The sequence below is a fragment of the Sceloporus occidentalis genome, unplaced genomic scaffold (assembly GCF_023333645.1).
Source record: "Sceloporus occidentalis isolate IW3139 unplaced genomic scaffold, rSceOcc1.0.p SCAF_448, whole genome shotgun sequence".
Classification (NCBI taxonomy): domain Eukaryota; kingdom Metazoa; phylum Chordata; class Lepidosauria; order Squamata; family Phrynosomatidae; genus Sceloporus; species Sceloporus occidentalis.
This window is the reverse complement of record NW_028317428.1, coordinates 15,627-87,715: the sequence shown is the minus strand read 5'-3', so window position 1 is coordinate 87,715 and position 72,089 is coordinate 15,627. Positions and strand designations below refer to the sequence as shown.

The 72,089-nt window shown below is 44.0% G+C and overlaps 1 protein-coding gene across 1 annotated transcript; it reads right to left on the bottom strand.

Annotated features, from left to right (window-relative positions):
* Positions 1 to 20,195: 20,195 nt before the first annotated feature.
* On the bottom strand, positions 20,196 to 56,093 carry LOC149271925 (cysteine-rich transmembrane module-containing protein 1-like). Its single transcript, XM_089506996.1, has 2 exons — positions 55,868 to 56,093; positions 20,196 to 20,302 (listed from the first exon to the last, which is right to left on the bottom strand). Exons 1-2 carry the CDS (start codon positions 56,091 to 56,093, stop codon positions 20,196 to 20,198), a joined length of 333 nt encoding a protein of 110 aa, XP_089363122.1.
* Positions 56,094 to 72,089: the final 15,996 nt, after the last annotated feature.

Below are 72,089 nucleotides of genomic sequence, written 5' to 3'. Positions count from 1 at the left end.
CCTCCGTAAATGGGATGCTAGCCAATACCATTCCAGATTGGGAAGGGCCATACCTCCCCTCAATTTGGAGCGAGACAGATGTGTAAAGGACAGCCTAGGCATCCCCTCCCCCCATACAAACCGCGTAAAAACCCTCTGGCAGGCTCGAAAGAAACTTCTAGGTAAAAACACAGGCAAGCACTGAAAAAGATATAAAAATCTCGGAAGAATATTCATCTTAAGTACAGCTATGCGCCCAAACCAGGAGATGTGGGGTACCGACCATCTGCGCAGGTCTTGGATCACCGTAGCCAGAAGGGCAGTGAAATTGAGCTTAACAATTTGGGAGAGGTCAGCCGGGAGCCATAGACCTAAATATTTAAAGGCCGTGTCTTGCCATTTGAAAGGGAAGGAGCGAGCCATAACCGACCGCAGGGCAGCAGGGATATTCATGCCCAAAATTTCTGATTTTTGCAAATTAATTTGGTAATTGGACAGTGCGGTAAACCGGGTAAGTTCCGAAACAACCTGTGCCAGGGAGAGATGAGGGTTGGTTAACATGCACAACATGTCATCTGCATAAATAGCAATTTTATGAGAAGTGTTTGCAATGGTTAAGCCTGTGATCAAATCGTTATCGCGTATCGCCTGCACCAGGGGTTCCATAGCTAGAATAAACAGTAGTGGGGAGAGGGGACAACCCTGTCGCGTGCCGTTCCGGAGAAGCAGAGCATCCGAGAGGATGCCATTGACTTTTATGCGTGCAGATGGTTTGGTGTAAAGAGCAGTGAGTTGGTTAAGGAAAGGACCATGAATACCCAATTTAGTCAGGACCCGGAATAGAAAGGGCCAGGACACCCTATCAAACGCCTTTTCGGCGTCCATAGAGACCAAGGCGAACGGAATGTTATGAGTGTGAGCGTATGTGATGAGATTAAGTGCGCGAATGGAGTTGTCCCTGGCCTCCCTCCCAGGCACGAAACTGACCTGATCTTTGTGGATAAGGGAGGGGATATAACGTTGTAAGCGCAGTGCCATCACCTTAGCCAATAGTTTAATGTCGGCATTTATCAAGGATATAGGGCGGTAATTAGCACACAGCTCCGGATCCCTACCCGGCTTGGGTATGACCGAAATGTGCGCGACGTTGGACTGGTGATCAAGCGGTGCCCCGGTGGCCAAGGTGTTGAACAAAGTAACCAAATGAGGACCCAAAACAGGAAAAAATTTACGATAATACCCAGTGGTGAAACCATCTGGGCCGGGACATTTGCCACGGGGGGTTAGTTTAAGGGTTTAAGGGCAGTCAGGACCTCCTCCCCAGTCACGGAGGAATTTAAGAAAGCGAGCGCGTCCCCGTCTAGCCTCCGAGGCAGGAATTTCTGCAAATAATCATCAATACTTTGTAGGTGGGCAGGGGAACCAGCAGATGGGGGGCTAATATTGTAAAGCGAGTTGTAATAAGAGTGGAAACACTTAGCAATTCCGTGAGATTCATAATAAATAGAGCCATCCGAAGACCTGATTTTAGGTATATAAGAAGAGGCCCTTTGTACACGTAAAGCCCTAGCCAGCAATTTGCCCGGTTTGTTTCCCAATTCGTAGAACAATTTTTTGGTCAGGAGAAAATGTCGCTTTGTGGTATCGTCTAGGAGAGAGGCCAGTTGATCCCGTAACGTGTGTAATTGAATCAAAACCTCTGGGGCTAGCGTAAGTTTTGTGGGATTGTTTAAGGTGGTGAAGCTTACGCGTGAGATCCAGAATAGAAGCCAATTTCAATCGTTTAAGCGTAGAGCCCAATTTAATCAAATGACCACGAATAACTGGTTTGTGGGCTTCCCAAATCAAAGGAAAAGGCAACTCATCCGTAATGTTATCCTGACAATAATTGTGAAGGTGGGTTGTGAGCCCCGAGACGTGGTGGGGATTATCAATTAAATTGTCGTCGAGCCTCCAACACCAATGGAGGGGTACGGGAGTCTTGAGACGTAATGTGAAGTGAGTGGGAGCATGGTCGCTAAGTGAGAGTAAACCAATTTCAGAGGAATGTAAATGTAAGAGGTGAAAATGCGAGAGGAATAGACTATCAATCCGTGTGTATCTGTTGTGGACATGTGAGTAGTAAGTGTAATCATTAGTTGTTGGGTGTTGCGATCTCCAGCTATCAATCAGTTGGTGTAGGTGCAGCGCCCGTTTAACCTTCTTAATGCTGGAGTAGGGGATGGATGATGTGTGAGTGGAGGAGTCCCTGTGCGGGTCTAAAATCATATTAAGGTCACCCCCAAAAACATTGATGCCTTCCTGAAAGGAGCCAAATCTATTTAGCATACTGCATAAGAAGGAGGTCTGGTTACGGTTAGGGGCGTAGACATTGCCCAACGTAACTTTATGATTACCAAAATAGCATTTCAGAAATATGGCCCTCCCCTCGGGGTCCCTCCAGACATCCAGGAGCTTAAATGGAAGAGATTTATGAATGAGAATGGCAACCCCTTTCGTCTTTGAATCAGGAGCACTTGCCAGAAAGGCATGTTGGAAGTATTTATTAGTCAGGCGGAACTCACTGGTAGACCTAAAATGTGTTTCCTGTAGGAAGGCAACGTGGGATTTAGAAGTTTTTCCACTTATGTCTAAAACCAGTGGTGTCTGACCTTAGGCGGAGTGTGTCTTAAATGATATCCTGTTCCATTGTACTGAGCTATTTTCACAAAAAAACTGAAACCTAAAGTAAAAGTGCCAGGTATGCATTAAAACTGGTGTGTGTAGCAATTTCTTTTTATGATATACAATAGAAACACCCACAAAGTATGTATAAAAATGCTGTGTGTACTACAATAAAGTGAAGTAGGATATCAAAACTGCCTCTGTTTGTGTCTGACTTCTTTTTTCCCAAACATTCGTAGTTGGGTGTAGTCCGGCATGTGTGTAACCAGTGCTATCTTCAAGTCTCCCCGGGTTGAGCAGCATTGAGACGTTCAGTGATGGAAGAAAAAATAGTTACCATACAGCTGGTGGCACAGGTGGGATCCCCACTGGGTGGGTGAGTATGTTCTATTATGATTGCTTGCCCTCCCCTGGGGATCCTGACTAAAGGTATTCTGTTATTAATATTATTTTAAAACTATATTTTGTTTGATTTTAAATACTGGTATCGCTGATAGTACGGGCTTCAGTGGTAAGACGGAGGTTATTAAATTAAAATTTATGTATTCAGATCCTTTTGTTGAGAATATGGCTGGTTGGACTGGGAAAAAGAAGAGCATTTGATGATTTACGTATATTCTAAATATGAGGTTTATGCTTAGGGGATTCAGCATGGGTACGGCACTGAAGTATATTAAGCAATGTGGAAAAGTGCGGTCAAAGATGTGTAGCGGCAGTAGTAGAGGACTGTGCCTGGACAGGCAGAGGCTGGCAGATCCACATGCAGGACTGAATTTAACAAAATTAACAAAAAAATGATCACTCAGAGAAAGGAAGGAAACAGAGCAGCAGCACTAGACCTCACTAGTTTGAATATTGAATGCTGGGTAGCAGTTTTGCCCAATCAATGAGTATACGGAATGACAGCACATTTAACCCCTTCGGGACCGGGACGTACCTGGTACTTCCTGGTTAACAGTCACCGGTGGACCGGGACGTACCAGGTACGTCTCCTCCAAAACCCGCCCCCACATCGCCACAAGTGTGGGGACCTGACCCAACACCCCCCTGCTGCCTGATCGCTCCATGAGAGCGTCAGTGCAGCATTAACCCCTTCAATGCCGCGATCACGGCATTGAAGGGGTTAATTCCCGTTTTGTAGGGGGCTCTGCTGCTGGTGGTCTGCCTGGAAGCCCAGGCAGACCAGCAACAGCAAAAACGAGCCCCCAGAAGTCTTTTGATCAGTCCTGTAGGACTGATCAAAGAGACTCCTCCCCTACAATCTCCAGTCTATTGGAGATTGTGTCCCAGCTGCCAGAGGCAGCTTCAGGGACAGGGAGACAGGGTTCTTTCAGCCCCCCCACCCCCACCCCCACCCTTCCTCAGTTAACCCCTACCCCCCTCTTCCTCAATTAACCCCTTCAATGCTGCGATTGTGTATGACCCCTATCGCAGCATTGCAGGGGTTAATATTAGTCCCCACAAGATTGTGGGGACTAAATATCAGTCAATGCTGTGCTTCAATGGAGCATCAGCATTGAGTTAAAAAAAATGTAAAAAAAAATAATAATAAAAATATGTAAAAAATAAATAAATAAATAAAAAATTAATAAAATAATAATAAAAAATAAAAAAATAACAGCACTGACCTGAAAGTCCAGGGTGCTTCCAGGTCAAATGCTGGGCTGGGCTGGGCTGGGCTGGGCTGATCAGATCGCTCCTGGCCAATAGGAGTGATCGGATCATTATGGCAGCCCACGGATGACCCTGCTCTACAAAGAGAGAGGGGTCATCTAGGGTAATTATGAAAAAACACAAATTATTAATAAATGAAAAAATCATAATTATTACCTGATGACTTGTCGGTGACATTTTAAGTCGCTGATTATTGATCGGTTTCCCTGATTGATGTCAGCGGCCTAAACCTGTCACTTACAAGTAATCTGATAAAAAAAAATATTTAAAAAAATGTAAATGCACATGTTCCAGTTTTGCCCTCATAGCTTCCTCAAAAAATGCATGAACCATGCATGTGAGGCCTTGTTGGAACCGGGGGATGTTGGTGAACAAAATGTGGTGTTTTCTTCCAGTGTTACACATATGCTGTGCAAGAAATAAATTGCAACATTTAAATTTATGCGTTAAAAACGCAATAAAATAATTTCCCTGTGAAGTTTGGCAGACATCAGTGAAGAAATGGCTGGCTGAAAACTGTCAAAACTACCCTAGTTTAACACCTTGACTCGTCTACTGTTCATAAATATATACTTTTATGGGGTAATTTACAGTGGGGGGCTTCCAAAATGTCCCAAATGGGATATGGGCCCAGGAAACCAATTTCTGAAAATTCCAAATTTGAAAAGTAAAATGCACATGTTCCAGTTTTGCCCTCATAGCTTCCTCAAAAAATGCATGAACCATGCATGTGAGGCCTTGTTGGAACCGGGGGATGTTGGTGAACACAATTTGGTGTTTTCTTCTGCAGTTGCACATATTCTATACAAAATATAATATAAAATCTAAAGCAACATTGCAACATATGCAAAAAAAAACAAATTTGGCAGCAATTGGCGATAAAATCCCTGTTTGAAAAGTGTCAAAATGACCCTAGTTGTACACCTTGACTTATCTACTGTTTATAAACATATAATTTTGGGGGGATAATCAGTATCTGTGACAACTATTGCAGTTATTAGACTACCATGCCAAATTTGAAAAAAATTACATTTCAAAAACGTGATGCATGCCTTGCAATATTTTCCCTATACTGGTCAAAATAGATAAAAATCCTGGCCATGTTGGGTGATTTCCAAATCAGGACAACAATGAATATATTTGGGATAATTTTTTCCCATTGGTTCAATGTGTGTATAATTTGTATGTATACAAAACTGTAAAAAAATGCGTTTTTTTCATTTTTCCCCCACTTTTTCCAGTTTATTTCAAACAAAACAATGTACTACCCAGCTTAATATGGTTTCAAATGAAAGCCCTACTTGTGCTGAAAAAAACAATATATGATTTGTGTGGGTGCACCAATTGATAAGAGAGAAATTACAGTTGAAGAAAGACATGGCAAAAACACAAAAACGGCTCCGGTCCTTTAGCGACACGTTAGTATCAAAATCCCGGTCCTGAAGGGGTTAATATAGAACTCTTACTACAGCAGATAGAAAATAGTTATGTGTGTAAACTTATATGTACAGTATGTATACATGTGTGTAAAACGAGTTAAGCAATCAATATCACACCAATTAATGCTATAGTGTCAAATGTCAACAGTAATACATCACCAAGCCAAGTAGTTATCACTCCTCTAGCTGATTAACTCACAACTCAGCAGGGACTGAAAAACCCCTCAGAACAGTCCTTTTGAAGAGCCACTTGTCTCGGACATAAGGATCCCTAGATCCATCCTGGGCTGCCTGTGCACGTTCTTGCAAACACCGCAGGTGAAGTTTGTGGTCATGGCTGTGGGTTTTTATAGCTGTTGTGGGGACTTTCCTAAATCTTCCAGGGGCGTCATGGTGTTATCTCTAGGTGACTTCTGTTCTGTGACACAGGCTGACGCTCCATCTTATGATACTGGCCAGGCACTTTAAACAGAGGTCCTTCGCCATGTTGTTCTTATGTGCTTGTGAATTTCCTTATCTATTCGGCACAGTGATCTGTACATGTTGATGCCTGACAGCTAAGCTATTCTTAGCTAATTAACCCTGTCATGACCGGGCCCAGGAGTCATATAATTAAAATGCATTACAGCAGCCTAATTTGGGAAGATGGACTTTCAAGAAAACCATCTGCTTAACCAGTTCTTGGGAAAGCTGTGTTCTCTAGGGGTTCTTGAGTATGTTGCCTGTCACAGAGAAAACCCTCTCGCTTTGAACAGTGGTGGGTGGGCATGAAAGTAACTGCTAGGCCACTAAATACAGGCCTGGCCAGACAACAGCTTTCTCATCCCAATAATGTTGAGGGTCAGTGTAATGGGTTGCTTAGTTGGGGTTATAGATACCCTATGAATCCTTCGTCTGTCCCTCAGGATAGTCTCCAGCCTCAAACGGCTAATAGATGGATCTTTGTCTTAGATCACAAAAGTAGTGACCACCATGATTGTGAAGAACAAATGGAAGACTTTATTGTTGTAAAACATAGCCTTATATATCCACATCATTGAATTAACATTAATAAACAGGTATATGTAGACAACCCAATACCCTTTAGCTACTGAATATCCTCCTGGCAGTAATCCTGTTAATGGGATTTGTTAACATAATGGAGTTCCTGTCTGTGCTATCCTTGTTTGGCAGCCAGGCAGGAGCCATCTCTGACTACCTTGGGGCCCTGTATGACAGGTCATTCTGTCACAGTCAATAACAGGAGGAAGTGGAAGATCCTCAAGACAGGATTTCACCATATCAAAGGCGCTACTCTGACTATGGGTGGTACTAGTATCAAGGGCCGCTGCCCAAATAGGTGATGCTCCGGTGGGTCTAGTCCTGCTGCTTCATCATGTCCAGGGGGTAGTTCCAGTGGGTGACTACATCATGACATAGGTCATCTGCTTGCTTGACAAGGCTGCCCTCTCTCACCTCTTCTTTTTGTCTGTTGTATAGAGCTCTTTGCCGAGTGCATCAGATGGAATCCAGAGATCAGAGGGATCACCGCGCTGGGCAGAGACAAGAAGGAGATAAAGTGCTCGCTCTACATGGACGACGTGACCATCTTCTGCGCGGATCGCCGGTCGGTGAGAGCGCTCGTACAGACGTGCGAGGACTTCAGCCGAGCTTCAGACGCAAAGGTCAACTGCGGGAAGTCGAAGACCATGCTGTTCGGGCAGTGGGACCTAACTTCTGAGCCGATCCCGTTTCCCGTCAAAACCGACTTCCTAAAGATCCTGGGAGTCTGGTTCGGTAGAGACGGCGCGGCCCTGAAAAGCTGGGAGGAGAGACTCAACAAAGTAAAGCAGAAATTTGGGCTGTGGAGCCTCAGAGAGCTTACCATCGAAGGGAAAGTGCTGGTGCTGCGCAACGAGATCCTTCCCGTGCTGCAGTACGTGGCTCAAGCCTGGCCCTTGCTGGTTACCATTCACCGAGCCATCAACGGAGCAGTTTTCCACTTCATCTAGGGCTCCAAAATGGACAGAGTAAAACGCGCAGTGATGTACAAGGAACCCGGTAAGGGAGGCAAAGGAGTGCCTGACATCCCTACCATGCTGAGGGCCTTCTTTGTGTGCAACTGCGTGCGCAGGACTCTCAGAGACGTAGTGAAAGGCTCTGCTGGAAACTCCATGTCTCGCTTCTTCCTGCTGCCCCTGTGGAGGCAGTTCAAGTGGGAAAAGTGGGACAGCTCCGTCCCTTACAATTGGACTATGCCCTGGTTCTACTCGGACGTGGGCAAATTTGTAAGGGAGCACCAACTGGAGGGAGTTAAACCAGACTTGTGGTTACCCCGTGTGATCCACAAGCTCATCAGAGCCAAAGACACTATCGAGAACATCCCAGGGCTCCCCGACGCCACAGCCAAGACTGTCTGGGCTAAGGTGTCGTCGAGCAGGCTAACCAACAGGCATAAAGATATTGCATGGATGGCCATTCAGGGAGGCCTCCCCCTAAGGACATTTATGCATGCCAGGGGGCTGTGCAGATATAGACACTGCTCACAGTGCATTGTGGAGGAGGAGACTTCCCTTCACTTGTTCTGGCAGTGCCCATTTGCACAGGCCTTGTTCAGAGCCCTGGAGCTGGATCTCAAGGACTCTATCCAGAGAAAGTACCTGTCTTACCACTCTGTACTTTACGGCCTTTTTCCAGGAACGCACACCGAGAGAGCCATTGAAGATGCTTGGCGCCTCATGTGCTGTGTAAAACCATATGTGCAATGTCTGGGATTGTAATTGTACACTGCTTCTACTGAGCTTTCCGTAAACTGAAGTCGTACTGTAAAGTGTATTGCCCTGCGCTGCGTCGCAGTACTGCTTATGGACTATCTGTACCAAAATTACTGATCTATGTATTTCTGCTAAAACAGGTTGATGTCTGTTTTATCATAATCAGTTTTGTATAATAAACTTAAATACAAAAAAAAAAAAAAATCTGCTTGCTTGCCTTCACACTGCAATAAAAGTGCCCAGCAATCTTACGGAACTTTTCAATCAGTTTTGAAAGCTTACACTGCATGTCAGTTGGAATAGCTGCCCTTACAACTAGGTGTAGTATATGTGCTGTGCAATGCAAACCCACACAGTCCCCATCTCTAACCATATTCACCATGTTTGCTGCCCTATCAATAACCACCATTCCCATTTCTACTGCTGTGCCCACCTGTGGACCAATCAACTGCACCAGCATCTTCCTAAGATCTGCAAAAATGTGAGCTCCCCATCCATAACCTCAGCATGGAGTAGGAAGGATCTATAACCCTGCTGCCTTTCTGCTCTTTTTCTGCCCCTGCTTTCATACTATTTGACTCTGCCTACAACAGCTACAGTTTTCCTGTCCTTGTCCTATAAATATTTGGGCAGCCACCAGTGTGCTGTCAGTGAAAGAAAGGCATGCTGTGCACTAGTGGCGCTCCATATGTCGCCTGAGCCTTCAACAATGACACACAAGAGAGGTAGAGGAGCAACGTCTGGTGGGTGTACCCAGTTGAGGTACAGGTCATTCTCGTCACATCGGTGGTAGCGCTAGGATGCTTCCTTCCAAAGAAAATGTCCAAACCACCACCGGCACTAACAAGCCTGCCGCCGGCAGAGATGTGATACCATCAGTAACAGCTGTGGTAGAAGAAATGAGCCAGTGTCAGGAACAGGTAGCGAAGAAGTTCCACAGAGGAGGTTGGCAATCTACGGAGCCACTCGATCTGAAGAAGCAGTGTGGAGGACGGTGAGCGAGATTGACAGGCAGCTTACCTGGGACCCAGATCTACAGTGGTATGCAATGCGACGATTACACATGGGAAATTCTATTACACGACTCTGAGTGGCAAGTCGAGCTAGCCCTGGCAATACAAGGAGGCCTGATTCCAGAAAAAGTACGCCTGGAATGGAGAGCCTTGATTCGGCTAGAGCTGTGGGAAGATGCTGTGGAAAACAAGTACAGCTGCCGAAGCAAGATCCTGCACACTATAGAATACTGCTCTGGGGAGCTGGTTAAGCTGCGGCTTCGCTTGATGAGATCCCACAGAGGAAGTAGCCAAACTGAAGCGGTTGGTGGAAAAGGAACTCGAGCTGAAAGACCTATTCCGGGCATTGTATTGGGCTGCAGGCCAGCAGGAGTCGAGGTCAGAAAGTCAGTATTCTCAGAAAGGTGGGGACTTCAGAGTCCCTGGCTTGGATTGGGAGGTTTTTGAAGAAGACAACTTTGGTAGCTCCTAGACCTATTAATTCTGGGACTGCGAGGTAATTTCTCAGGATCCGACCCTGGCAGCCCATCACCATGACACCAGAGTCGACGGATACCCTAGTCCCAGCTGAAGTGCTGGTAACGGGACAGAGACAAGAGCACCTGCAACTGCTACAGGGATCCAGGAAGATATGGCAGTCAGCCCATCACCCCAGCGGCAGTCGGAGCTCCAGGGAGGAGATGCAGCCGGGACATCTCCCCAGCAGCAGCAGGAGCACCAGGGAGGGGATGCAAACGGCATCACTCCCCAGTGGCTGAGTGAACTCCAGGGACAAGGGGTAGTCTGCACTTTTCTCTAGCGGCGGATATATGTTCATTGGGGGAGGCAGAGGTTGACTGGGTGAGCGCTGCCCTTGTAGGAGAATTGGTCCAGGGGACCAACTGGGACTGGATGGACTGAATAACTCCGGATTCAACCCGGTCTGAGGTCTCCTCTTGTGTTAGTCTCCTTGCGCAGGGTGAAAATGCCATGGTAACCACCTGAGGCTGAGGAGAAATGGGGGTAGATTTGAGTTTGGGAAGGGGACACTGATGGTTTCCTGGGGGCACTCCTTGCTTGCCTGCCCACTCAGTCCGCTCTTTTGTCTGTCACCCTGTGCTCATTGGGGGGCACAGGGTCACCGAAAACCCCCATCTGGTATGCCCTAACCAGACCCCCACAAACTAGTCATCAATAAGGGCTCTATATGGCCATAAACGCTTCATATGCCTGACCGGGACCTAGCCGCGAATTGAGCTAGAAACTGTGGAGATGCCTGCAGACAATTTGAATTACGTCGCTATAGCCGCCTGTTGTCCCAGCACATCACTCTTTTAGGGTTACACTACAGTATGCTTGTCACGGGCAACACTTGGTGGTGATTATGGAGAGGGAACTCATTTGCTGTATTGCTCATTTGGAAACCCTAGTTTTATTACTGTCACAGAAGCCTCCGTGCCATGGGCTCCAGGAGGGGCCTGAGGGCCAGCCCCCTTCGTACAGACTATGGGCCCTGGCCTTGGAAGGTGTTCTGTTTCTGGGAAGGTGGGTACAGGGGGTCCATTGGGACTACTTATTATACCTGGAACAGAGTGACAGACTTTAAAGACTTTGGAGCTTGGATGCAGATTTGGGGCACCTGCATTCAAGACATCCAGAAGTCAGGGAACCGCCTATGTTTGCCACCTTCCTCACAAACTAAAATAGCAACTCCCTACTGAGTGAAAATACTGATGGGCCTGATTGAGAACTATGTGTGGTTTGCTGTGTCTATTGTATCTAAATTACCACCTTGTACTGTTTAAATACTGGTGTGTTTTCAATAAAACAAAGTTCTGTTTTCACCTCAACATTGGTGCCGTCTGATGCTTGGGGTGGGCTGCTGTAATAATTCACTGTCCTTTTCAGGACAGTACATGCGCTGAGTATGCTAAGCCATGGCTGGCCACAGCACCAACACAGCTCCGGTGCAGCGGCATCCCCCTTCTCTCTACAACTCTGGTTCTGTCTGGTGCTGAAGGGGTTAACCACTGGCTGCGTAGTTTGGCGGGAGTACCCAGTCGGAGTACAGGGTGTTCCGTCACAATTACCAATCTTTAGGATCGGGGTTCACCCAGCCGCGGCTATGGAACTCTGGTCTGGCTAAGGTGCTTACTATTCCCAGGGACGTTTCTGAAACTGTCGCTTAAGATCCCGAGGTCAGATCAAGTGGCTTTTTGGAACATAACATCTTTGGGACCCTGAATTCTCCATTGGTACCCCAGGATTGGGTTTACCTCGAAAATATTGGGTGAGCATTGCTGGCCATAGAACGGTATTGAGGCGCCGGACTGTATAGTAGTTGATGGGATTATACTCCTGATCCAACTATGTTGTCTACATAAATATCTGTGCTGTTCCCAATAAAGTCAGTTCCTGTTTTACCTCAACATGAGTTATGTGTTATCGGGGCAAGCCTTGGTGCTGTCAGTAAAGCACTGTATTGCTATGTTACGGTGCCTCCGAGGTTCCTTCAATTTCCACTTGATCATCCAAGTATTGTATTCCTGGTGACAACGGGCAGAAGGAAGCAACCTCTGGTGGGTGTACCCAGTCGGGCTAAAGGTCATACACCTCACAGAGGGCATTACAGTCCTGCTGAAGGTGACGCGACAGGGGAGGTGATAGTGTGGAGGGAGAGCTGTTAGCAGCTGCCTGAAGGGCTCCCCCTCAATCATGAAGAAGGAAGCACCTCCAACAGTGGTAAGATGACCAAGCAAATGTGTCACCTTATCTGATTGCTACTTTGACATGCCCCTTGAATGGAAAGCCCCAGTGTTCTAGGTGTTCTTTGGGAATCAGGCACACTCCTCATGAAGGTCTCTTTGCTCTGGCAGCTGCTGTTTCCCCATAAAGCAAAGCTGCACTGCGATGTGAACGTAGGTGCTGATTCATTCCAGAACTGGTGAAATGTTTTTTCAGCTTATCCCGGCTCACTACCTTATGACAGAATTTGCACTGTGCCCATCTCCCACAGTCTCAAAATGCTCCCATACTTTAATACCACTGCTACCTCGTCTGGTGGGTAACATTGTAGTAGTGTTTGCTCCCACCCCCCATAATTGTATACATGATGGTTGTGAGGGTGCTGCAAGTTCATGAAGGTGTACGCGTTGCATAAGCATGCTGCTGCTTCTGCACAGGGGGAGGAAGAACACATTCAACAGAGGCACTGGAAGATGTGTTGCTTGACTCACCCAAGTCTGGCTCATAATCTAAATCCAGGTCACTGTCGTCAACATCGTCATAAAAGATGACCATATCCTTTCCCACCTTAGCAGAAGGCGAAATAATGTCCACTCCTGCTGCAAGAGTAGATCTTCCCTCTTCTTCCTCACCATCTTCTAGGGCAAAAATAGATCTGCTACTATCATCTGACAGTGCCACCATTGCTGCCTCTCTTTGCTCTGGAGAGTGGAGCCAGTGCTTATGGTAGTGGTAGCGCCAAGTTGTGGTTGCACTGGTAGTGGTGGTTTTATTCAGTCCTTCACTATAAATAGCTTACAAGCTACAGCGAAGGAAAAACGTATAAAATTATTATAAGTTTGCCGACTGACAAAGACATGATAAGTCTATAATTTTAATGGTAGGTTTCATTTGAACAGAGAAACATGAATGAACCTAAAATCACGTGCTATGTGCTGAAATAAATAAAATAAATCAATGAGAGGGTAAATACAAATAATACTTCCCAAATAGGACCGCAGCTGCCCAAAAAAAGACACTTCCTCAGGGTGTAGAAATTCCAACCAACCAAATAATTATGGGGCGCAGATACATATAAGGGGAAAAAAAACCAAAAACAATATAATGTAGAATGTAAGACCAATTTTATGTGTAGGTGAAGTGTTGCACTCACAAGTGGAATAGATGATTCAGACCCATCCAAGTAGAATGCAATAATATCTTTAATAATCTTCGTGTTGACTCTAAAAAATAAACTAAAATAGTGCAATATCCGGGTAAAGAATTAATTTCACCAGTAAAAAATGCACTCATTTAGTCCGTGCACCCAAAGTGCATGAAGCGTGTATGTGGAAAATCCACCGATTGTGGAATATAGAATAGTCCAAATAGATCCTTCCAAACGCGTTTCGCCGACTTGGCTTCTTCAGTAGAAGTATGATCAATCCGGTAAGTGATCTTGTTCCGTTTTTTAACTTTTTTTATAGCTGTTTCCGTGTATACGTCATCCCACGCTGTCCGTTTCTCGTCTGTTGTTGTTGTCACGTATCATGTGTCTCCAACCCTCAAAGTTGTATTGAAAACATAGGCGGTTCAGCTTTTGTTTAGGGAGATCATAACACAATCCTCCCAGGGGTGGGGGTAAAAAGACATGCGGTTAGGAGTAATCAAGCAGGTAAGTGAAAATACATTCGGCTTCCATACCCAGAGACGGAAGATAGACGGAAAGAAGACGGAGAAAAGACAGAGAAGAAGACAAATCCACCATATAAGTTCTAACTTGTGTATCTGTCTGTGTATACTTGTATTAAATATATAATCGTTCATTTTGCAATTTTAATGATTTTTATCTGGAGTTCATTGTTCAATATAAATATCTATATACCCTGCACCATCTCTTGTGGTTGCCGCGCCACCACTCCCGAGCTTTCGCCCGCACCCACCCGTTTGTGAAGGCTACGCTTCTCACACTACACTCGCTGCATTTATCGCACTCTCTGACGACGTATCCCTCACCCCTGACGCCCATTAGAAATAATCCTGACTTCCTGCAGGGACAGGTTGCTGGCCCTCTTTTTTCTACCACGTTGACGGACAGGGCTCCAATTTCCGACTTCTTACTTGATGGCAGGTTGAGACCATTAGATACGATTATACCGAGTAGGCCGCCCACCATTCTCGATAAATTTCATTACTGTCAATTGCTGAGTTTCTTCACTAAATCGACTCGCAAACATACCATGATGCGTGCTCTTACTAATTTTGAGCTCTTATGCACTGGCCCATCCCTCCCTCCGCATGGTGTTTCAATATTATATCAACTTCTTTTACGGACGCAACTCACTGTCCCGCTGCGTTTTCAAGGCTTCTGGGAGCAGCTACTGCAAGTCTCTCTAAGCTCGAAAGACTGGGACAAAATTTTTCTCCTCACCCATAAAAGCTCACGCAGTACTAAGTTGCAAGAAACCTCGTACAAACTCCTGACCCGTTGGTATAGGTCCCCTGACGTTCTCCATGCTGCCTTCCCGGATGTGCCAGATACGTGTTGGAGGTTTTTATTTGAACAGTACAGAGACGGAACAAAAAGATCCAGAATAACGCATTTCAAACAAATTATAAATTGATTTGCAAAACATGACTTAGTACTTGGTGGCAAAACCCTTGTTGGCAATCACAGAGGTCAGACGTTTCTTGTAGTTGGCCACCAGGTTTGCACACATCTCAGAAGGGATTTTGTCCCACTCCTCTTTGCAGATCCTCTTCAAGTCGTTAAGGTTTCAAGGCTGACATTTGGCAACTCCAACCTTCAGCTCTCTCCACAGATTTTCTGTGGGATTATGGTCCCATCCGTCGTCCTTTTGATGCGGTGAAGTTGTGCTGTCCTCTTAGCAGAAAACCACCCCCAAAGCACGTTTCCACCTCCATGTTTGACGGTGGGGATGGTGTTCTTGGGGTCATAGGCAGCATTCCTCCTCCAAACATGCGAGTTGAGCTGACGCCGAATAGCTCGATTTTGGTCTCATCTGACCACAACACTTTCACACAGTTCTCCTTTGAACCATTCAGATGTTCATTGGCAAACTTCATACGGGCCCGTACATGTGCTTTCTTAAGCAGGGGGGCCTTACGGGCGCTTCAGGATTTCAGTGCTTCATAGCGTAGTGTGTTACCAATTGTTTTCTTCCAGACTATGGTCCCAGCTGCCTTGAGATTATTGACAAGATCCTCCGATGCAGTTCTGGGCTGATTCCTCACCATTCTCATTGAAACTCTGCAAGGTGAGATATTGCATGGAGCCCCAAACCGAGGGAGATTGACAGTTATTTTGTGTTTCTTCCATTTGCAAATAATCGCACCGTTGTCACCTTCTCACCAAGCTGCTTGGCGATCTTGTAGCCCATTCCAGCTTTGGGTAAGTCTATAATCTTGTCCCTGACATCCTTAGACAGCTCTTTGGTCTTGGCCATGGTGGAGAGTTTGGAATCTGAATGATTGCTTCTGTGAACAGGTGTTTTTTATACAGGTAACAAACTGAGATTAGGAGCACTCCCTTGAGAGGAGTATAAAAGACACCCGGGAGCCAGACATCTTGCTAACGGATAGTGAAATAAGTATTTGATCCCCTGAGTAAAATTCAAATAAATTTATAAGTTATTTGAAACGCTATATTCTGGATTCTGTCTCTCACTGTTCAAATAAACCTACCGTTAAAATGATAGACTGATCCTGTCTTTGTCAGTGGGCAAACGTACAAAATTCATCCTGGATCCTGACCCCCTCAGTGAGTCCTTGGTTGTAATTATGACTGAAACCGTGCTTACTTTGGTAGGTGAGATGGAAAAAATATTAGGCTGCTGCAATCAACTTGTGGTAAGGTTAGTTCAACTTCTGACTCCAAGCAAGAAGGCTACTGCCTACTTGGGACCGGTATACTGGTGGTCACCTGCCGCCAGCTCTGCCCAACCCATGAACACTGGGATTGCTGCTTCTCACAGATATTTCCAATTTCTTTTATATACTTTACCTGGTAAAAAATTTCACATAGCCAAATGCCAGATTTTGTCACCAATATTTATTATTCAACAATTCATTGAAGATGTTGTCCAAAAATTAGAGGTTTGGCTGGCAGCATAAATGGTCAACTGTCTAAAACAGGTTTTAAACTTTAAACAACTGAATGACAATCACACTGTGCGCAAGCACAGTAGAATGACTGTTTTTGTCACCAATATTTACCAATGAACACCAATAGATATGACAGAAACTAGGTATTAAAAAAAATAACTTGCCCTCAAATTACAGGTTTGATTGGTACTAGCATAAATGGGCAACTGTTTTAACTACTCAGAACAAGTTTTACATTTAAAACAACTGAAAGACTTTCACACTGTGTGCAAACCCAGTAAAATGTGTGGTTTTGCCACCAATATTTTTTTTTAAATCAATGAACATTAATAGACGATCCGATAGAAAGGTAAAAAAATAATCAACTTCAAACTACAGGTTTGGCTAGTAGCATAAATGGGCAACTGTCAACTAAACTACTCAGGAACAAGGAAATGTGTGCTGCAGTCCCTCTAATACACTACAGTAGTCACTATGGCTTCTCCAATCCAGCTCACAACAGTACATTGTCTACACTAAAGTAAACTATTAACTTGCAGTGTGGTAGGTGAGCAATGGGCATTAATCTCAGTCTCTGCAAATCTATCACTCACTGTCTCACACTCTAACCCTCATCAGTCTAACTGTTACTGACAAGTTAAAATGGCATCATCACAATTACATATTGTTGTGGACATGGATTGCATCGTCCATTATTAATGATTCACATCACAGACGCAATATCTGTATCTCCCTTTGGATAAACCACTCCCCTAACGGTGGCATACATTACAATACCAATTAGTTCTATTGTTTAAGAAGTGCCTTACCTCTACCACCAGGTAGCACTAGAGAGTGAGTGGTGTGTACATCTATTGTTTATCTAAGACCATAGATAACGGCTACCTACATGGGAGCTGCAAAAGATGGAAGAGCAGCTTTCTATTTCATGCTTTTTCAACACATATCTAATGATTGTTCTTTTCCCTTGTAAATGCTGTTTGGCCAGAATAGAAAAACACCCACAGGTTATTGGACCCATCACTCACAACCATAACCAACCTGTTTTGGCTACTTCTAGCCATCAAGTCATTATGTACCCTCCTACATACAGTTCCTCCAACTTTACCTCATCAATAAAACGGCTTGTAATGGCAGCTCACATGCCAATGAATGAACAAATCGTAATGAATTTTCAGCATTTTTGAAATTCGTTTGTTTTGTCAGAAATCACTGTTAGTCAGTAGAGCTGTTAGTTTATTACAGACAGAATGCAAAGGTAAATGGGGGATAGGAAGAGCGGCAGGGTATGTGGACAAGATTATTGAGGTTTCTGGAATGTTGAGTGGGAGAGGAGGAGGAAGAGAACACCAAAGGAGGCCCAGGGTTTGGGGAGATAGAAGTAGGAGAAAGAGTGAGAGCAGGTGGGAATAGGACTTGTGTGAGCGGAGAGATTTCTGGGAGTGAGGGGAGGTGGGGGAAAGGGAGGAGGTGAAGTTGAGAAGTGCTTGGGATGAGAGAAGGGGAGAAGAAAGTAATGATGGTGCAATACAGACATAGTGTGGGGTAGCTGGTGGCTGGAGAGAGATAATGATTTTACAAACGATAGAGGAAAATGATGATGGGAATAGAATGGAAGTGGAGCAAACACAGTGAGCAGTAGGTAGCACTTGACAAATCAGGCAGTTCTGTGGACTGTTGATTGCAGGGAGTCTCCCCTGTCTTCTCCGTCCTTCCTTGTTATCCTCCTTGGTGAACTCCCTTGGTCAACTCCCAAGTAGGTGCACTTAGTAAAAATTGGCACTTGGATGGAAAGTGGCACACAGATGGAATGTGGCCTGTGCCTCCAATGTCACTACTGATATAGGGATGGCTGCTTGTTAGGTATTTACATATCGATTAATTACCCCGCAATAAAATCACAGACAAATGGGGGAGAGGGGGTAGATAGCTAACAGAGTACTAATAATTCAATAAAGACAAATCAAAGGACAAACAAAGGAATGATACAGATGCATAAAAGGTGGAATACCTGAACAAATAATTAAACAGGCCAGCCAGCAATGAAGCTGAATAACAGTCAGGGTAAGGCAAGGCAAAAAGGTAGAATACCTGAACAAATAATTAAATAAAAATTAAACGAGCCTCACCTGTGTGGACAAAAATGCCTTGTTGATGTCAAGTCAGAGGAGACTGGGCAGACTGGTTTGAGGTGACAGAAAGGCAACAGTAACTCAAATAACCACTTGTTACAACAAGGTATGCAGAATACATCTCTGAAGGAACAACACATTGAACCTTGAAGCAGATGGGCTACAGCAGCAACAGAAGACCACTTCTGTCAGCTAAGAAGAGGAAACTGAGGTTACAATTCACACAGACTTGGGGAATGGAAGGCTGGAAGAATGTCTGGCCTGATAAGTCGATTCAAGCTGCAATATTAGGATGGCAGGGTCAGACTTTGGTGTAAACATGAAAGCATGGATCCATCCTGCCTTGTATCAACGGTTCAGAATGGTGGTGGTAAAATCGTGTGGGGGACATTTATTGGCACACTTTGGGCCCCTTAGTACCAATTGAGCATTGTTTAAACGTGACAGCCTACCCAAGTATTGTTCCTGACCATGTCCATCCCTTTATGACCACAGTGTACCCATCTTCTGATGGCTACTTCCAGCAGGATATGTCACAAAGCTTACATCATCACAAACTGGTTTCTTGAATATGATAATGAGTTCACTGTACTCCAAAGGCCTCCATAGTCACCAGATCTCAATCCAACACAGCACCTTTGGTGGATTCAAATCATGAAGGTGCAGCCGACAAATCTGCAGCAACTGTGTGATGCCATCATGTCTATATGGACCAAAATCTCTGAGGAATGTTTCCACCTTGCAGAAAGTATGCCATGAAGAATGAAGGCAGTTCTGAAGGCAAAATGGGGTCCAACCCGGTACTAGCAAGGTGTACCTAATAAAGTAGCCAGTGAGTGTACACACACACACACACACACATATAAACACACAAACACTTGTGTGAAAAAGAGAAGAACACCGTCTTTGAATTATATGGTTTTACATATGAAGACATAACAATCAGCTGTTCCTTAATAGGTCTAAAAGATTGGTAATTACAATCTCAGATGAACAAAAACACATGACCTATTATACCGTGGCAATATTTATTCAACAAAATAAAGCCAAAATGGAGAAGCCATGTGTTAAAACCATTTTATGCCTCTTAAATGTTCATTAGTCCTCACTAAAATGTCAGATGGACAAGCTAGGTACTGAAGTTCATAGGGACATTGTGGTAAGTAGATAGCATACATTTTGGTAACCCATCAAAAAACATTTACATACTATGCTACTAGTTTTTGGAATAGCATTATCTTCCTTATTTACTAAATAAATAAAATAAAAAAATCAAATTACGCTATACATTTATTTAAAGATAAAATTGTTTTGTACTTTCTCAAGAAACAAATTCACAGACCAAGTGAAGTAACACTCATTCCACACATACATTTTGTAGATATTTATTTGCACTTGTTATCTGCATACTGTAGGCCACATCCAATTCCGTTAAGATTTCGTAATTTGACATGCATGGTTATTAAAACATATTATACATATATATATATATACATATATATATATATATATATATATATATATATATACACACATACATATATATACACATACATACATACATACACACACACAATATGTTAAATAATTTTTTACTAATTTTGTAGTTTTTATATAATCGAAGTTGCCATTGGGAAAAACAAATGATTATTATAATTAAAAGTTAGCAAGATGGAGGAAAGTACAACTATTTGCCATCACGATATGATGTGTTTAGGTCAGCATATCCCAAAGGCAGCAACAACATAGGGCAGTCCAACAAGCAGTCAGGCAGGCACTTTCTCCAGAATCATCCCTTCTTCGTTCTTCAACAACATACACTAATGGAGAAAAGAAAAAAAATGTGTTTACAACCCTTAGCATGCAAAGTTATTAGTGGGGCAGTAAAACATGTGTTAAAGCAAAATGTGGTTTCTATGTTGGTAAATGACAATACAGTAAACACAAACACTAAGTTTTAACATTATCTTTTTACCATGAATTACTGTATTGGCCCGATTATAGGCTGCCCCCACAAGTCTTTAAAGGGGGGGGTGCAGCCTATAAATCGGGGTTTAGCACAGGGATGCGCAATTCATATCGCATAATTGAATACATACAGGCATAAGTTGTATCGTCAACAGTGCACCTAAAACATCAAAAGTATTCATATAGCCTTTATAATCAAGACATTGACACAAGACATTGCAAGTAGAAGCAAGTTGACCTGGCAAAAGCAGTAAAACGTTAACCAGCAGAATCTTTGGGGCAGCAACTTCCATCTCAGTAAACAGTGCTGCAAAGGTGAGAGGGATTATCTTCCAGATGAGTAGAAAGATAACAACTGGGATTGCTGGAAGCAATGAGGTTATTTTGTTGCCTTGTGTTCTGGGCAAATATTCCCATCTGTACCCAGCAACAAAGGTGGCAGCAGATCTACCCCCTCTACAAACTGGGATATGGAAGACAGTGGTCATAAAGTCAAAGGAGGAAGCAGATGATGTTTCACTGGGGATCCATGTTTGAGGCCCTAAGCATTCACTATTTAGGGATTTTTTTTAATATAATCTATTTTCTTGCAGTAAGATTTGCTCAAAATGACAAGTGACGCAGATCTACTTTCACTTGTTATGAGGTTAATTGCCCTGCCCTTGTTGATTACTTACATTTTGTGACCATATATTCCAGTAAAAACAGTGCCACCTTCCTTGGAATGTTTTGTGAAATTAAAAGGACAGGTTACTCTCTGATAGTCCCAATGAGAACAATGAGCACTAACCTGAGGTAGAAGATGCAGCCCTGCAGCTGCCCTACTTCTCCATGGTCATTCTTGCCATTGATTGGCTGCTTGCCCAACTTAGTAAATGGTGAAGCCGAAGCTGACTGAAGGAAGTATATTACGTGCATGGAGATGTGTTTATCCATCAGAAAAAAGGCTTAATACCTGATAACTCCTGCAAAGTTTCCATTCAGAAAAGTATCCCAACATAATTTCCATCTCTCTCACGTTGCTATAAAAAGGAGAAGATGGGAGAAGAGTTGACCTCGCCTGACAACAACAAGAAAAGCTTTCATCTAGATTCTAGCTAGACAATGACAGACCAAACTGCTTGTATGGACAAGGAGACCTTAAGTCAAGTGATGCAAATAGAGTTTACGCTTCTGTCTGGCGGGTCCTAACCTGCACTTCTGTAATGGTTACCAATTCTAAAATGATAATAAATGCGTAAAGGATAGAGCTAAAATTGTTTTACATTTCCTGCATTTCTTTCAGCCAAAGTCTACATCTGTGTCAGGAGCGCCATTTTCTTGGTCACGCTGTCATTTTAGGAGATAGAGGTTCCACGGCCCATCCTTTTGGTTAAGAGCAAGAAATAGTAGGATTGCAGGGGTTGCCATTGTGATTCGATGTGAAATTTCCCATTTGATTTAGTACAGAAAATATTCTGCAGTAGACTTCTGATTGTGGATGGTTCCTGGGCAGGGGAGCTTATTCAGCTTATGTGTATGCCTCCCCAGAGAGAAAGCAATAATTAGTAAAGACAGTTCACAACCACCAGATCATTAGTGATCCGAGGGAATTTCATTTGCTCAGTTAAGATGAAAGGAATGGAGTTATCTGTAATGTAGATAAGCTGATTTTTTAAAGTAGATGATCACATAGCTATAAACAAAGGAAGCTATGGGCTCAGTCATCAACTAGTCTGATATAAATTTTAAGCCAGATAATACGTACATTATATTTTAGCATATTATACGTCACACAAATACAAGATGGAGCCACACCATCACTTCTTTATAATCACCTAGAGCAGTGATGGCAAACCTTTTTGAGCCCAAGTGCCCAAAATGCAAACCAAAACGACTTATTTTTTTCAAAGTGCCAGCACTGCAATTAAACCTGAATAACGAGGGGGCGTGGCCAGGGGAGGGCTGGCAGCCTAAGGCCTGGGGGGCGTCAAGTGAAGTGGCTCCGCCCCCTCGCACTCACCTTTCGCCCCTCACGCTGCTCCCATGACTATGCGGCCATCAGACTGCTGGAAAACTTATCTAAACGGCCGCTGGGTGCTGATGCCACCGGCCGGAGCTACTTTAATACTTTTTTTTTAAATTTATTTAATATGCCGGATCGGCTTGCCATATTAAAAATAAATAAAGTAATAAAGTAGCGTCGGCCGGCAGCATCAGCACCCAGCGGCCGTTTAGATTTGATTTCCAACAATCTGACGGCCGCATAGTGATGGGAGCAGAGCCGGCCTTAGGTGTCCTGGCGCCCTGTGCGGACTACTCCTCTAGCGCCCCCCCAATCCCAAAAAAAGAAAGGAATAAAAACTTGTAACAAAACCCCAATCACTATATACTACGCCAAACACTGATGTGGTGTAGGCCTACCACTTCATTGTCTGGCTTAGTAGTAGGGATGCATCGAAACGAATTCTGGACTGAAACCGAAAGTGCAGCATTTACCTGGCCAAAACCGAATATGACCCCCCCACACCATAAAAAAATCTAACACTTTTATTTAAAGTAAGTAACACACCAAAATAGGACAAAACAATTAAATAACATTAATATATATATATATATATATATATATATATATATATATATATGTCTGATTAACAGAAATCACATTCCTATCATGCCCAGGCATACCCAGATTCCAGGATGTACTCGCAGACTTGGCATGATAGGAGTATCTCACTCCCTTCTGCCCTATCTACCCCTTCTCACTCCCTTCTCCCTATCTACCCCCATCTATCTATCTACCCTTTCCCTCTTTGAAGTTCACTTACCTTTCAGGAGTCCTGCGGTGGGGGTGCAAGGCCTCTGCCTCCCAGCTCTGCCACTGTATGGAACAGTATAGAGTGATGGGAGTTATGATGTACTTTTAGAGCATAATTAGATCATGAAAAAGACATTGGAAATGGTACAGCATAACACCCATCACTCTCACACGCATCCCAATCCACACATATATACCAATCCACACATATATACCAATCCACACACTTTCCTTCTCTTCGCTCCTCTTCTTCAGTTCTTCTGTCTTCTTCCGGGTCAGAGGGCATGGACAGCGGTGGGCGCGGCTTCAGTGTTGTGCGCCGGGATCTGACAACAAACCCCGGCGCACAGCAGCTGTTGCCGCGCAGATCACAAGGGAGCGGTATCGGAGGTCTTTAACAGACCTCCGGCTCCCTTGAGTGATTTTAAGCCGGGTTCAAGGGAGATCCTTGAACCGGCCTAAAATCACTCAAGGGAGCCGGAGGTCTGTTAAAGACCTCCGATACCGCTCCCTTGCAAAGCTGCTCCTCCAGCGGCGGACATACTGTCCGTCTCTGGAGGGGTGCCGGGTGCCCCCCTGATGAGCGGCACCCGGTGCAGACTGCCCCCCCTCGCTAGGTACGCTACGGCGGCGTCGGACCCCGCGGCGGCGCCCCCTGGAGTGTGGCGCCCTGTGAGCTTTCACCCCTCACACTGCTCCCATCACTTGGCGGCCATCGCATACGGCCGCTGGGTGCTGATGCTGCTGGCCGGCGCTGCTTTAATACTATTTTTTTTTTTTCATTTAATAGCCGATCCGGCTTGCCATATTACATTTTTTAAAAAAGTATTAAAGTAGCGCCGGCCGGCGGCATCAGCACCCAGCGGCCGTTTAGATTAGATTTCGGGTGGTCTGGGGGGGCAATTGCCCCCCTGCCCCAGCCCGCCCCTGGGCGTGGCTTCAGTGTTCTCTGGGGAGGGTTCTCCCCAGAGAACCGTGGGAGATGTAGTCCGCGGGAGCCGACGCCGTGACTATAGTGTATGACTGTAGTCACGGCATGCCCACAGAGACGGCTCGGCGTGCCAACAGCGGCATGTGTGCCACGCGTTCGCCATCACTGACCTAGAGTGTATATTTTCCTATACGAGAACAAAGAAGTTCTTGGTGAACTAAGATTAAGTATGATAAACAAATTGTGTATCATAAAAAAATTAAATATATATATATTTAATTTACGGGAAGCACTATGATCTTTTATTTCTTGTTTATCTTTTTCACATAAATGTCGGATGGAGATCCAATTTGATAACAGAGGAAATTTAAGTATTATTCAATTTTTTTTATGATACACAATTTGTTTATGATACATTCTTTCATGATACACTTTATATTGTTGGTTATATACATAATAGCCACTTTAGAAGTTTAAAGTTTATTTTTTTTTTGCACAACACTATATTTTATTATTGTGAGTGGTATTTAGGGGTTATACCTTAAGTGTTTGCAGCACTGGTTAGAACATTTATTCACTAAATATTTTTTTAGCGCCTGATCTTTATTCCAATTCAGATTAAGTATGTCCTAATTAATACTCTATACAAACACAGAAAAGAATCCCAGCACTCAAAACAGCTGATTTTATTTGTTGTACCCTTCGTGACAAAGGCTGTTTTAACATTTCTGCGGTGCTCGTGTTTAGCTGTAATTTTCTTCTTTCCAGTTTACTGAACCCACACAAGTTTTATATATTGGGTTTTTTCCGGGCAAGAAGGGCTTTCATTATTTTGATTGTATCATATAATTGTCACGGCCCCAGCGGTTAGACCTCCCGGGCAGCAGCCGCGAGGTAGGGGGAGACCCCCCGCTTCGGTCCGGCGGCCGCAGCTGCCGCGAAGAAAGGGGAGACCCCCCGCTTCGGACCGGCAGCAGCAACCGCCGTGGAGAAGGGGGAGACCCCCCGCCTCTACACGGCAGCCCCAGCCGCAACTGCCGCGAGGAAGAGGGAGACCCCCTGCCCCCGCACGGCAGCCCCAGCCACAGCCACCACGCAGAAGAGGACGACCTCCCTCATCTACCCAGCAGCCGCAGCCACCACGGAGAAGGGGGAGACCTCCCGCTTCTACACAGCAGCCGCCGCGAGGAAGAGGGAGACCACCTACCTGCACGAGATCCTCCCAGCAGCTGCAGCTGAGATCTTCAATTAGTGCCTACTTCCTGTGCCTATTTAAGAGGCTTCAGAACTCTGAGACTTTGCCTTCTGATGGTCGTCTATGCCTTGTGCTAGCACCCAGATAGCGTTTACCTGCTTGATTCCTGTATTTGACCTCGGCTTGCTCCTTGACTATCCTGATCTCTGGTATCCTGATCTCGGCTTGTTCATTGACTATCCTGCTCTCCGGTATCCTGACCTCGGCTTGTTCATTGACTATCCTGCTCTCCGTTATCCTGACCTCGGCTCTCTGGACTATTCCTGCCAGTCCTACCTGACTACGAGTCTTCTCTGTACGCTGTGTCGTGACAGAATCAGAAGGCCATCATGAGACCCGCTTCGGTAGGACAAGGGTCCACTGAGGCTCGACTGGACGAGATGGATCATCGTCTGGATCAATTTGCTCAAGCTCTTCAGACCTTGCTTCAGCGTACTGATCCTACACAGCAGGCACCTCAACCTGTGGCGGCTCCTACGCCACCGCCGTTACCAGTAGCCACGGTTCCTGCTCACCTGCCTCCACCCCAACGTTACGATGGTGATCCAGCAACCTGTCGGGGTTTTTTGAATCAGTGTGAGATACACTTTGAACTGTCTCCTTATGCCTTTCCCACTGAACGTGCCAAGGTGGGATACGTCATTTCACTCCTCACGGATAAAGCCTTGGCATGGGCTTCACCGCTTTGGGAGAGGAACGTCTCTACAGTGCGCTCCTATGCTGAATTTGTTTCCAGTCTACGTGCTGCGTTTGATACTCCGGGTAGAAGGGCCACCGCTTCTAATTCGCTCTTTACTATTCGTCAGGGGTCCCGTCCGCTTCTGGAGTATGCTATAGAGTTCCGGACCCTGATGGGAGAGGTGAACTGGACTAATGAGGCATTAGTGGCTGCCTTCCTGAATGGACTTTCTGAGACCCTCAAGGACGAGACTGCTGCCAGAGACTTGCCCACGGAACTAGACTCCGTGATTTCGTATGTTTCTCAGATTGATCTGCGTCTCCGCCAAAGACAAGCTCAACGTGAGAGTCTGAGGTTATGTGACAAGGGTGGGAGATCTACTACACGCTTCTCGCCTCTGTTTTCTTCTGCCGCACCCTCGAACGAACCGTCTGAGGAACCCATGCAGCTGGGAGCCACTCGGGTCTCCGAACGAGAGAGGAACAGGCGGAGACGGGAGGGATTATGCTTCTACTGCGGACTTTCGGGTCACTTCATCGGACACTGTCCTAGCAAGCCGGGAAACGCCCGCACCTAGGTAGGCCAGGGGAACCTACCATAGGTGTGGTGAACTATTCCCCTAACGTGTTTCCCACCCGCATGACTGTTCCTGTCCGTCTGGTCTGGGAGGCTGGATCCGTTGACACTGAGGCTTTCCTGGATTCCGGCGCTGCCGGCAACTTTATTGATTCGGTGTTTTGTGAGCAGCAACGCATTCCCACCCTATCCCTGCCCGTACCGCTAGCTGTTGAGGCTATTGATGGCAGACCACTTCGTCCTGACCAGATTTCTCGCTCTACAGCTCCACTCAACCTTGCCGTCGGGATCGTACACGAGGAACGATTACAACTTCTCGTCATCCGCTCACCCTCCATTCCCATTATATTGGGATTTCCGTGGTTACAAGTACATAATCCTGCTATTGATTGGACTACGACTCAGATCACGGCCTGGAGTGCGTCCTGTAAAGCACATTGCCTCACCCCTCTTAAGCATGCCACGGTTACAGCTTCTTCAAGGGAGACCTCCTCTCTGCCTGCACAGTACCAGGACTTCGCGGACGTCTTCGACAAGAAGGAGGCTGAGAGGCTACCACCACACAGGCCTTATGACTGCCCGATTGACTTGCTTCCTGGGACCATGCCACCCCGGGGGCGGGTTTATCCACTCTCCATTCCGGAGACCCAAGCTATGGAATCATATATAGAGGAGAATCTTCGCCGAGGATTTATCCGCCGGTCTGTCTCCCCGGCGGGCGCAGGTTTCTTCTTCGTGAAAAAGAAGAACGGGGAGCTTCGTCCTTGCATTGATTATCGTGGTCTAAACAAGATCACCAGGCGTAACACGTACCCTATACCTCTAATCTCTGAACTTTGATAGGCTCCGTGGGGCCACTATTTACACCAAGCTGGATCTCCGGGGTGCGTACAATCTCGTCCGGATCCGTGCGGACGATGAATGGAAGACTGCCTTCAATACTCGTTCAGGACATTACGAATATACTGTTATGCCGTTTGGGCTGTGCAACGCCCGGCAGTCTTCCAAGAATTCATCAATGATTGCCTCCGGGACTTCCTCCAACAGTTTGTAGTGGTGTACCTGGACGACATTCTGATATACTCTTCGGATTTGCAGTCTCATCGTACCCATGTTACTCGCGTTTTGTCCCGACTACGGCTCCATGGACTATATGCTAAGCTCGAGAAATGTGAATTTGAGATCCAGAAGGTGACATTCCTGGGATACGTCATTACACCCTCTGGTTTCGAGATGGACCCATCCAAGGTCCAAGCCATCAGAGACTGGCCTCAACCCCCGGGTCTGAAACCCCTGCAGCGTTTTCTGGGGTTTGCGAACTATTACAGACGCTTTATCCGTGACTACTCCAAGGTTGCGGCTCCTTTAACGTCCCTTACTAAGAAGGGGGCTAACACCCTGGAGTGGTCTCCTGAGGCCATTTCCGCTTTTTCCCGGCTCAAGACTAAATTTACCACCGCTCCTGTGTTGCGTCATCCTGATCCTCGGTTGCCATTTGTTCTGGAGGTCGATGCATCTGAAGCCGGAGTCGGGGCTGTCCTGTCCCAGAGAGTCTCATACAGTGGTCCTCTCCATCCGTGCGGATTCTTCTCCAGGAGATTCTCCCCGGCAGAGAGGAACTATGATGTGGGGAACAAGGAGTTGCTGGCTGTAATCCTGGCGCTGGAGGAGTGGCGTCATCTTCTGGAGGGTGTTCAGATTCCTACGTTGATTCTAACGGACCACAAGAACCTTCAGTACATCGAGAATGCCAAGTGCCTAAATCCCCGACAGGCCAGGTGGGCTTTGTTTCTATCCCGATTTTCCTTTGTATTGACTTATCGTCCGGGTTCCAAGAACGTCAAGGCTGACGCCCTCTCCCGGATTCATGTGCTTCCCGAGGAGGAGGGTCGTGCGCCGGAGCCCATTATACCTACTACCAAGGTTCTCGCTGCTCTACACCTTCGTTGCCGGACTCCCTTGCTTGACCGCATTTCTGGATTACAAACCCAAGCTCCAGCTTCGTTGCCGGTTGGGAAACTTTTTGTTCCTGCTAACCTCCGTACCCGCGTGCTTCGTCTGTCCCATGGTTCCAGAACTGCAGGCCACCCTGGGCTAGCACGTACCAAGGACCTCGTGTCCAGGACATTTTGGTGGCCAGACTGGAGCAGGGACACTGCCCTGTTTGTTCGCTCCTGCCTCAAGTGTGCTGCCAACAAGTCTTCTAGAAATCTCCCTGCTGGGCTGCTCCATCCATTACCTCGTCCTTCAAGGCCCTGGACTCACCTTGCCATGGACTTTATCGTGGAATTGCCCAACTCCAAGGGATATACTGTCATCCTCATGATCGTCGATCGCTTTTCTAAGATGGCACATATGATACCCTTGAAAAGACTGCCCACGGCTTCGGTGTTGGCTGACTTATTCATGCGGGAGATCGTCCGCCTCCATGGAGTCCCTACTGAGATTGTCTCCGACCGTGGCACTCAGTTTATTGCACATTTTTGGCGCGAGTTCACCAGAGCCTTGGGTGTCACCCTGGCCTTTTCCTCCGCATACCACCCACAGTCCAACGGCGCAGCAGAGAGGGCTAACCAGCACCTCGAACAGTACCTGCGCATATTCATTAACCATCATCAGGACGATTGGGTTGACCTGTTGCCATTGGCTGAATTTGCTCGCAACAATGCGGTACAAGAGTCCACTGGAGAATCCGCCTTCTATTGTGTGTATGGTCTTCACCCACAACCCTTTCCTGGCGCCTTCCCTACTTCCGCTGATCCAGTACTTGAGGAGCGGTTGACGTCTATCCAGTCTACGTGGGCTTCGGTGCGGAGGGCTCTGGAATTGGCTGGTGAGCGACAGGAACTCCAAGCCAACAAACGGCGTTCTAGGAATCCTGCCTATTCTCCTGGGGACAGAGTGTGGTTGTCTACGAGGTACCTGCGCCTCAGAGTACCCAGCATGAAGCTGGCACCACGTTTTATCGGTCCTTTCTCGATTGTCCGCCGGGTGAACCCTGTCGCTTATGAACTCTCTCTGCCTAGGACACTCCGTATTCCTCGAGTCTTCCATGTCTCCCTATTAAAGCCGCTGGTTTGCAACCGCTTTTCGACCAGATCCTCTGTTTCGGAGACTTCGGCCACAGATATTTCGGGACGTACTCCTCAAGCTATCCTGAGGTCTCGCAGGCAACAAGGGAGTCTCCAATATCTGGTTCAGTGGAGGGGACTTGGCCCAGAGGATCGTTCCTGGGTACCGGAGGCTCGATTTCATGCTCCTCACCTTGTGCGTGCGTTCCTGGCTAGAGGGCGGAGTTGCTCTAACAGGGGCCGCCCTGAGGTCGCCCCTTTGAGGAGGGGTACTGTCACGGCCCCAGCGGTTAGACCTCCCGGGCAGCAGCCGCGAGGTAGGGGGAGACCCCCCGCTTCGGTCCGGCGGCCGCAGCTGCCGCGAAGAAAGGGGAGACCCCCCGCTTCGGACCGGCAGCAGCAACCGCCGCGGAGAAGGGGGAGACCCCCCGCCTCTACACGGCAGCCCCAGCCGCAACTGCCGCGAGGAAGAGGGAGACCCCCTGCCCCCGCACGGCAGCCCCAGCCACAGCCACCGCGCAGAAGAGGATGACCTCCCTCATCTACCCAGCAGCCGCAGCCACCACGGAGAAGGGGGAGACCTCCCGCTTCTACACAGCAGCCGCCGCGAGGAAGAGGGAGACCACCTACCTGCACGAGATCCTCCCAGCAGCTGCAGCCGGGAGAAGCGTCCTTCTCTGGAGTCCGGACTCGCTCTTCTGTACGCCACCTAGTGGCGCCGGCAGGTACTACCCCAACCTATATGGGAAGATTGAGGAATCGCCAACCACAAGATGGCCGCACAGGAAGTGACATAACGGCACCTTGAACTTTTGGCGGGAGATCTCCAATTAGTGCCTACTTCCTGTGCCTATTTAAGAGGCTTCAGAACTCTGAGACTTTGCCTTCTGATGGTCGTCTATGCCTTGTGCTAGCACCCAGATAGCGTTTACCTGCTTGATTCCTGTATTTGACCTCGGCTTGCTCCTTGACTATCCTGATCTCTGGTATCCTGACCTCGGCTTGTTCATTGACTATCCTGCTCTCCGGTATCCTGACCTCGGCTCTCTGGACTATTCCTGCCAGTCCTACCTGACTACGGGTCTTCTCTGTACGCTGTGTCGTGACAATAATTTACTACTAAAAAAAAAAAATAAAAAAAGTTGAAACATTTTGAAAAAAACTTTTTCTGAGTCTTGAAAAATCTTTTACTCATCTTCTACGGTTTAGAAATACCCAATGTTTTTATGTTTTTTTTTTGCACGTTATGGGGCAATAAATACAGGTAGCGTTTCGCTATTAACCTTTTTTCCAAATCTGTTAATTCCGCCCCCCCCCCAATTTTGAGTACCTTTGAAGCTGGCCAAACCAAATATTTTTGAAGACTAGACACCCCAGGGTATTTCAAATGCTAGTATTTTAACTCTTTCCATGCACTAATTCTACCACCAGTCTTTGTCAAACTTTGTGGTAGTCTTTTTTTGCGGTTTGTTTTTCACACATTGAAAATTAGACACCCAATGAGCATTTAACATGCCAGTTTTTTAACCCTTTCCATGTGAGAAAATAAAGCGCTAATTTTAGAACTTGCTCATAAATTATACACATATATATATATATATATATATATATATATATATATATATATATATATATACACACACACACACACACACACATACATACATAGATACCGTATTTTCCGGTGTATAAGACGACTTGTGAAAATCTAATGAAAAGTCGGGGGTCGTCTTATACGCCGGGTATACTTACTTACTTACCGAGCCGGACCGGAATCTCTAGGGGAGGGGCGAGCGGAGAAGCCGCCTCCCCTGGGCAGGTCTTCAGGGCCGCGCCGAGGTAGCTGCAAGATCGTGATCTCCCCAACTAGCCCTGATCAGCAGGTGCCCCGATGAGCAGGGCTGGTTGGAGAGATCACGACTTCCCTCTAACTAGCCCAACAGGGAGCTCGAGGTCTGGCAGGGTTAGGATACAGATCCCCCGCAGCGGTGCAGGGGACCTGCATCCTACTCTCCGATACACTCAGACAGCCTCCCCTGCCGGCACTTTCCTCGGGGGGAGTGCCGGCATGGGAGGTTGTCTAAGCGCATCACGCAGACGTTCCCCGGCAGCGGCGATGCGCGTAAACTCCCGCTGCCGGCACGTCTGCTCGGTGTGTCTAAGCTCATCGCGCAGATGTTCCGGCAGCGGGGGTTTACGCGCATCGCCGCTGCTGGTGAACGTCTGCGTAGAATAGATGTCGGATGCCGGAAGTTGTATACCGTTCTGCGTAGAATAGATGTCCCCTGCCGGCCCCCACAAGACACCCGGGACTCCGGGCAGGGGCAGAAGTGGCAAAGGGAACACATACATACATACATACATACACGTACATACATACACATACATACATACACGTATATAACACATACATACATACACATATACATGTACATAACACATACATACATATAACAAACACAAACACACACATATATATATATATATTGTAGGGAACAGCTCACACATGGGGCGGCAATGACAGTATTCACACCGGCAGCAGGTTTCAAAAGTCAAGAGTCTTTATTTAAATGATGTAGGCACAGGGCACCTTGCAAACAAAACAAAACTAAACATCAGGATACCTCACTATCCCACTACAAGCCTAAGGTCTGGCACAAAGCAAAGTAACAGGTTGTCCATAGGGAAAGCTTCATAACTGGTGGGCTGCAGCGCTGGCTGTAGCTGCTCCTTGACTCAGTCTCTCCTACACCCTACAAACCTAACAGCCCTCTCTTTTAAGGCTTCCTCCCCAGTAATGAGCATAGGAAACCTCACCTGAGGACTCCTGGGAGTAAGGAAAACCCGTAGTGGACTAGGGGTGTGGACTGGAGCTCTCACATTTATCCAAGTAATCCAGCCTATGTACCTTTAAACAAAAGAGTCCTAGCAGACTACGCCCTGCTAAAGCAGCTTATATCCTTCTGGATGTCTGCTACCATGCCTGGCTGAGAAAACCAGGTGAGATATACACCCCATCTGTCACGGTCAGGACTACTTGCCAAGCCGTGACTGTGTGGAGGGCGTGGGCATGAAGGGGTTAATAGCACCAGGCCTCTGGATTTACTAACTTCACCCCCTAACAAAGCATAAATTACACCAAATTAACCCCCAAATCCTGCCTGTATCCCCCCAGGTAGTCTGCCACCACTCACGATTTTGATACCGGATTCGTGAGAAATCCGAATTAGAACATTTATCTCTCTCTCTCTCATATATATATATATATATATATATCAACCCACCCCGTGCAAACAACATATATATATATATATATATATATATATATATATATATATATATATATCCTGTAGAACTTAATAACAATATGGTAACGTGTTATCCTCTCTTAGGGTTCGTGGATATCGATACTAGAGCCCAAAGACAGACTTAGATTATGAATATTTTAATAACAAAAAGACAAAGATTACACAGTGCCAGAATTACAAAAAAACAAGACATACAAAATAAAAGTAAAACAGCAAACAGTTCTTAAAAACAATGGGACTTAAAACACAGGACCCTCACTCACGAGTTTCTCCAATAAGCAGGCCTGTGGGAACTCCTTAAGTCCAGATGGTTTCTTATGATGTTGTTCCGATCAGAGTATATCATGGAGTTCTCCTTTGAGGTCGCTGCATTGTCCCTAAATCAGACTCTGTTTCAAGAAAACACCCCTCTGACCACATGTCCAATTGTATGACACCTTTTCCAAGAATTGGTTCCCATCTTTGATGTGCCAATAAGTTATGGTGGGGTAAAGGTGATGGAAACCCCTCCACTTAAGATAGGAATGGAATTCCTATAACTAAGGATCCTTATCTGTTAGGCCATGAATCACCACAGGGGTCCTTTGGAAAGATGACACCTCTAGCCAGAACAGATACAGAGGGCATGCACAAAGAAACACATTTAAATCGACCTCAGATTAACTCATTGAATGCTTAAACAAAGAAACTAACCACCTCTGCTGGGTTACCCTTCCATGCATCCACTACGTTATATGAGTTAATCATGACACCATCCACCACAATATATATATATTATATATATACAAATATACATACATACACACACATACATACATACATTTATTGGCCTTTTAAAAAAAATTTTTTTTACATGTTATTTAACAAAAAACAAAAAAAAATTTACTTTAATTTTACATTTATTTTACTAATCACATTGTGATTAGAAAACTGGGCTCCATTAACTTGCATGGTTGAACGCAGTACCTGTATTCTACCTGCAAGTGGAACCAGAGTTCTCAACTCCTTTATTTTGTGAAAGGAAGCGCTGCCATCTTGCAAGTGGCAAAATCTCGCACTGAGCAAGGGGCATCACCCTAACAAAGTTGGCAACAAATTGCCAACTTTGTACAGCCAACACACTGTATTTGCAGCATGCTCACGGTTTGGAAGGCATCGTATTATACATATTATTTGAGCCTGAGACTAGCTTAGTGCACTGCCATTTTTTCTTAACACCTGTACAATTGCTTGTTAACACAAATAGCTAATCAGCCAATCACATGGCAGCAACTCCATGTATTTTAGGCATGCAAACGTAGTCAAGACAACTTGCTGAAGTTCAAGACATACAACAGAATTGGGAAGAAAGAGGATTTAAGCAACTTTGTACCTGGCATGGTTGTTGGTGCCAGACAGGCTGAGTATTTCAGAAACTACTGATCTACTGGGATTTTTACGCACAAGCATCTCTAGGGTTTACAGAGAATGGTCCGAAGAAGATAAAATATCCAGTGAGCGGCAGTTGTGTGGACGAAAATTCCTTGATGTCAGAGGTCAGAAAAGCAACAGTAACTCAAATAACCAAATATTTTCAAATATTGGTTATGTCCCTAAGTATAATTAACACCCATGAGTCTGATTGGAGAGTCTTAATACATAGGAGTGAATTGTATTATGAGAAGACAAAAGGTAGAATTACGTTCTCTCAGTTTGTTTCATGCACTTTTCTTTGATCAATTTCCTCATAATTATTTTCACTTAATTTTTCACTGAAAATGTATCAACAGACACCAGTAACAAGAGGTCAAATTTAAGTGTGTATTAAGTATTTTTATATGGAGGGAAATTTTTATATTTTATCACTGAATGCAACAGTTTCCATTTTGTAATTTGAAAGAATAGTTTTACTCCTGTAATTTATATATTTTATTCGAGAAATTGCCAAATTATAGATACAGTTAAGTCTGAAAATATTTGGACATTGACACAATTTTCATAATTTTGTCTCTGTACACCACTACAATAAATTTGAGATGAAAAAAACATGGTGCAACTTAAGTGCAGACTTTCAGCTTACGTTTAAGAGGTTGAACAAAAATATTGTATGAAATGTTTAGGAATTGCAACAATTTTCATTCACATTCCCCTTATTTCAGGGGCTCAAATGTAAATGGAGAAATCTACATAATCAAACCCCTTGGACGTACCAGGACGTCCAAAAAACGCCTATTAAGGAACCCCTATGGACGTACCGGTACGTCCAGCCCTTTGTGCAGCATCAGGGACACATCCCTGCCACTGCACGGGAGATCAGGCTGTTTGACAGCCTAGACTCCCCACTGACAGCAGAAGCCGGCATTGCCAGCACGAAAGCCGGAAAGTTCCCGGCATGAAAGCAGGAAAGCCGTTACATTTCAAACTGCCCAGGCATTCCCTTCCGGGTTGCGTCACTACTGACGTAACCCGGAAGTTCATCGGAGGACAGGATATCCCCTGCAGGGGATATCCTGTCCTCCGATGAGGCACAGATGCTGCGATCTCTATGCACGTCTGTGAGGACCTGCATAGAGATCACAGTGTGATCGGTGCAGGGGGATCGTGGGGAGGGGAGTGAGAAACCAGCACTCGCCCGTCGACCCAGGTCGGTAGCGTGACAACACTGAAGGTGGCCGGTACCAATGAGCTAGCAGTTTATAAGACATCTCCTGGTCTTTAGCGCTGAGGGAGCATCGATGTGTGAAGATGCATATCTTGCTCCACTGTTCCTCAGTAAGGACGACCTGCAGCGCCATCTCCCACTTCCCTATGAACGCAGGGGGCGTAGGGGTCAGGGAGGACAGGAGAAAGCCGTACAGTTTGGAGATACCGTGGGATAGAGGGGCATCTATCATACACAGGGACTCGAAAGGGGAGAGGTCTCGCAGCACGTTATGCTTCCACGCTAAAGAGCGGTAAAAGTTACGCAGTTGCAGGTAGCGAAGCCTGTCCATCAGGGAGGGCGTCCCCTGGCCGACAAGGTGATCCAAGGGCTTGAAAGGTCACAAAAGATCGGAATCTCGGGATTGAGTCCCAACCCAGGCGGAGGATAACGTGTTGCCGTCTGTTGGGAAGGTATAGGTTAGCGAAAGTGTATTTTTTTATTGGCGAAGACCCCTTTTAACAGAAGGTAATGCCCCTTGGGGTCGGAAAAGACGCCAACCTCCGAGAAGGGAAGTTATTTGGAGAGGAGAATACCCACGCCCTACGTTTCGGTGGAGGGATTGGTGCTGAAATAGGGTAGAAGCGATCAGAGAGCCTGGGGGACCTGCCGGACAGGAAGTGGGTCTCTTGAAGGAACGTTACGTCAACTCTGTCTCGACGTAAGTCTCGGAGCAGGTTAGAACGTTTCTCAGGGACATTAAGTCCATGGGCGTTAAGGGACAGAAAGGTAAGGGGGAGGGGGAGACGGGGAGAGGGTAAGAACCTGGAGGGTAAGAGGGCTGGGAACAAAACAGTCAGTAAAGACCGCGAGACGCACTGGACACGGCAGCCAATAGGGCAACACTAGGTTACCCAAAACGACCATAAACGGACAGGGAGGTCGACGGCAGTACTAAGGCGTGAGGGAGTAGAGGCAACCAAACAAGGAAAAACAGTGAAGTGACACCAAATAGAACAAGGTATTGGCGAACAGAAATACGGTGGTAAGAACAGCGAGAACAACTGCTCGCCGCCCCCGCAGTAGGAGCATTAATAGAGTAACATAGACTAGCTGGCAAAACTAGATCAAAGGAGAGGGAGGGGCAGCATGAGGCATCAACAGGCCTCAACCACCAGCCCAAACAGCGAGGGCACAGCAGCACGTATCCGGTATCCGCCCCGGAAAAAAAAACAAAAAAAACACAACAAACCCCGGGCCCAGGCATCGTAGCGCCCCGTGAACAGATGTATGGTATGGAACATATATAGAAAGCAGATACCCCCGGTACCGTATGCTCAGAGCAGGGAGGAGTCAGACAACCCCTGGCCGTGCAACAAAGGCAAAGTTAGCAACAATGCAACCTAGAACAGAATCACCGGGGATGGCGAATGGATTACAGAGACATTGCAACAGATAAGGTGAACAATATATAGGTATAGGGACATATAGATATTCAATTAGACCTGCAGAGGTGCAGTCCATGGAAGGGTACGGCGATGGGTGGAGCCCCGCAGGGGTGGTGGAGAAAAAAAAAAAAATGTGAGATGTCATGCAGACACATATGCGGGATGTAGCATGGGGGTCCCCGGAACCGCAGGCACAGAGCCAGAAAAAGGAGCGACTGAGGTACGCCCCAGGCCAGCAGGTGAAGGGACGTGGCGGCGACTTAAAGAACCAAGTTGCTGCTCCTATTAACCCTTCTCCACCACCTGCTCCCTCCGTTGCAGCACTAGAGTCAGGACCGTCGTTTGAATCCCAAGTTCCTTTACCAACCAAATTCTCCACTTTCCGTGGGTTTATTACAAATAACTCATATTTTCTGTTAAACCACGTACTTATAATTCTGACTCAGTGAAGATTCGTTCAATGATTTTGTTAATGGAGGGTGAACCTGCCAGTTGGGCACATCTTTTATTATCTTCAAATGATCCTGGTTCTCATAATTACACCTCCTTTATTGCTGCTCTGTCCTCATTATACGATGACCCACACCTCCACTCCTCGGCATGTTCAGCTATCCGTACCTTATTGCAAGGCCGCTGTCCAGTAGAGGAGTACATTACAGAGTTCCGATGCCTCGCTGTGGATACTAAACGGAACGATTACGCCTTCGCTGACCAATTTCGCCTAGGTCTTTCGGATGCTGTTCGTGACGAATTGGCTTATGGCCAAATTCCCAATTCACTTGAACCTCTCACGGCTTTGGCTCTTTCTATTGATTGGAGATTGCGAGAACGTAGGGTCGAGAAACATCGTCCCTGGACCCCCCATGGAGAACATCTATGCCTCGTTCACATGATCCTACTCCTACACCCTCACCTCTATCGGAGGTGGAACTTATGCAGATCGGGCTAGCCAGATCTTCACTGTCCATTCAAGAAAAGAACAGACGTAGGGACAATAATTTATGCTTATATTGTGGAGCGGATTCCCATCTCCTGTCGGCCTGCCCTATCTGTCCTAAATCACCAAGAGGTGAGTCCAGAAACAGATCCCATTGTACTTCGTCCATACTTCTGGAGACCGCTGCTCACCTATCTGTTCCTCTGTGTTTACAGTGGGGATCTCATCAACTTCATCTCCAAGCCATTCCGGGGAAAGCAGCAATATAACTGATAAAGAATACCTCGCCAAACAGAAGATTCCTACCTCTTCTAAGAAACACGAGGTATTTATCCAGACCATTGATGGCTCGCCTGTGTCTTCCGTACCAGTGGATTTAGAGACTGTCCCACTCACCTGTTCTATAGGGAATAGGCATACAGAAAAAAACCTTTGACGTCATCAATTCCCCTTTATTTCCATTAATCCTGGGCCTGCCCTGGCTCAAGAAACATGATCCCGTCATTCATTGGACTACAGGACAAGTAACATTTTCCTCTCCATTCTGCATCCGCCATTGTCTCAGTACTGCACATATTACTCGATTATACGATTATACGATTGTCCTATAGACCTCATACCTGGATCTAAAATTCCTTACGGCCATATATATCCCTTGTCGGAATAAGAACTTAAAAGTACTACGAGACTACCTCGACGAACACCAAGCCAAGGGTTTTATTCGTCCATCCACCTCTCCAGCCGGGGCAGGGATATTCTTTGTAGGAAAGACGGATGGGGGTTTACGGCCCTGTGTGGACTACAGAGAACTAAACGCTATAACCGTAAAAAAAATCGATACCCTCTTCCTCTCATCCCGGAATTATTTGAACGTTTAAAACAAGCCGCTATATTCACCAAACTAGACCTACGAGGAGCATATAACCTTGTTCGTATTAAAGACGGTCATGAGTGGAAGACCGCATTTCGCGCTCATTATGGACACTTCGAATATTTAGTAATGCCCTACGGACTATGTAATGCTCCAGCTACCTTTCTAAACTTTGTCAACAATATTTTCTGGGATTTATTAGATACGTTCATGGTTGTCTATCTAGATGATATATTGATCTTTTCAGCGACCCTCCAAGAGCACCGCAGCCATGTACACCAGGTTCTTTCACGTCTTCGTGCCCACCGTTTGCCAAAAAAGAAAAATGCAAATTTGAAACTAATCATATAGACTTCTTGGGATTTTGCATTTCGTCCAAAGGCATCGAAATGGACAAAACTAAAGTTAAGGCCATTGAACAGTGGCCACAGCCTCAATCACGTAAAGATGTGCAACGATTCCTTGGATTTGCTAATTTCTATAGGCGTTTCATTCTTAATTTTTCCAGAGTTATCCTTCCTCTCACAACCCTAACATCCAAAAACACCAAGTTCTTATGGAGCGCAGAGGCCAAGGAGGCTTTCGCCACTCTTAAACAAAGATTTACCTCTGCTCCTATACTGGTACATCCCAATCCTGATCTGCCTTTCATTGTGGAGGTAGACGCCTCTACAGTAGCGGCGGGGGCTATCCTTTCTCAAAGACAAGGACCTAAAAATCTACTTCACCCTATAGCATTTCTCTTTCGCAAACTCTCACCGGCTGAAAAGAATTATGACATAGGCGATCGTGAATTACTATCAATAAAGTGTGCACAAGAAGAATGGAGACATCATCTCGAGGGGTCCCGACATCCGTTTGTTATCTTTACCGACCACCGCAATCTTCAACGAGCCAAGAGACTACGTCCTCGTCAGGCGCGATGGTCTTTTTTTTTTTTTTTTTTTACAAGATTTAATTTTCACATAAAACTTATAGACCAGGAAGTAAAAATGGCAAGGCTGACGCTTTATCCCGCCAATATGTCAATGCACAGGATGACCCCAACGTCACACAACCAATAATTCCACCGAGACATTTTTTGGTCACCAAAAAAGATTACGGGAGATTATGGCCTCTTTGAGGCGGAAGTCCGTCAGGTGACAGACTATGTCCCTGGGAGGACTAGATGGGTCACCACGGGGCCTCAGGGCTCGGTGCACCCTGTCTACCACCGCAGAGGCATCCACAGCCCTGCCCAGGAGGCCGGAGAACAGGGCAGTGAGAAGGGCCTCAGATTCAGGGACGCCCCGGATTCTAATATTTTGTCGGCGTCCCCTGTTGTCCAGGTCCTCTAGCCGTCCCCACACAGCACGGAGGCAGCGCAGGTGGTTCTCAGCAGACCGTGTTGCGGCATGGCCTACCTGTTGCTGTGAGGCTGAGGCCTCCTCCAGGGCAGTCACCCTGTGTTCCAGTGAGGAGAAGTTGGTACGGAGGGTTGCCACTTCGTCCCGGACCACCTGCTGGAGCTCCGCGATGAGTGTGGAGAAGTCCGAGCGCCAAGGCGCCGAAGAAAAGAGCTAGAGCACCTCAGGTGAGTGGCGAGGCAGCGCGGGAGCAGGATCGGGTGTTGCCTCCTCTACGGAGGATGAGCTGGCCGGCGAGACTGTCGCGTGGTTTACCGAGGCCTGTGAGGCCAAGTCAGCAGGCGTCCTGAAATACTCTTTGTATTTACTATTGTGAAGTCTTCTTTTTATGGTAGACTTGGATAATGGTATGCCTACCTCCTGGAGAGAGTTCTTCACTTGGCTGGATGTTCTGAAGGTTTTTTTTTAGTTTGTTTGTTTTTTTACCATGGAAATGATCCTATAATCAACCACCACTGTTGTCTTATGTGGACATCCAGACCTTTTGGTGTTGCAAAGCTCAACAGTGAGTTTTTTTCTGAGAATGTACCAAATTGTTGATTTGGTCACTCAATGTTCCTGATGTCTCTCTGATGGATTTTTTTCCCCCTTTTTGGCAGCCTAAGGATCACCTGTTTCACATGGAGTGAGAGCCCTTTTGACTGCATGCTGTGGGATGAGAGCAAAAGCTTCTACATGTGAATGCCACACATTTATAAAGAAATAATGAAGAAATAGTCCACACCTGTCCATGAAACAGCTTTTGATTCAATTGTTCAATTACTTTTGGCCCCTTGAAAAAGAGGGGGCTACATTTTATAGAGCTATAATTCCTAAACCCTTTCAAATCTCACATTTGGATGTGAATACCCTCAAATCAAAGCAGAGACACATGCGGTTTATCTAAGGTGCTCTCATTGCCATGAATACAATTGTTTATGCAATGTGTTATGTTTCATGTGTTGTATCATGTGTTATATCCATAAACCAGAAATTCACACCTCATAATCCATCAAAAAAATTGTCATGATAAATTTACATGTTTTGAATTTATAGTTTATAATCCCTAGATCATATACATATTTTATAGTTTTTTTTCCCCACAATAAATATTTTGAGTAACTATCCTTGTGATAATTTCTCTTTTGAATTATACATTTTTAGTTTGATCTGCAAGGATTTAGGAACAGAAATGAAATATATATGTCATAATATTAATGTTGTGGGACCTTGAAATACATATTGATCAAATACTAGCTTTTAATATTTTAGATCAGACTTATTCCTGCAGGTAACAAATTTGTCCTGATGGTTCAGTGCACCCCAGGATTGACTTTGGGGACTAAAGGGAGGAAAAAGCTTGGCCTAGGTTGATGCTAGGCAGGGATATGAATGTGACCACGTGCCCTTCTTTGGAAAGCAAGGCCAGACCCTCATCCTTACACTTCTGAACATTAGTCTCTACACACAAACAACTTAATATCTGGAGACACCAGAACCGAACCACAAGAGACTTTACGTTTTTCTCCGACCCGCATTTGTCATACACATGACGGAATATGTCTCTGATTTCAATGGATGGTTTGGCCTGGGTTTCAGAGTTGAGGATACACTATAAAAGGAGAAAAGTATAGTTAAGATGATACCATTTAATGGCTGACAGAGTTTAACTGAAAGCTTTCAAGACCAAGTTGTTGAGGTTCCCTCCTCAGACATTAATTAAGCTAAAACAGAATACAAAAGCACAGTTCGCAGGTTAACAAAAAGGTAAAATAAACACAGGAGGTATTGGAGAATTTCTTTAGCAATAAACTAGCTGGACTAACAGAGATCTAATAGAGAAAAACAGTTCAGTCAGAGCATCTTTGATCCATTTACTCCCTGGTTAGAGGGGCCATAAAACCATGTAACACATGCCAGATGCATGAAGGTGTCAAATGTAAGCAGGAATAAGTTGGTTGTAGGAATACAGTGATTGTGAGAGGATCATTAATTTGTTAGGTTGTATCGAGAGATGAATTCGCTATCTCTACTGAAGCCAGTGAGTAGGGCATTAACCCCTTCGCGACCTTTGCCGGTTCAGGACCGTCATGACAAGAAGGTCACTAAATGACCTTTGACGGTCCTGAAACGTCAAAAAATTAAATAAGCTTAGAAAGTGATCAACGATCACTTTCTTCGCTTAAACGGCGTTACTGTAATGCCTCGATGTCGAGGCATTCAGTAACGCCGAGATCGGCATCGGGGGCCATATGGCGGTGGACGCCCGTTTTAAAAGCGTTTAGGAGGCGATCAACTTAAATGGTGTCGCTGCAATGCCTCGATCAGGAGGCATCCAGCGACACCAAACACTTACCTTTGGATGGGCTGTGACCGCTCCGGAGAGCAGTCACAGCCGCAGCTGCCGGTGATCTTCGCCATCAGCAAGATGGCGGCGGCCCGGGAAAAAAAACAATAAAGAAGAAAGAGTTCGCTAGACGGTCTCCTGACCCTCTAGAGAACTCTGGCTCCACTTGCAGGTTGAATACAGGTACTTTATTCAACCAAGCAAGTCAATGGAACCCAGCTTTCTAATCACTATGTGATTAGCAAAATATTCAAAAAAAATAAAAAAAAATAAAAATGGAAAAAAAAAATAAAAAATGTGCTAACATTTAAAAATAATTATGCAGTGATGTCACTTAATGAACCATCCAGTACAAGCAAAATGGGTAAAAAAAAAATATAAAAAAAGTATTAAAAAAATAAAATAAAAAAATAAAGTTTATTATTTTGAGCAAGTGCTAAAATTTCTCAAAAATCTCAACAAAGAGTTAAAATAAAAGCACTTCAAATACCCAAGGGGTGTCTAATATATATAAAAAATGGCTGATGGGGTAAATTGGAGTGGCCGAGCTCAAAGATAGGGCATAGGTACAGACTGACCAAAATGGAGAAAAAAAGCGCACTTCCCAAATGTGGCATTTTAAATCTCAAACAACCCGACAAACCCATGCATGTCGGGTATCACTGCACTCAGGAGATGTTCCTGAACACAAAATGGGGTGTTTGACAGTGACATATACCAGAACCTGTATATCTATAACTAAAGTACAATTTGTGTGAAAAAGAAAAAAAAAAAAATTACTATTACAAAGTTTGACAAAGTGTAGTTCTATAATTGGTGCATGGAAAGGGTTAAAATAACAGCATTTGGAATACCCTGGGGTGTCTAGTTTTCAAAAATATATGGTTTGAATGGGTTAAATTGAGTTAACCCGCTTCAAAGATATTCCAAAGAGGAGATGGAGGCAGAATGACCAAATGACCACCTGGATTATGCATGCCCCAAAAGTAGCCTTTTACCAGCCAAACAATCTGACAAACCCATGCATGTGGGGTATTGCTGTACTCAGGAGATGTTCCTGAACACATATTGGGGGGTTGTTTGACAGTGACATATACCAGGACCTGTATATCTATAACTAAAGTACAATTTGTGTGAAAAAGAAAAAAAAATTACTATTACAAAGTTTGACAAAGTGTAGTTCTATAATTGGTGCATGGAAAGGGTTAAAATAACCACATTTGGAATACCCTGGGGTGTCTTGTTTTCAAAAATATATGGTTTGAATGGGTTAAATTGAGTTAACCAGCTTCAAAGATGTTCCAAAGAGGAGATGGAGGCAGACTGACCAGATTTGTTAAAAAAAGATTTGGAAATCATAAAACGCTGCTTGTACTTATTGCCCTATAACTTACAAAAAACAGCAAAAAAACATAAAAACATTGGGTATTTCTAAACTCAGGACAAGTAGTAGAATCTATTTAGCTAGTTTTTTTACTTGCTTTTTTAGGTGAGTAAAAGATTTTTCAAATAAAAGTCATAAAATGTGTTTTTTTTTCAATTTTTCACCATGTTTTTTTTATTTTTTTATAGTGAATAAGATGATATGATCAAAATAATGGTATCTGAAGAAAGCCCATCTTGTCCTGAAAAAAACAATATATAACTTATGTGGGTACACTAAATGGGTGAGGAGAAAATTACAGCTGAACACAAGCACCACAAAAGTGTCAAAACAGCCTCGGTCCCACAGGGTACAAAACGAAAAATGAGCCTGGTTCTTAAGGGGTTAAACCGGAATAATAGTTTGAACTCCCATATTTTGCTATCCCCCCGGGTGCAGAACAATCCCACCAGTACTAAGAGCTTTACATCCTGTATGTAAAGCTCTTAGTACTGGTGGGATTGTACTAAGAGCTTTACATACAGGATGTAAAGCTCTTAGTACTGGTGGGATTGTTCTGCACTAGTACTAAGAGCTTTACATCCTGTATGTTGACATGCATAGGTTGACAGAAATTGATTTTGTGGTGCAAATGTGAGCCTGATATTAGTATTTTATTTGTGCTGTGGATGTGTGGACAGGTCCCACATCTTTTTTGTTGGCAGGGAGAGGTAACATTTGCTGTTTGTCTGTGAACGGTGCTCCTAACAATCCATTGTTTGGGGTTGGGAGGCTGTTGTAATGAAAGTAGTGGGAGATGTGGAAATATTGTCTGACGTCTTTCATCCATGTGTGGGATTGATTGTAATTCCCTGGAGATCTCAGATAGGGCTTCCATTTGTGGATTGTAGGTTACCACTAACGGCACGCAATCTCTCTTTTGTGGCTGCTGATATCTCAGAAGGTTTTCTCTGGGGATATTCCTACCTTTCTGTATTTTTCTATTTTTCCTTTTCTATTTTTTACACTGTACCCATGGTTAATGAACTCCTTCCTGAGATTTTGAAGATTATATCTGTCTGTAGAATCTGAACAGATGAAATTACCGTATTGGCTCGATTATAGGCCGCCCACTAAAAGTTAGGTGCTTTTGTAAAGCAAATTTTTTGGTAAAAAAAAAAAACAAAAAAAAAACTCAGTGGAACAGATATGCTGCCACTGTCCCCCCAGATATGCCGCCACTCTGCCCCCAAGATGTGCCCCCCCAAGATATGCTGCCACTCTACCCCCTCACCGAGATATGCTGCCACTCTGCCCCCAAGATGTGCCCCCCTCTAGACTTACCGGTGCAGACTCCCCGGGGTCTTGCAGGGCCGGCGGGGGACATCTACGCAGTACGCATATTCAACTTCCGGTGCCGGCACTTCCGGCAAGGAAGATTGTTAACGTACATAGCGCAGACGTTCACTGGCTGCGGCGATGCGAGCATAAACAACCTCCGCTGCCGGCACATCTGCACGATGTGCTTTAACAATCTCCCTTGCCGGGACTCCGCCCCTGTGGAAATTCCCAGCAAGGGAGATTGTTAAAGCCCATCCCGAGATCGGGGCCATGTCTGACCCCTCCCCGGGGCGTCAACATGCGCCATACAATGTTTTATAAGAGTTTTAAAAGAGTTTTAAAAGAACGATCACCTCCTAAATTTAAATGGTGTCGCTGAAATGCCTCGATCACCCCTCCAACCTTCTAGCCATCCTCTCCCCCAGCACAGCAGACCCTCTTCCGTTTAGGTACAATCCATCACTGCTATAAAGATTGTACCCAAGCGCAAAATCAGCCCAGTGCTCTAGCCAAAACCCTCCTTCCTACACAATAACTTTAGCCACACATTTACCTCCCTGATCTCCCGCTGCCTTTCTACTGTTGCGCGTGGCACAGGTAATATTTCTGAAAATACTACCTTGGAGGTCCTTTTCTTCAGTTTACCTTCTAATTCCCTGAAATCATTCTTTAGGACCTTCTATTTTCCACTGACTGTCATTGGTAACAATATGGACCATGACAGCCGGGTCTTCCCCAATAATCCATCCACAGAGTTGCTATCTACTCTCTTAATAATAGAGTCCCCTACCACCACAACCTGTCTAGCCTTTTTTACGCTCTCAACCCCACCTATACTAGAGGGGCTGTTCGCTCGGCTGTAAGAAGGAACAGCTTCCTCCAGTACAGCTACTCGTGAGCTGATGCACCCAACATCTTCACTCAAGCGGGCAAATCTGTTAGGCTGCACAAGGTCAGGACTAGCTATACCTCTCCTCTTCCCAACCCCTCTGCTACCATGTGTAACTGTTACCAAGCTACATGCCTGTTCTCCAGCTGACTTATTTCCCCCCTCTTCACTACCTGCCCCCACTACACTCTTCTCAGTGAACAGTAGATCCCTTTCAAGATTGTCTGTCTCAAAGTTGCAATTTGCTTCTCCAGATCTCCAATATGAGCTTCCAGAGAAGCCACTTGCTCACACCTGCCACAGAGGTATGGACCCTGGATGGATTCATCCAGGCACGCATACATGAGGCACGATGTGCATTGAGTCAGATCATCAATCTTGCTAACTCCCATAACCATACACACAATCAAATATAGATAGAAAAAACAAACAGTTAAACAAGAACACCCGTCAAAAATAAACAGTTGCTTCCTCCTGCCGGGACACCAACAATTAACACCTTCAGCGCCAGGCAGAACCAGCGTTGTAGATAGAAGGGGGGACGTCGCTGCACCAGAGCTGCGTTGTCACTGTGGCTATGCGAAACTTAGCTACACAGCGTGGCTATTGTCCTGAAAAGAACAATAAAGGATCATAGCAGCCCACCCCAAACATCAGGCAACACTCATGTTGAGGTGCAAACAGGACTCCTTATTAAAACCAAATACAGAGCTATATATACACAAGTAAGAAAAGGGGCAAGACAAATATCACATGATCTAATTATGTCAGGAAGGAAGTAATTAGATCAAATCCTGCAACACAATATCCAGGGGAAGGACAGAATGACATGAGACATAAATAACTACATTAATTGGGGACGTAGACGTGGAATGATGATCGACATATAATTGGCTTGAGACAGACAATGGCCAGGACACAGAGATAACAGGAGCTCACAGGATTAACAGCTACATATTGTGTAATTGATAATTAGGTATGCACCAGTGACACCTAGTCATACCTAGAAGGGGTCTTAAGACCAGGGATAACTCACACAACAGGGGAAACTTCACACCTATACAATCAACAATGCAAAGACAATCCTACAACAGGATGTCCAGCTGACTTTACAGTTTTGAGACACTGAGTGCTAAAACATGGGGAACATCAGCAGAAACTGAACCCCTGTATCTACACACAGAAGTCTCTACAAGGCCTGGGCCCATAGTCGATAGGGAGGAGGCTGGCCCTCAGGCCTCTCCAGGGGCCCCAGTGATGAAGGGTTCTGTCACAACATGGACCCTGGTTTTGCTAGGTATAGTAGCTGATATATGTTCCTGTGTTTGAGTTATATGATCATACTGCAGTGTGGCGTAGCTTCTTTCCACCACATTTTCCTTAGCGATAGGGTACCTATCATACAATAACTCAAAAGGCAAAAACACAGTATAGGCTTGAAGTACTTCCCCAACAGCAAACATTAGATATGGCAACAAATAGTCCCAAATTTTTGCCGTCCTTATCCATCACCTTACATAACATAGCTAGGGTTTTATTGAATCGCTCTACTAAACCATCAGTTTGTGGGTGATATACAGAAGTATTCAAATGCTTTATGTTTAGGAGCTTACATAATTCCTCTGTACCCTCATCTATCAGGATCTCTTTGGATATCCCTACTCTGCTAAACAAACATAATTCTTTAGCAGATATTGTGTGTAGAGGTATTGCCTCCAGATAACAGGAAACATAATCAAGAATTACCAGTATGTACTGTTAACCACTGAGTAAATAGTTAATTATTGCCTCAATTAACCCCAGCCAATAAAATCCCCTAAGAATTTGTTCTTTTGTCTTATCGACTCACAGATGATCCCATAAAACATGGCTACACGCACAATTTAGTAGGATGTGCCGATAAGGTTGTGCTGCTAACAATTATTTTAATATTTCAATCTCTTTTTTTGGACCCCATATAAGAGATCATTTTCAACTTAAAAATGGGGATGCGTCTTTCTGAATTAGTAGGAGATCTATTGTTACTGAAATGTACTTCTGTCCACTGATAAAGTTACCCGGGTTAACCTTTAAATCTGAGCTCAATGTTCTCCTTAGAATTTCCAGATGCTTTAAGGTTGTCAACTAGTGGCTTCAAAGGGGATAACACTTTGTTATCACGGCTGTCTAGTTCATCTATTAAAGTTTCAGCAAAAGGAAATTCATTATTATGTTCATCAGTCAAGCTAGAGGTAGTTTTCTGCACTGAAGCCCACAATCCTAAGAAATGGAGAAAATATCAATGGGTCAATTTAGGGACCAGACTAACTCTGCAATTTACAGAGCCTTATTGGCTCTCAACCCATAACTCAGTCATAGGATACTTGTGTATATCACCACGCACACAGGAAATATCAATCTTTTTTGATTTAGTTATGTGTATACCACATGCCAAACTTCGGTCTAAAAGAGTAACCAAACTGCCTGAATCTAGTAATGCCTGTACCCTTTTTCCTTCCAGATTCTCAGAACACCAGGGGTGATCTAGTCATTCGTGTACTGCAAAGTACACATTAAATGACCACCATAATTATTACCAAAATTGCATTCCACCATTATCAAGGCAGTTCTTTTGCTATATGTCCATTGTAAAGATTTTGTAGGAGAGGATCCCATAAAACAGAGTAGGCCAGGCCTCAGAAGACAACTCTAGACAAAAACTGGAGGCAAGAGATCAGGAGGAGACATATTCAACAGGGGCAGTAACAAAGCCAAATCAGGAACAGGGTGTTCAGAGGTCATATATGCATGTCATTTATGCACATTTGAGTAGCTGCAATCACGTAACTGAGCCTCACAACAGAAAGGTGCAGTCTGAAGTAGCTGCTTTGGTGCTGCTGCACAATACCTCTAAAGATTCCTAGCAAGCAGCAAAGTATCCAGGACGGGTCCAGCTACAGCAGTCATTGGAGGAACGGAGCGCCACAGGATGAGCATGCAGGTAAGTCCTAACATCCATATTCCCCATATTTATAACATTTCACAGCATATATCGTTTTTAAGTCTTTCTTTTCCTTCCAGTCTATCAAAGTTCTTCCCTTGTGCTCATGTCTCTGGAGTTGTAAAAACTAACCAGCTCATCAAAAGTCCCCCTCTTCCCTGGAACAATCCAACCAGATTTATTCTGGCTCTAGCTCTTTAACCTCCAAGGGAGCTTGTGGGACAGGAGGTAGAATTATATCTCCTGCTGTTCTATATTGTCTACCAAATGGTCTGCTGTTTGGGGATCACTCTGGCTAACCCACCTGTGAAGGGCAAGAGATAATCCTCTCAGAAACCTGTCCATTACTAGCTGCTCCACAATGTAGCTGGATGAGTTGACTTCTGGTTGTAATAATTTTCTGGCAAGATGTATTGAGTAGAACATCTGTGATTAAAATGACAGCCAACGTTACTCCAAAGGGAGCCAAAATCTCTGCTTTCAACTTAGTTAGATTGTGCTGGTTCTAAATCAAAGCATGCCTTCTGGGGCTCTCCACTGAGAAAAGGTTCTATCAGACTCACTCATTTAGCCAACACCCATTGCCTCTCTTTCCGCTTAAATGCCATCAGGTAGGTCTCAACACGTCATCGGTAGCTACCATCTTCTGCAGATAGTTACTAAAATTTTTATCAAGTCCCATACCGAGACAATGGAACACATGTGTTAGTAACAATTGGGATTTGAACCCATCTACACTTGCCGCCACCAGGTGGTTTTGGGTCACTCATGGACACGTGAACCTTAGCGGTTCCCAACATACTTGTGGCTCATCCGGTAATTAACAGCCTTTATAAATCAGGGTTGCTCCAGGGTTTCCTTCCTTTTCCTGGCCACAGATTCAGTTCCTGGTCTTATGCAAACAATTATTGATTGTATTATTATTAATGTTCTATTATATCCTATTATCTGTGTTTTGAATGTATTTACAAATTTGCATATAGCCCATTAAAGTCCGGGTTTTTGCATACTGGATACTGGTTTTTGACTCCTGGCTCTTGATTTAGTTTATGTCTTCTGTCTTCTGATTTGTCACCTCCATTGGATTAAATTACTATTCTGGTTATTTACTTAGGGCTGTATGTAGTTTTTACCTCTGTCTCATCCATCTGTACAGTGTTTGGTCCTGATTTCGTATGACATTAGCTAGTCTAAACTTGTTTATGTCTGCTGCGTCTGCCAGTTTTGAGATTCCTTGACACTTGCCAGATCCTGTTAGTTCTGTGCCTGTAGATGGTACCCAAGTCATCTAAGACTGCAGGAGACTGCATCCAGATCCGTCTGAACCAGTCTACCTCATGCAGAGCATTGAGCAACCTGTCCCTGTGTAGAGACATCGACCTAACCCTTTAGCCCCAGTCGCAACAAGAGGTGATGTCACATATAGCTTTGTCAACAATACGTGGGTGAGGTTATAACATCACCTGCTGTTGCACACATAGAAAAGCCTGTCCCTTTTTTATATAGGTACAAAGGATGAATACAGCACTTTGTACAAAAAGCTGTAGGTGGTCTAAATAAAGCTCTGGTGGGGAAAGGGGAAAACCAACAGTTTGTTGTAAGGACTGCCCAAGAAAATTAGGGACTATTTGTCTTTTTAAGATGCCAAAGCAACAAAAAAGTTTGCTGCAAATGTCTAACTTACTGCTATCAACCCTGAAGGAGAAAAAAAATCCAACATTTTTAACAATATAATTCTGGAAGGCTGAAATAAATGAAAACAAAAATGCAGTAAAGTGCTCATATTCTGTGAACTATTATGTTGCTACACAACCATCATATGCAGGTAGGCAAGTTTTATTAGTAAGCCAGTTCTAGCGCACAGGGAGCTTAATGCATTTCACGCCCGACTGGCACGTACTCATATTTGCCTCCATTCCTCTAAGTGCTAGAATTCTGCTAATTCTTCTACTGCCCACCACATTACCCTAATTGAAAAGATCATTCATGAACGTTCCCCTAGTGCTAATGGAGATGTAAAAAAACATAAAAAAAACAAAACAAAAAGTGAAACCCAGGAAAATATAAAGATTTACATGTTTGTTATCGGTTTATTCTCAACCCACTCTCATATCCCCTACCTCCAGTCATATGCTATAGTCCTCTGTCAGATTGAATGTCATATGCCAGATCTCTACTCTCTGTCCCTCAGGCTAATTTCAGAGCCCCCAGCCCCCGCTCATATTGCCCCCACAGCCCCAGTACAGTACCACAGCCTATATATTGTCCCACAACAGCCCCATTATTGTAATTTAAACATTGCAATTACAATACTGTACCATCTCTTGTGCTTGTTTACATTATTTTATACAGTAACTTATACATACATCCAAATATACACCGACATTATTATTATTATTTATTGTTTTATGTAGCGCCATCTAATTCCGTAGCGCTGTACAATGGGTAGACAGGACATAACAAGTAGTATGTAACATAAATTGACTAACAGAGACAACAGGTGAGGAGGGCCCTGCTCAAACGAGCTTACAGTCTAGAGGGAGTTGGGTTGTATTACACAAAAGGTAAAAGTTAAAAGTGCCACTGTTGGGGATAGACCAGCCACGCTAATAAAAGCAACAGTATTGAAGGGGAGGGAGTAGGAAGGGTAAGCTAAAGGAATATGGGAGGAAAGGGGTTAATGTGCTATGTTGTAAGCATCCTTAAAGAAGTGGGTCTTGAGGGATTTTTTGAAGGAATAAAGGCAGGGGGAGAGACGGATAGACTGGGGGAGGGCATTCCAGAGGATAGGGGCAGCCCTTGAGAAATCTTGTAAGCGGGCATGAGAGCTAGAAATCAGAGGAGAGGACAGAAGGAGATCGTTCGATGAGTGGAGAGACCGGTTAGGAGTGTATTTAGAGATGAGCGAGGAGATGTAGGGAGGGGAACTACTGTGAAGGGCTTTGGAAGTAAGAGTGAGGATTTTGAAATGAACCCTGAAGCGCACAGGCAGCCAGTGAAGAGACTGACAGAGAGGAGAGACGTTAGTAAAGCGATGCGAGAGGAAGATAAGTCTGGCAGCAGCATTCATGGTGGATTGTAGAGGGGTGAGACGGTTAAGAGGGAGACCGGCTAAGATAGAGTTACAGTAGTCAAGACGGGAGATAATCAGGGCATGGACAAGAGCCTTAGTGGCATCCTGTGTTAGGAAGGGACGGATGCGGGCAATGTTTTTAAGATGAAGGCGACAGTTTTTAGAGACAGACTGAATATGGGGTGTGAACGAAAGGTCGGAGTCAAGAGTGACACCAAGACACCGTGCATGAGTAGAAGGGGAGATGATAGCACCATTAACATTGAGGGAGATAGATGGGGGAATTTTAGCATTGGAGGGAAGATTAGGAGTTCCGTTTTGGAGAGGTTGAGTTTCAAGAAACGTTCAGACATCCAGCTAGAGACAGATGCAAGGCAGTTAGTTACACGATCTAAGACAGGGGGAGAGAGATCAGGGGGGGATAGATAGATCTGGGTGTCATCAGCGTACAGGTGGTATTGAAAGCCAAAGGATGAGATCAGTTTGCCAAGGGAGGAAGTGTAAAGAGAGAACAGAAGGGGTCCTAAAACTGAGCCTTGGGGTAACCCAACTGAGAGAGGGAGGGGAGGGGAAGTGTTACTGGAGACAGAGACACTGAAGGTACAATCAGAGAGGTAGGAAGTGAGCCATGAGAGAGCAGTATCACGGAGGCCAAGATCATAAAGCTTTTGAAGGAGAAGGCAGAAGCAGCAGAAAGGTCCGGTAGCATTAGCATGGAGTAGTGGCCCTTGGATTTAGCAGTGAGTAAGTCATTAGTAACTTTAGCAAGGGCGGTCTCAGTAGAGCGTCGAGGGCAAAAACCAGATTGAAGAGGGTCAAGCAGGCAGTTGGAGTCTAGAAACTTAGTTGTATATAAACAATTCTTTCAAGAAGCTTGGAGGTGAAAGGAAGCAAAGAGATGGGACGGTAGTTGGAGAGACCAGTCCGGTCGAGGGAGGACTTTTTCAAGATAGGAGTAATGGTAGCATGCTTGAAGGACAATGGGACAGATCCAGTAGTGAGGGAGAGGTTGAAGATATGAGTTAGAGTAGGGACAAGGTTAGATGAAAGAGACTGGGTGAGATGGGAAGGGATGGGGTCATGGGGGCATGTGGTTGGACGAGAGGAAAGAAGAAGAGCATGTACATCCTCTTCAGTGACAGCAGAGAAATGAGTTAACGTAGTGAGGGGAGAAGAGGTCAGTGGGAAGGGGGGTGCGTAGTCAGAGGGAGGTGACTGTGCAGATATGTCATCTCTGATAGTTTGAATTTTATTATTGAAGAATGTGGCAAAATCAGATGCATTAAGGTTAGTGGAAGGGGTAGGAGGGATCGGTCGAAGCAGGGAATTGAAAGTATTAAAGAGTCGTTTAGGGTTGTGGGACAGGGAGGAGATGAGGCAGGTGAAATAGGATTCTTTAGCAAGGTTAAGAGCAGAGTAGTAGGACCGTAGCATACATTTATAGTACAGAAAGTCAGACATGGAATTAGACTTTCGCCAACTACGTTCGGCAGTGCGGGAACATCGTCGAAGGTGTCGGGTTACAGTCGTGTGCCAGGGTTGGAAATGTGACCGTCGTGAGGAGCGAGTAGTAGCTGGTGCTACATGCTCAAGAGCAGATATGAGAGTGGCATTATAGACAGCGGTAGCGTTGTTAGGGCATGACATGTTGGAGATTGGAGAGAGGAGAGGGAGAAAATTGATTGAGAAGTCCTGAAGGTTAATAGAGCTGAGGTCTCTGGTTAGGCGGGGTTGGGGTGCAAGGGGGCGAGTATGAGGCAAAATTAGAGAGCAGGAAAGGAAGTGGTGGTCAGAGAGGGGGGAAAGGGGAATTTGAAAGGTTAGTGAGAGAGCACATGCTAGAAAAAATTAGGTCCAGGGTGTTACCATCATCATGAGTAGGGGAGTTAATGTGTTGTTGGAGATCAAAAGAGGAGGTGATAGAAAGAAATTTTGAAGCCATGGGACTCAATGGGGTGTCAACTGGGATGTTGAAATCCCCAAGGACAACAGAAGGAACATCAGAGGAGAGGAAGAGAGGGAGCCATGAGGAGAAGTGATCAAGAAAGATGTTAGCCGGGCCAGGGGGGCGATATATAACAGCAATGCGTATGGAGATGGGATGAAATAGTCGGATAGCATGGACTTCGAATGAGGAAAAAGAGTGATGGGGCAGAGGGAATAGGTTGAAAAGTACAAGTAGGGGAGAGTAGGAAGCCCACCCCTCCACCCTTCTTGTCATCAGGTCTGGGAGTGTGAGTGAGGTGTAGGCCACCATAGGAAAGAGCAGCGGGAGAGGCAGTGTTAGAAGAGGTTAGCCAGGTTTCAGTTAGAGCAAGAAGGTGTAAGGAACTAGAGACAAAGTGGTCATGTAGGGCTGTTAGTTTGTTACAGACAGAACGTGCATTCCAGAGAGCAATGGTGAATGGGGGGTAGGAAGAGCGGCAGGGTATGTGGACAAGATTATTTAGGTTTCTGGAATGTTGACTGAGAGGATGAGGAAGAGAGCACCAAGGGAGGCCCAGTGTTTGGGGAGATATCCCCAGCAGCTATAAGAAGTAGAATAGAGAGTGAGAGGAGGTGGGAATAGGACTTGTGTGAGCGGAGGGATTTCTGGGGGTGAGGCGAGGTGGGGGGGGAAGGGAGGAGGTGAAGTTGAGAAGCGCTTGGGATGAGAGAAGGGGAGAAGAAAGTATTGAAGGTGCAATGCAGACATAGTGTGGGGTAGCTGGTGGCTGGAGAGAGATGATGATTTTACAAACAATAGAGGAAAGGGAAAGGAGGAACAAGATGATTCTAAACATGGTAATTGGAGGCGAATGGCGATGGGAATGGAGTGGGAGTGGAGCATGCACAGTGAGCAGTTGGTAGCACTAGACAGTTCTGTGGGTAATTGATTGCAGGGAGTCTACTGGTTCCTCTGTGTCCTTCCTTGTTGTCCTCCTTGGTGAACTCCATTGGTCAACTCCCAGATAGTGGCACTTGATGAAAAATTGGCACTTGGATGGAAAGTGGCACACAGATGGAATGTAGCCTGTGCCTCCAATGTCACTACTGATATAGGGATGGCTGCTTGTTAGGTATGTACCAATTGGTTAATTACCCCGCAATAAAATCAGTGACACATGGGGAGAGGGGGTTATAGCTAACAGGGTACCAATAATTCAATATTGACAGATCAAAGGACAAACAAAGGGATGATACAGATGCTAAGGGTGGAATACCTGAATAAATAATTAATTAAGCAGGCCAGCCAGCAATGAAGCTGAATAACAGTCAGGGTAAGGCAAGGCAAAAGATACAAGACAGATAGAAATTCACATTTACATACACTCATTCACATGTATACAAAACACCTCTTTAGTACCAATTCCCATTAGATTGTAAACTCGCAAGACCATGGCCCTCTTTTCCTTTGTACCATTTTTTTTTGCTGGTGCTATATAAAAAATGTAAAGTACAAGTTTAATCAACCGTTAACTTGCTGCAATGTCAAAATTGCATATATATTTTTTTATTTTTTATTAGTAATTGGAATGCAGTTGGCATTACATTTCTAAGAGTTACCTGTGTTTTTAGGTCCATCCCCATACATTTGTGGGGGGGGTTGGCCTCCTTGCCATCCATATTGAGGATATCCTTGAAAGCCTGGTTGACCTGGCTGGTATCCTACAGGTGCTGGAGGATAACCAGAATATTGGTTTGGAACTGGGTTGCATGGCTGCTGGCCATATGATGGGTAAGGAGCAGTTGGTCCTGGATTCGCATAAGGTGGAGGGTTTTCGTAATTCATGGAGAAATGTTCTCTAATTAACAGAAAAAAAATTAAAACTTTTTTTATTGTTAGTTGGTTACAAATAGTTTTTAAGTTAGATAAAAGCGTAGCTCTACTTGTAGCTCATAGCTTTTTTAGTTTTTTTTAGTTTTTTTTGTTTTTTAATATAACAAAGCTTAAAAGGCTAAACTACAACTAATATCAAGCACCAAATATACATATTATAATTTTAAGGCAAGACAGGAGGCTTCATATTTGCATAACTTCCTTTACTGTCACCATAGCAGCAAAGATAAAAATAGTACAGAACATAACCAATCAGAAAAAAGATTGACATAATATAACAAATGGAAGTCCCTGTATCTTCCTTTCTTTGCTGCTCACCATTGCAGAGAGGTCAGATCTGATTTTCTATTGATAGATTTATCAATTTTCAGGCTTAAACAGTTATTTTTGTGTTTCATGTGCTTTATTATATTTCTCTTTCTTTCTTTTTATTGTTATGGGTGCATTCCTTTCAGATTTAACATTGTTTTACATATTATTTCAGTGTTTGTTTTATCTGTTTTCCGTTTTTTCCTTTTACCTCTACTGAGTTCTTTTCCTCGTAGGCTTCTTTATTCAGGGTATTAGTCTTTTGCCTCTTACCTGTTTTCTCCCGGTGGGCTCTTTGCCCGGTCTTTTCTCTTGTGGTTCGCCGAGTTTTTCTCTTCGTGATCGCCGTCTCTCTTACTTCTTAGTGCGGCGGCCATTTTGGGTCGGCCGAAATCTCGCGAATGCGAGATTTCGCCGCCATTTTGCTTATTATATCCCACATCTACGCAGTAACGTTACTGTGCAGTTGCAGTTTGCTACTGACGCGTGTGGTCACGTTTAGTCAGTGTTTTCATTGCGATTTCTCGCCGTTTCTACACAGGATGAGCTCCTGTTTCTAATTATTACCAGTGTGTTCCGGCACTTTACTTGGTACAGGGTTTTATTTTCTTTTGTTTTTCCCTATTTTGTTTATCCCTGTTTTTGTGCTTTGCTTGACAAGGTGAGCCCCTGTTCTTTTATTAGTACTTTCTGGTGTCCTGAGAGCCTTTTTTTCTACATAACTATAAAACATATATATAAAAAAAAAAAAAATATATATATATATATATATATCTTTATTTGTATCATCAGTTTGTTTCTATTATTAGGGGTGAGCCTCCCTTTTGTCAATTTATTGGTCATTATGGCAGGAGATCACAACTCTCAGGATTTCATCCTATCCTGGCTAGAAGAGAAATTTTCCTCTTCCATGGAGACTTTTATGAATAAGATGGCTCATACCATTAATCAGCCTGGCCCTACGGTAATTGTCTTTGATGCTTCCCATGTTCAGAAAGATACTTCTGATTATGACTCAGATAAATCTGAGGGTTCCAAAAACTCTAAGCATCCCTGGAAAGGGAGTAGCGTTTCAGCTGGTAAGGGGAAAGGCCCTGCTAAACGCCCTAGACATGATGTGGCTATCCCATCAGCTCAGGAGGCTAGAGAGCCTAGTTCAGATAATATTCTCCAATTATTGGATGAGTGGCATGCGGCATCTTCGAATGGTTCGCACCAGGATGAATTGCTGGCTTCGTCCAGACACCACGAATCACAATTCGTACATGAGAATGTGGTGGGTGAGCCCCATCATTCGGTCCTTAATGCTCCTGCAAATTCTCAACCTTCTCCTGCGGATGCTCCAGTGGCAGACCCAACTGGTATGGTTCTTTTTGAACCAACTAATATGAGACACCCCAGGTCCACTGAATGGGCTCCTCCCCTTCATTTGAGCCTTTATATCCAAAAATGGATTAGACGCTCTCTCGATAAGGAGGTCCGCAATAAATTGCGAGCTGAATGTCCACGTCCGGTAATTCCGGGTAAAGTGGTTGCCACCCTGGAGTTTGACCCTAATGTGGTTGCTCTCCTTTCACAAAAGGGCCGCGACCCTCGTAAAGGTCTGGAACAGGGTCTTAAATCGGCCCAAGACAAATTATTGGATATTATTGGTCCGGTTACTCAAATATTATCCTTGGCCGACCGTTCCTTGCTTCAAGATTCATCCCTAGACCCTAAAATTATTCGAGATTGGGCTCTCAGGACCATTTGCCTTTTAGGCAATGCTAATGTGGCTATTTCTACGGAGCGCAGGAGAGCGGCTCTTTTACGTATGGACCCTAGATTGGCCGAATTGGGTTCTAAAGAGCTAGGGGTGTCTGCCAATGGTCTCCTCTTTGGCGATCCTTTTGTGAAGGAATTAAACCGCCATGTGTCTGTTATGACCTCATGGAATAAGGCCAAAACATCTATGAGTAAGGTGTTTCCCCAAGACAATCGTTTCTCCGAGGGGCCGGGTCTCCAGCCGTTTTTATCAACCAGGCTCCAGACAATACCAAAGCCAAACTCCATATTCCTTCAGAGGATCCTTTCGGGCTCGGTCCGCTACATCCAGAGGAGGTTATAGAGGCAGAGGCTCTGCAGGATTCTCCAGGGGGCGTCCCTACAACGGTAAGTCCTTTTCTTTTATCCCCTTCTACCCCTCTAACTGTGGCAGGACGGATATCTCTTTTTTTCCATGCTTGGTAGAAAATTATGTCCGACCCTTGGATCCTCCATACGGTCCGGGGTTATCTAATAGACTTTATTTCCCCGCCTCATCAGTCTCGGTCCCCTCCACAGGTTTTGAGGGCCATGGCAGCCCAAGACCTTATAGACAAGGAGTTGATTTCTTTAAGGCAAAAAGGAGCGATAGAGAGGGTCCACGGTCCCCCAGTTTTCGTCAGTTCCATTTTTCTCGTAAAGAAAAAAACGGGGGATTTACGTCCGGTCATCAATCTTCGAGCTCTCAACGCGTTTGTAACATATCAACATTTCAAGATGGAGGGAATCCATCTTCTAAGAGACCTCATGAAACGCAGGGACTGGTTTACCAGACTGGATCTCAAGGACGCTTATTTAGCGGTCCCCATTCATCCGGACCATCGTTGTTTTCTCCAGTTTACATGGAATCACCATCTTTGGCAGTTCAAATGCCTTCCATTCGGCCTCAGTTCCGCCCCTTGGTGCTTTACCAAGCTGCTCAAAAATCGAATCTTCTGGGTTGGTGATATTTCCGACTTCGGAAAATTGATCAGTCTTCATTGCCCTCTCAGAAGACTCTCTCGGATGGTGGGCCTCCTCTCTTCATCCATACAGGCGATTTTCCCGGGTCCCCTTTATTATCGCGCTATCCAGCGACTCAAGGCAACTCATCTAAGACAGAATCCATCATACGATCAGCCGGTTCAACTCACAGACGAAGTGAGACAGGAACTACAGTGGTGGCTCCGTCACATGCAAGCTTGGAACGGACGCGCCATATTCGGATTGCGCCCGGATTTTGTGCTGAAATCCGACGCAAGCATGATCGGATGGGGAGCGGCGTCTCTCACACAAGCCACGGGAGGTCGTTGGTCATCAGAAGAACGCAATTTTCACATAAATTGTTTAGAACTCATTGCAGGCTCTTTTGCGATCCGCAGCCTTGCAAAAAGATCGTTCGGATTGTTGTCTCCTTTTGAGGATGGACAATTTTTCAGCGGTTCGTTACATCAACCATTTGGGGGGGACCAGATCCAAACATTTGACGGAGGTGACAAAACAGATTTACCAGTTTTGTTTCAATCGAAACATTACTCTCCTGGCGGAGTACGTTCCCGGAGTAGAGAATCAGAGGGCGGACTGGTTCTCCAGACATTGGAGAGATGCCAGCGATTGGAGGCTCCACGAGGGAGTGTTTCAGGATCTCAATTTTCACAGAGGTCCCTTCACTTTGGATCTCTTTGCGTCCCGTACGAACTACCAAGTTCCAAAATTTTTCAATTGGTTACCGGATCCGGAGGCTCTAGCAACGGATGCCTTTCTACAACATTGGCCAATGAAGGGAGCTTATGCTTTGCCACCCTTCTCCCTTATTCCCAGGGTAATTCACCATATTCTCAGGGCTCAGGTGACCTTACTCCTGATCACTCCTTTATGGCCCTCCCAACCTTGGTTCCCGGCACTTCTGGAACTTTCCATTCAGGATCCGTTGGCTCTCCCAATCTTCCCGTCTCTTCTTCGGAACCCGGAAGGTCATTTCCATCCCCTCATTCTCGACGGCCGTCTCTCTTTAGTTGCATGGATGATTTCAGGGGATCTCACTCTGGCCTTGACATATCGCAGGACGCTAGAGATTTGCTCCGAGATTCATGGGCTCCGGGTACCCACAAATCTTATCGGGCAGCATGGAAGACATGGTCTTCTTGGTGTATGGGGCAACAGGTGGATCCCCATTCGGCCTCTATAACATTTCTTTTAAATTTCTTGGCGGAGTTATTTTCTTCAGGAAAATCATACCGCTCTATTAATGTTTTTAGATCGGCTATTTCCAGCGGTCATGTTGGTTCCAGGAACGGGCCTATTGGCCAAGATCCGTTGGTTTGCCGTTTACTTCGGGGTATTCGGTTACGTAGACCTCCAGCTCCACGATATGACTCCTTTTGGGATGTATCTTTGATCCTTGATTTCATTCGAAATTGGCCCGATAATGATTTGCTGACTCTTCGTCAGTTATCATTGTTGCTTTGTTTACTTTCTTTTCGTAGAGTCTCGGATGTTCGTGCTCTTGAAGTCGGAGGCTTTTCTTTTTCTCCGGAAGGTGTGGTTTTTTCGGTTCGTAAACGAACTAAAACGCTTTCTAGTTCTATATCTTACCCTTATCTTTCTGACGACCCTAAGCTTTGTGTTGCTAGGTGTCTTAATACATATATCTCTTCCACTTCTTCTATTCGTCCTATTTCGGCTTCTCAGCTTCTTATCTCTTATGCAAGACCTTTTCATCCAGTTTCTTCTCCTACTCTGGCCCGTTGGATTCGGTGGTTACTTACCTTGGCAGGTGTTGATCTACATTTTGGGGCACATTCTGTCTGAGGGGCTGCAGCTTCAGGAGCCTTTTCAGCAGGCGGTTCCCTTTCGGATATTCTCAGGGCCACTGACTGGTCTAGAGCTTCTACTTTTCGCACATTTTATTTTCGCCCATTATCTTCCGCAGTTTTATCTTTATTGGATAAGCGTTCAAATTGCAAATATGAAGCCTCCTGTCTTGCCTTAAAATTATACAATTATTCTAGTTCTTATGTCGAATAATTGGAATTTTAATAAAGACAGGAGGCGAATATTTCCCTCCCTCCCATCCCTTTGTTTATTCTAGGGGGTTATTATTATTATTTGTGGTGATTCTTTGTGCATATTCTATGTTTTATTACGGAATATTATGGAACAGTATTTTATTGGAATTTTATTCAGGCACTTTGCTGTTATATATCTCTCTTTTTTATTTCAGTGTAACTCCTTTTGGAGTCCATTCTTCGGTTCCAGCCTCAGGATTCGGTTGACCGTTTAAGATGCAAGTTTTTTCTTCAGCGAGTCAAGTTTTATTCTTCTTCTGGCTCAAGTTTTCTACAATAAACACGAAGAATGTGCACTAATATTCACCCAAACCGAACACAGGAGTCGGCGCCCAAGTCTAATAGAATGATCAGATAAGCGAAGGCATTACATACCAGTTAGTTAATTACAAGGACCTTAATGCTACTTTTTGAAAGATGTAAAAAGTCTGTCATCTTCTGCCAGTCTAAGCCAGCATTGGGAAGTTTTTCTGAGATAAAATGTTTCATTTACATTTATTTTTTCACATTAAAAATTATTGGAACCAAGTGTATGATGGAAGATAGGGGTTTCATGTGTCCTGCTTCAGAGAGATGACAGTTTGTTAAATAGGTTTCATTGGCAAAATAAATGTCGTTTTGTAATAATTATTAGATTTACTCCGCTCTAAGTTTTGGTATATCTCTCTTTTTTATTTCAGTGTAACTCCTTTTGGAGTCCATTCTTCGGTTCCAGCCTCAGGATTCGGTTGACCGTTTAAGATGCAAGTTTTTTCACTTCATATGGACTACATTCTCCTGGCTAATTGGAATTTTATGGCAGTTGCCTATCTGCTTGGCAGACCACCAGCAGCAGCAGAGCCCCGTACGAAACAGGTTTAAACCCCTAAAATTTTGCGGGCTAAAAATGTGATCCCGGTTTATGTGTTGAGCCTGCAGAATCACTCTTGTGGGAGTGATCAAAGGCTCGGGGAGGGGGGCCTCGGGCGGCTGTGCTGGTCTGCCATAGGTACATCATGGAACCGATGAGCCCACTTGGGCATGACATACCTTGTGTGTCACCGGACATGAAGGGGTTAAGTATCTGTCTTTCATTGTTGCCATGGCTCTAATTTCTTATATTGGCTTCTTATTTGTTGCAAGATTGTCAAACTAGGGAAAAAGGATTTACTAGTCTACAAAAGGAGTTAAATGCTTTGCAAGCAGCCCTGGATCAGGCAAAGGATACGCAGGTATATAAAGCGTTGAGATCGAAGTTTGATGACTTAACTGTTAAATGTAATTTGCTTAATCACAAGTACTTTGATGATAGAAGTAAGGAAATGGGGTTGAAATAGAATATGGATAGTTATCTGGAGAACGCAAAGTCCAATTGTCAAACAAACAGGAAAGTGTGCAAATCAATTCTCATGGTGAAGTTGAACATTCAGGTGATTAAGGGGGTTACAACCAAAACCACCCTGACTAAGCATCCTTCTTAAAGATTAGGTATACAACTGCAAATATTGCAGGAACAGGCTAATCAATTGGCTTTCATCCAATCACAACAAAACCCAAGAGGTTACACACAATTCCTCTGATGACAATAATGTTGTGGCTGATAGTGATGAGAATGAATAAAGTGATGGTGAATCTTCTGTTAATTCAGCAGTTCATATTTCAGGAGACAAATCTGTGATGTTACAAAGTTCCAAAAAGGCCAGAACACAAAGATCAGATTGGCACATTCTTATATCTATAGAGGAGGGAAAATAAGTACCAAGATGTCACCAATAACTGTTTATGATGCCCCTAAGGTAATTACATTTGTTGAACACATATTGGGGTCTTGTTTGAAAGTGACCTATACCAGCACCTGTAAATCCATACGTGAAGCACAATTTTTGTGATAAAAAAAACTAAAATAAATTACAACCACAAAGTTTGACAAGGGTGGTAGTAGAATTAGAGCATGGAAAGGGTTAAAATACCAGCATTTGAAATGCCTTGAGTTTTCAAAAATATATGGTTTGATGGGGTAAATTACGTTGGCCGGCTTCAAAGATACCCAAAATAGCACATGGGGCAGAATGACAAGATTTGGAAAAAAAAATGTTTTGAAATAGCAGAATGCTACTTGTACTTATTGCCCCATAGTGCAGGGGGGAAAAAAAAGCAAAAAAAAACAATAACATTGGGTATTTCTAAACTCAGGACAAATAGTAGAATCTATTTAGCAGGTTTTTTTCATCAGCTTTTTTGGATGCGTAAAAGATTTTTCAAATAAAAGTGTGTTTTTTTTCTTATAGTAAATTAGATAATCTGAAGAAAGTCCTTCTTGGCCTGAAAATACAATATATAACTTGTGTGGGTACACTTAATGGGTGAGGAGAAAATTACATTTAAACATGAGCACTGCAAAAGTGTTACAACAACCTTGGTCCCAAATGGTACAAAAAGTAAAAAACAGCCTTGTCCTTAAGGGGTTAAATGGGCTTTCATCCTTGTCAAAAATAAAAATATAACGTTTGCCTTGGCCCATAATACATTCACAGACCACTTTCATGTCAAATAATTTAACCTGCAATTTCTCTGTATTAAATTTGTGGACTTGGAGGACAGTGGCATCTCCAGCTTTCACATTTAGGGGGGCCAAGGACCAAAGTAAGGGGGCAATTATGAGTGAGTGAGAGAGCGTGAGAGAGTGTGTGTGAGAGATTTATACATATCTATATAGATAGATTCCAAAGGTAGTTGCCGGCACTCGTGGGACTTGTTTTCAAATGAATTCAAGAGACTGTGTTGTAAGTCAATGTTTCAGTCTTATTTTCAGACTTTCATCAGGACATAACAGAGATCTAACGTGTATAGCTTTTATACTGTGTATAATTAAGAAAAAGAACTTACCGCACCTGATGTGCTCTAGATCACCGGACTCGGCGTTTACCTCGCCAATGTGCGCATGCGCGACCGGTACTCGATCGTATAGTTCGAGTGCCGGGTAGTCATGGTAACGCTTACTCAACCTAAATCCTAAGCATTGTGTAGCTACGTGCCGATCTGAAGATATATATGTAATGCCCAAGTGTAATTTGTGCAGTGTAAAGTGATACCATGTTCTCAGACAAGGTATACAGATGTATTTAATTTAAATTTGTGAGTTTTAAACCCCGGGCAAAACAATTTTAATTAACTGTATGGAGTGTCCATATATTCATATTAGTGAAATTTTTTAGCAAAATAATTTAGCGGAACAATTCATGTTCCACATAAATATAGGAATAAGTTATATAGTATCAAAACAAGGTGATAAACCAAAGTGACACTGTAAACTCATAAAATATAAATTCTAAATAATAATAATTAGTGAAAAAGTGTTCAAATTTCAACCAAACATAAATTTATGCCCGATAAGGTCTACTTGCTACTTCTACTCCACCACCAACTAAAAGTATGCACATTCAAACATAATATATAATTGCAAATTTAAATTAAATACATCCACATACCTTGTCTGAGGATGAAGCACATGAAACACTATGGGATACTACGAGCTTGGAACTACCGAATGATACTAGTAGTAAGGACACAGTTATTACGGCTAAAGAAAAGAGAAATAGACTTGGATTTACATGGATTGAATTTATAATAATCAGATAAAAATAAACAAATCCCTAGAGGCTTTCGAATAGGCAATATACCTACTATTGGGAGAATTAAACCACAAGTATGTAAAGACTGGACGGCAGTACTGAATAAATGTTCACTGGATTTAATGTTGATTATAATCAAAGATGTAAAATTGGATCTAATTACCATCAGACAACAAATAGCTACTCTTGAAATACAACATGCAGCTATACTAACATCTCCAGAAGGTATAACAACACTCTAAAGACAACAGAGGAAACTGCACGCTATAAAAGTGAATTAATTAAATTCAAGAGACAAAAGATGAAGAAAGTTAAAACAGATTACCAGGAACATAGAGTATATAGGTTGCTGTCAGGAGAGAGGGGAAGACAATTCAGACCTCGCAGAAGGATCATAAAACCTAGAATATCTACCATTGATATCACATCGGGAGAATCAGCATCAGAAACAGAACCGGTGATATCGAATAAACCGAATTTTTTAGGGGTACAAACAACAGACACCTTAGAAAGTATACTGACCAGAAGCCAGTTAAAAGAGGACGGCGTACTTAGAGAGGCAAGAGGAAATCCAAACACCAGGGGCAGAGGACGCCCCCCACGCAAGAGATAATGCCCGTTTACAACCTCTCAAGCCGGATTCTGAATAAGGAAGAAGAGAATCTCTTGGCCAAAGGTCTTTCATTTGTCCCGACTCAGAACATATTGGCCGTAATATGAGATTAAAGGATTTTTTAAAGTCTAATAAAGAGGAATCCTTATACGACAGGAATAAAACTAATCCATTCAAATTTAAGAGCACATTCGATCCAGCTCCAACACAACCTTCAATTAAAACATTCTTGAATATTGTTAAAGGAGAAGTAACCGAAAAAATACAATTACGGAAGATTTACAGACATAATCTAACAAGAAAGGAACTATATGCTCTAAGAAATTTGAGTAAAGATACAACTATCACGATCCGTCCGGCGGATAAGGGAGGTGGCATAGCCATACAAAATTATTTAGATTATTCCAATTAAATACGTACCCAATTATCGGATTATACTACATATAAACAAATTCAAGGGGATCCCACCAATAAGATACGACACAAATTGGAGGAATCTCTAAATAATGGGTTACTAATGAGATATATCACAATAGATTAATTTAATTTCTTACTTACTACTCATCCCAGAATACCCGTTCTATATACATTACCAAAAATTCATAAAAGTTTACAACAACCACCAGGAAGACCAATAGTTTCGGCTATTGGAGGAATCTTAGAACCTGTGGCGAAATGGCTAGACTACTACTTTAAAGAGTCAGTGGAAGCTACACCAACAATTTTGAAGGATACAAATACACTTATTAACCATTTAAACAGGATAAATTTAAGTATGGATGACATAGTCTTAATGTCTATGGATATTAAAAATCTCTATACTGTAATCCCACATGAAGAGGGGGTAGAAGCTATGCGTAATCTTCTGTCAAAGTCAATATACTACAAAGGACCGCCCCTTGAATTTGTTTTAGAGTTATTGATGTTAACCTTACGTTTAAATTATTTTAGATTTGAAACAGAATGGTTTATGCAAATATCAGGCACATCCATGAGAGCGGCTATGGCTCCCATGTATGCTAATGCCTACGTTTATGAAATAGAGAATAAATATTGGTTAGAACAATATAAGGAGAATATCATTAGATATTTTAGATATATTGATGATATCCTTATTATATAGAGAGGCACGGAGGAAGAAGCACACGAATTTGTCAAATATATAAATGAACTACCAACACCAATTAAAGTCACCTCCCAGATAGATAAGTGTAAGATACAATATCTAGAAATTTATGTTGCTAACGACACTCTTTGCTACACATTGTTTACAACAATCGCTGGCAAAGGCCAGATTCGGGCCCATGGGGAAGGAGTCAACACAAAACCCCACATTGTATTGCATGACTACGTATAATAGGAATAGTCGTGAGCATTAATAGAAACTGGAACATGTTAGCAATGGATAACACACTTCCTGGGCTGTTTCACCAGAAACCAGAGATTAGTTATAGGCGTAATAAAAACTTGCGAAATCTGTCAGTGCATGTAGATCCAGTTGACAGTTACACTACCAAAAATAAGAAACATGATAATTATGGTAGTGTAAGATGCCAAATAAGACATTCGCCCATCCACATACAGGGAAAATCTTTAAAATCAGACATAGAATTACGTTCAAAACGACACGTGTGATTTACATGATACAATGTCCATGTGGATTGTCATACATTGATTCTTTCCCCCAGTGTACTTTCCGTTTTACCAGAGAACACCGTTCAGGCATTAGAGTGGCATATAGGGACGGGGTCTCAGATAAACCTGTAGCTCAGCACTTCCTCGACAAGAAACACTCATTGTCGTCCCTTCGCTTTATAGCGATTGATCATGTCCCCGAATCCCGAAGAGGGGGGTGATAGAGGAAAAATCTTGTTACAACGTGAGACATTCTGGATAGTACACCTGAAAACTATGGCTCCAGCAGGGCTTAATGAAAAGCTGACATTTTCACCATATGATTTATGAGGGTGGAATATATGCAGCACTATATCATAATATAAACATAAATATATTGTGAATTGTCATTGGAAAAAGCCTGAATAATAGGTTTGTAATCCAGATTGATAAAATATTGTGTTGACCGTAGAGTTTGGTAAACATGAGGGTTTTTGTTAAGATCATGGCCCCTATATAGGGGCGAGCAATAGACGGTTTATATCTATCTCGATTCATGAATGGTATGAGAATTGGATATGATTTTTGCAATTATATATTATGTTTGAATGTGCATACTTTTAATTGGTGGTGGAGATTGGGAATATTATATTTAATACGTGAATGTCCAAAAGCATTAACAAGTAGACCTTATCAGGCATAAATTTATGTTTGGTTGAAATTTGAACACTTTTTCACTATAATTATTATTTAGAATTTATATTTTATGAGTTTACAGTGTCACTTTGGTTTGTTATCACCTTGTTTTGATATTATATAATTTATTCCTATATTTATGTGGAACATGAATTGTTCTGCTAAATTATTTTGCTAAAAAATGTCACTAATATGAATATATGGACACTCCATACAGTTAATTAAAATTATGTTTTGCCCGGGGCTTAAAACTCACAAATTTAAATTAAATTCATCTATATACCTTGTCTGAGAACATGGTATCACTTTACACTGCACAAATTACACTTGGGCATTACATATAGATCTTCAGATCGGCACGTAGCTACACAATGCTTACGATTTAGGTTGAGTAAGCGTTACCATGACTACCCGGCACTCGAACTATACGATCGAGTACCGGTCGCACGTATGACGCCACGCGCATGCGCACATTGGCGAGGTAAACACCGAGTCCGGTGATCTAGAGCACATCAGGTGCGGTAAGTTCTTTTTCTTAATTATACACAGTATAAAAGCTATACACGTTAGATCTCTGTTATGTCCTGATGAAAGTCTGAAAATAAAAGACTGAAACGTTGACTTACAACACAGAGTCTCTTGAATTCATTTGAAAACAAGTCCCACTAGTAATATTCAGATTTGGGGGGGGGGGTCGTCTTATAATCGAGCAAGTATGGTATTTTATTAGGTGGGACCGGACTGAGGATGAAAAGCAGCCCTGGAAACATTTGGACACCAGCCCCATGTATTTTATCGCATGGTTGAGTCACACTATTTGACATCCAAATAACTATAAATCATTCTTTTTTATCATTATTAAAATCCCAGAAATCAAAAAAGTTAAAAGGCCCAAATAAATTAAGGAGAAACAGAGATAGCATTATTCTTAACAATATTCTTCAAAACGAATATGAGACTTCAACAAAAACTTGAGCGTCACGGCACATCTTCAAAGGGGCGGGACGAAGAGCCTCAGTGATCGGCATGCAGGCAAGCCATTAAGCGGCCAGCGGAGGCGGTTTTACAGCCACTTTGAAACTGGCAGCCGCATCGGTTGCAATTAGATATTGGTGTCCCGGAAATGTCCCGGCGGTGGGCCGGGTCATTTCGTACGGCATTTCAATTGGGGAGGCACACGGGGGGGCACAGCATAATGCGCCCCCCCCCCCTGCCGACACCAATGTTGGAGGACAGCTCCCGCTGTAACATTATTTGCATAATAATGAATGATTTGTTCGCCCTGGGAGAGCATCCCCCAGAGGAAATAGATTTGGCTGGAGTCACAAGATCCAGGGAGAATAAACTTGATGTCGCTAGGGCTGTCATAGCCAAACTACTTTGAAACCAAGGTACTCCTCATAAAAGCAGCAAGAGCATCCAAGAAAATGGAGAAGGGCATATCTCTTATCACCAACATAACAATTGCATAAAGCCTTTACAGCGGTTACAGCAATCCTGCACACACACGTCATTTTATAGATATGGCTTTCCAGTGAACATTTTGGCACAGAATGAGGACTGCATGGTTGTGTTTACATCAGCGGACAGCAAATGGCACCTGTTTATGAAATAGAGTCGGCGACAACCGGATCCACATACTCCTCACCAACAAGGGAGCAACAGGAATACGCAACAGTGCACTTGAGGAAGGTTGAATGACCACACAGAGCCACAAACAATTTGACATGTTTTGTGTTTACTCACTTGTGCCTTTTCTGTTTATATACTTTTTGAATATCACATTTGTCCTTAATTGTGACACTCAAGACATTGCCTGTGATCCTGTTAAAATCAGGTAATTCTATACAAAGGAGCAAGACTGATATGGGATTTTAAAGTCACAGGCAAGGGTTATGGACACAATAGCTTTGTTATGATGGGTTCTTCATTTAGACACTGGCTAGATCCTGAGATTTTTACAATACTGTGATTATAATGGAGCCTTCAACTGCCCATGAGAGATTTCTGTGACATTCTTCACATTTAGCAACCAAGCTCTGTAACCGCAGGACATTTCCATGCCCATTGAATCTAAGTTGGTAAAATACAGTACTGCTGGGGCACTTTCACTAAGATGATTGCTAACATGAGACAACAGGGAAAGGCAAACATGTAACTACAGATCATACCTTCTCCATTTCCATGTCCCATTTGATGTCTGGAGGGTTTTACACCCCAAAGATAAAGATATTTTTTTCCTAGACAGAATAATGCTTCAGGCGTGTAAAATAGGGTTAATTGCACGGCCCCATCATGCTTTACTTGAAAGAGTCAAACCCCTTTGTGGGTAACTGGGTCCGGCAACTAGTTAGATTAATAGGGGATATATAACTAAGCAATTAGTAGTATTTGCCTGAATTCTCTCCCTGAAACACATCCAATCATGTCTTTATTGGCCTTGTTTTGTGCCACTTGGACAGTCATGCTGGAATAGAAGAGGGCCTACACCAAACTGTTCCACAAACTAGGAATGCATAGCATTGTCCAAAATGTCTTGTATGCTGGATCTACCTTTCAAAAATGTATGATTTGGCAGGATAAATTGAATTGGCTGGCTTCAAAGATGTCCCAAATTGGACTGACCAGGTGTCAAAATTGCCTCCCAACAAATTGGCACCTCCCAAACATGGTCTTTTAGTCCCCAAACAACCTCGCAAACCCATGCATGCATGTAGGACTGCAACTAACGATTATTTTAATAAATCGATTAGTTGGCCGATTATTTTTTCGATTAAATCGGATAAAAAAAAATAAAAAATTTCCAATTTAAAATAATGTAATAAAAAACTTACAATTTACACTTTCATCTCTTTATCACAATGTCCTCTCTCTCTCTCTATTCACCTTCTTATTTTACTGACATAATAATAAAAGCTACAAGAACCCAAACACAGTGTTTCTCAAACTAGGTTTTAATACAAAGTTATTAGTAAATATTTTTTTTTTTATTTACCAAACTGCCCCCGGTTATGCACATCTGACCCCCAGCTTGCCACTCTGCCCCCATATATGCCTTATACCTCTTATATGCCAGTGATATGCAACTGAGCCCCCTGATATACCTTTTACCCCCAGATATGTTTTATGCCCCCCTGATATGCCTAATACCCCCTATATGCCCTGAAATTCATAATACCCCCCATACACCACTATAACTCACCCATACACCACTCTGGCTCCTCCCCCTCCCATACATCACTTTGGCTCCTCCCCCTCCCATACATCACTTTGGCTCCTCCCCCCTCCCAAACTGCACTCTGCCTCCTGTCAGCCACGGAAGTTCACAAGACACCAGGGAGCCGGGTAGAGAGGCAGAGTGCCGTATGGGAGGGGGAGGAGCCAGAGTGGTGTATGGGAGGGTGGCTCCCATACACCCCTCTGACTCCTCCCCCCTCCCATACACCGCTCTGCCTCTCTACCCGGCTCCGTTACTGACAGGAACTTTCACTGCAGCTTCATAGAAGCCTCAGCGTAAGTGAAGGTGAGTAACGGAGGCTGTCTGTGCGATGCAGACCCCCACCGTCTGACAGAGAGGATGATTCTCTGTCAGCCGGTGGGGGTCTAAACGATGCGCACAGACAGCCTCCGTTACTGCCCTTGACTTACGCTGAGGCTTCTATGAAGTCAGTAACGGAGCCGGGTAGAGAGGCAAAGTGATGTATGGGGAGGGGGGGAGGAGTCAGAGGGGTGTATGGGAGGGGGAGAGAGACGGAAGTGAGAGACCGGCCGACAGTGAGGGGAATCCAGGTCCCCTGCAGCGTTGCGGGGGATCTTGATTCTAGTGTTATAATCCGATCTCTGTTTGAGGTCGGATTATAATTTTTATAAATCGATAAAAATCGATTCGATTAATCGATAATTAAAATCGTTGACAACGATTTTCATTATCGATTATTATCGATTTTATCGATTAGTTTCAGCCCTACATGCATGGTTGGTATCACTGCACTTAGGAGAAGATGAACACATATTGGGGGGTGTGACCAATACCAGGAGCTGTAAATTCATAGCTAAAGTAGAATGTGTGTGCAAAAAAAAAAAAAAAAAAAAAAAAGGCTGGCTTCAAAGAAGTCTCAAATATGACACGTAGGCAGGATGACCAAAAAATAATGGTTTTGAAATGGCAGAACGCTACTTGTACCTGTTGCTCTACACACACACCAAACAAAAAATTAAAAAAAAAAAAGCATAAAAACCATTTGGTATTTCTAAA

What these genes read in the sequence shown, in the direction of transcription:
- LOC149271925 (XM_089506996.1), bottom strand. Translation starts at nt 56,093, where the DNA reads ATGAATTACGAAAACCCTCCACCTTATGCGAATCCAGGACCAACTGCT. An exon ending in GGATGGACCTAAAAACACAG is followed by an intron (nt 20,303 to 55,867) that starts GTAACTCTTAGA and finishes TTTCTCCATTAG; the next exon opens with TGTATGTTGTTGAAGAACGA.